Source organism: Corapipo altera, unplaced genomic scaffold (genome assembly GCF_003945725.1).
Source record: "Corapipo altera isolate COAL_440 unplaced genomic scaffold, ASM394572v1 45, whole genome shotgun sequence".
NCBI classification, from domain to species: Eukaryota; Metazoa; Chordata; class Aves; order Passeriformes; family Pipridae; genus Corapipo; species Corapipo altera.
In genome coordinates, this window is record NW_020884877.1 from 25,264,666 (window position 1) to 25,324,003 (window position 59,338).

Below are 59,338 nucleotides of genomic sequence, written 5' to 3' on the forward strand. Positions count from 1 at the left end.
GGGGGGGGGCCGGCGGGGCGGCGGCGGCGGCGGGGCGAGCCTGGGGGAAGCGGCGGCGGCGGCTCCTTCTTCTTCTTCTTCTTCTTCTTCTTCTTCCTGCTGCTCCGCGGAGCGTCCGCGGGCGGTGACAGCGACACCCGGCCAGAGCGCCGCGCGCGCGCTGCACCACGGGAAACGCGCCCGGAGGACCGGCGGGACGGCAGCAGGAGGAGGAGGAGGAGGATGGGGAGGATGGGGAGGATGGGGAGCGAGGGAGCGAGGACGGGAGCGGGATCCCCGCCGGGGCTGCGGCCGCTGGCGGGGCGGGCGGTGCCGGGTTACGCGCGGGTCAGGAGGCCGGCGCGGGCAGCGCTCCCACGGCCGCGCCGGCCCCGGGCGGAGGCGGGGCGGGAGAGCCCCTTCGGCCTCGGGCCGGGGCTGCCACCAGCTCCCTCCGGGGTTGTTCCAGCGCCCTCGCTCCCAGCAGGGGCTCCCGGGGGAGAGGGGGCCGGAGCGGCCGCGGTCGGTGCCAGGGAGGAGGCTGAAGTGTCACAGGGTTGGAAAGGACCTCTGGAGATCACGCAGTCCAACCCCCCGCCAAGGCAGGGTCACCTGGAGCAGGTGACACAGGAACGCCTCCAGGTGGGTTTGGAATGTCTCCAGAGAGGGAGACTCCAGGCCCTCTCTGGGCAGCCTGTTCAGGGCTCTGCCACCCTCTACGTAAAGAAGTACAGCCCGATGCAGTTCCCCACTGCCAGCACATCCTACATCCCTCCCGCTGGAGGAGGCCCCAGACCACCGGTGCCCTTATGGAGGTCCATGGGGCTCCCAGAGCCTCCAAGTCCATCAGAAAGCCCCGAGATGAGTTTTCTGCACTGCAATCTCCTTGATCGTGATGTCCTTCATGACCCCACACCATAAACTTTCCGGAGAATTGCTAGAAGCCAAATCTTCCTAAAGACCCTGCGTTCCTTGGAGCACCTCTCCACCCAAAGCAGCTGCACATCTGCAGCCTGGGCTGTGCCGTGGTGTCGCTTGCACCTCTCAACTTCATCACTTTTAGGGGTTACCAACTTTTCCACGTTTCTCTAAACAAAGCCTTTCGCCAGCCACGCATTTAAACACGTGCGTAACTCAATTGCTCCGTGTCACTCGCGTATAATTAAGCATGTGCTTAAGTGCTCTGCTGGATTGAAGCCAAAATCTCCATAAGCTCTGTTGGGTAAAGTTTACCAGCTTCACTGGGCTTAGCTCAATGAGTCATTCAATCAGCAGCAGCCCAAAGCTTTTTGCTAGAAGCTTAGTTATTCCCAGGTTGTCCTACAGGATCACCCTGTCCCCGTGACGAGACTTCTGCCCTTCATTCAGGTGCTGTTAGAAGTGAGACGCATCTGCCCGGTGACTCAGCTTTGCCAAGGGTTTCAAGTTCCTTCAGCAAGAGGCATTAATAAGGTTCTGCATCCTCACACAGGTCAGAGGTTGTGCCATCCAGTTACAGTGTAATAAATTGCATTGAGAAGAGAGTATTAATGACACCAGGACCTAGTGTGAAGGTCTGCCCTGACTTTATGCAATATGTTTATTTCAAAATAATTGCATCAAGAGGAAGGAGTTAATAAAATGTGTCTACATTTCATGCAGCCCTCTACAGATTCACACAAACACAAGAAGTGTCATAAACCGGCTTTTTGAATAAAATGGGGAACTTTTTTATTTCCAAAACCTGAGTTTTAGAAACTGAGGGAAGATGTACATTTATGCAGCTTTGATTTTTTTTTTTCCTTCAAAGACAATTAATTGGGTGACTCTACTCATTTTTACCTGTCAAAAAAATCTTTTGAATTGCATTAAGTCTGAGTTGGGAAGCTCAGCACTAAATCCTCATATTAAAATACACTGAGGAATTAAAGCTTTCTGCAGGGTGAGCACAAGTCTTTCTCCAAGGACACATCAATTGGAACCTGCTTTTCAAAAAAATTTGTTTGGCAATTAACAGCATAAAATGAAGAAGAAAGACTGTCTTGTATTTAATGCTAAAAAGCAAGACTCAGCATATTCGAGTGCTGTTCTTTACTCTCTTACCGTTCTTCTATGTCCTTAATCAAGACATGCTCCAATTTTCAAACGTCAGATTGGGTTATGATGCAGTTTTTTGTGGTGTTTTAAGAGGAACTGAACACCTATAAGTTATCAAGTTCAGTGAGAATCTTACAGTGCTTTGTTCATCTGGAAGTCCCCACCACCAAGGTAGAGTTGGTGAAGGGACACATCAGACCTTGGATCTTTGCCTCATGTATTTCCTAATTATGGTAGTTTCTCACCAAGTCACACAGCTGTGACACTGATGTCCATATTAGTTTTGACAGTCATTTAATACTGTGGTATTTATTTATTAATATTAGTGCTTTGACGTAATGAAATAGAAAAGAAATATATAAACTCAGTAGCTTGAGAAGCTTAAAGGAGCACTTGCATTTTGACCTACATTTTTTTCTGTACACTGCTCTGTAAATAGCAGACAAACTACTTTTCCCTAGTGAAAATATTAATAGTCTTTAATATAGTCTTCCCTCTCCCTTCTGAATTTCAAAAGTTGCCCACCTGTGAGAAACCCTCTAAAAGGCAATGTGTGTGAAGCATGGAGCACAGTACATTTCAGTTTCCTTTTCTTAAGAGGGCTTAAATAATGGAAATTAAAAGGCATTTCCCCCCTCCTTCTTTTTCTTTTTCTTTTTCTTTTTCTTTTTCTTTTTCTTTTTCTTTCTTTTTCTTTTTCTTCTCTGTATAAATCTAGAAACAAGAAAACGTGTGGCTATGTATTAAAAAGAGGGGCTTTGGGGAATCACTGGGCAATATGTGTGTGTTTTAAAAGGTCTTCAACAGGAAGTGGCTTCAGAAGTAACTGTGCAGATCAAGCAGAACCATCACGTTTGACATCCTGCATGACAAACTGAAGGATTTAATTCAGAAATTTATGCTTCAAGACAGTAACTTCTGTTGAAGCGGCAGCTGATCTGGAAAGATCCTGTTTGGGAATTTGAGAGAGAAGTCCACCAGTTAGATATGTTTTTTAGATGGCCTCTTAGCCTAACTCTCAAATTTATGCCTTCATACTTGTCTGAATTCATTAAGCCTGAGCTTCTAATCATTAGTTTTAGCTATCAGATTTAACAACTGCGTTTAAGGATTTTTAACTCTGTTTTCCAGGTCTTTCTTTATCCTTGCAACTCTTTATAAATCCCCTTCCAGTTTTTCAAAAACTATTTTTGTTTGTTTGAAAATACTGTTAGCCTGGGCCTACTGCTCAATCATTTAGCCCACAGATAGGTAAATTAACAAACATCAAGTGCAGCTTTTTTCACCACCCCCTCATATCCACCTAACCTTTTATCTGCACCTTTAGAGTGATGTACAAAGTCTAATGATGTGACCTGTCCTACTGACTCTGCCCAGGGTGATGTTTCCTGCTGCTTCTCTGTCCTTCCTCATGTAAAACAAGGATACAGCATGTCTGTCTTCTCCCCTTCCCCATGTGGATGTCACAACTCACAGTTAAGAGTCTCATTCCTTCCAACACATACAATTGGCTTTTCTTGAGTTTAAAAAACAACAAAAAAAAAATCTGTTGGACTATTTGTGTCTGTCTGTGGTTACATGATCAGGCCAAAGGAAATGTGAAAAACAATCTGCACTTCAACAATCAATATTTTTACTGAGTATTTTATAACCAAGCTAAGTCTTGAAAAAACAGATGATGTGTGAACAGTTCATGTCAGTGGTTTGTATATGGAGAACACTGCTTGAAAAATCTTTATGTTTTAAAAAAGGTATTTGCAAACAGAATGTTCAAAGCCATGGTAAATTCAAGAGGAAGCATGAAGTGTTAGGGTGTGGAAAGACACAGTTCATCTTCCCAGACAATGCTAAACCTGACTTTTCTGTAGTTGTGGAATCATCAAACAATTGAAGTTAAAACTTTGGTGGAGGATGAGAATAACTTGAGTTTCAGAGATTGCAGATGTGTTCTCCCCACCACACTTGCATTATTCTTTTAATGCAAAAGTTAGTTTTAGATTTAGTGTCTGTGTGTCTTACCACTCTCTACATGCTGGGCATGACCTGCAATTTTGCCTGGAAACCCTTTGACAAAAAATGAGTATCAAATCATAACTGCATAAAAGAACAGTAATCATCATAAGGACTAAACCCTGGATGGAGTGCAAGAAGTAAATATAAACCAGTTTATTGTAAATATAAACCAGTTTACTGCCACAGAAGTGGAGATAAACACTACCTAGTCCTCATCACAGATTTATGTCTCATTCCCTGCTCAGCAGCAGAGCCAAGCACATGTCTAACTTCAAAAATGCAAATATCCCATTGAATTTGTGGAACTATCAGATACTGAATCAGAAAGAAAATTAAATGCTTTCTTTGATTTCTCTCTTCCTCTCCCCTCCTTTCTTGAATCACTAAAGTCACTGTAGCCCTGGTTAGTACTAGTATGTGCCAGTGATCCAATGCATGATGCTTCAGAAATGCCTAGATGAATGCCTGACATTTCAACAGTGGATCCAATCAGGGAAAAATTGCTAGTAGAAGCTAGAAAATCAACTTCCATCCATTTTCTCAATTGGAATATTTCACCAGGGCTTTAACTAACACAAATATTCAATGCAGAAATTTAATGAGTCCATTGTCTGAGCTTTCACTCACATAGTCTGTAAATTGCTTCTCTTCATTTCAGTATCCCTGATGGAATTTGTGTTTTAATTATTTATTTATTTATTTTATAGCAGGCTTTCAATTCAAGATCCCACATAAGCCTGACTCAGTAGAATCTGCCTTGCCCTATATTGCTGGCAGGTCAGGAGTCTGTCATAATGCTGCCAGAGCAGTACCATGTGCTCCTCCTTACATTACTAATGCAGGGATATGTGGTGGTATGCAATGTCTCAAAATACCTGTGCAGCTGACACTAATAAACAAAATAATTAATTAGGGACAATAATGGTCAAAAGAAGAGGGTGTTTGCAAGTCAACCAGCTCTCTTCCTTATTCCCAGAACCTTTTCTGTTCCCAAAAGGGTTTAGAGGAGAACACTGTTCCACTTCCACCTGAGCCCTGAAGAAGTTCTTCATATCAGATTAGTTTCTAATGCCACAAACATGCCTGACCTGACTCATTCATTTATTTTACAAAAATACAGCAGCCTGAAGTGCTATAAAACTTGACCTGAAGACAGCACAAAAATCCTGGAGCAAATGAAAAGTTTGATGAGAGATATACCTGTCTGAAAGAAAGAAAGATAGCAAGTCAGCGTCAGTCAAGGTGGTTTTGTGTAGACACAAGACATTCAGATACCTGTGATACATCTGACTTGGTCCCAGATGGCATTCCTATAAAATTAGCATTATAAATCTCTTAAAAGAAAAGATTAAAAGAAGAGAGGATGTTTAATGTCCCATGCTGAAATGTCTAATAGACAGAAAAAGCCACAAAAATGATGATAATGTAATACTTGCCTAACATAAATTGTCAAATGACACAAAGAGGCAGAACTTAAAGAACCAATTTCTCTGCCTTAAAACACAAGTTATAAGAAGAGCAGAAAACCATCTACTCTTAACTTAGATTGGCAGTCTACCTAAGACATTTAAGTTGAATTAACTGCAAATGGGAAAGCAAGAGGGCCTTAAACCCCAGTGTGAACACTTTAGGATTAAACCTTTCAGAAATAAATGTAAAGGAAGCAAGGGATATTTTGTCTGTAAAAGAGAGAACATCCACACAGGGATTTGGTGGGCTTTAAATATCACAATTTAATGTCACACCTTTACTTAATTCATCTTAATCTTTCCCATGTGCCTGTCCCACTGCAGCTGAGTTCTTTAATTTGAATATTACGGTGGGTCTAATTTGAAAAACAGCAGTAGCTGAACCATTTAGCTGAAGACTTGTCCATTTGGGCAGGTTACTCAGTGCTGAGTGACCAGCTACCTCTACCTCATACCTACTTACTGTCAATACTCTTGGTTTACATTATAGTGTTGTAGGATGTATCACACCACCTAACATGCACTGAGAATTTGTGCAAGGCAAGTACAGGGTTTTAAATTCAGATTTACACCTCCTCACAAGTCTAACATTTACCTGATTAAAGAAGCAAGACTCAAGATTTGCAGAGCGGGTAGGATACCAAGCTGTCATCCAGTGGTAATGTAAGATTGATACTTATCAACAAAAGTTCAATGCTAAAACAGGAAAACTTACATATTTAAGCTAATATATATATATGTATGCTTATAATGTCTCTTGTATATTATAAAATATATATTAATATATATGGTGTGTATATATAATATATTGTTATAATATATATTGGCAGGGGGCTTGGAACTAGGTGGTCTTTAAGGTCCCTTCCAACCCAAAGCATTCTCAGATTCTGTGATTCTATATGTTTAAGCCCAAGAGGTTGTACATTCCCAGGGTTGCAAGGATCAAGCCATTATGCCAAGTGGGATGTTTCCATACATTATTTGAGCAATTTGGAAAGCCTACAGAGTATAGAAATCTCAATCTGTGAAAGCCAGTAAAAGGAAAATCTCTAATTTCAGTTGGCAGTGAAGGAAGGGAAAATGAGAAGGACACAAATGGACCTTGAAGACCAACAGGGAGAGATTCTTGAAATAAGGAAGTAAAAAAAAAAAGCCTTAAAAGGCTGGAATTGGAACTCTGTAAGTTAATTGCTTAACACAAAAAAAAAAGGAAAGGTTTTGCATAAAAACTTAATAAAAACCATGATAGTGTTGCCCTCCCATTACTGGTGTCCTCTGGTAATACTCTCAAAAATTGCATGAGAATAATAAGGAAATGTTAGAACAAAACAGGCTATTAAACCTTCTCCAAATTACACAGAGCACATCCATGACTGTCAGAAGCTGAACTGATTGGGCTGCCAGTGATACTGTGCAGCCACACATCTTTACCTGCAAAATAACCAGAATGGTCTTTCAAACCATTTGAAAGATCATGATATGGCAAGTAAATGAAAATCAGATCTCACTCATCTCTTAGAATTATTGATTGTATCAGTAAGCTAAGGAATAAGAAAAAGCATGTGTTTACTTTGTCTTCCAAAATATATTTGACAATTTACAGTGCCAGAATTTGTCCAGAAGACAGAAAGAAGACAGGAGATTATAGGTGGTCACTTTTCATCAGGGTATCAGGTTAACAGCAAAGGCCTCAGCCTTCCATCCTGAATCTGTTTCATGTTGGTTGTTACACTACAGATTGGGAAAAGATGAATGGGATAAACTGGGATATCACAGATATAAATAGAAAACATATTAAGTTAATCAGGCCCCAGAGAGGACTAAAAGAAACCTTAGAGGCCCTCAAAAAAGCCAGATATAATGGCCAAGGAAGTTCATTGTATCTGCATGAAGTTCTGAATTTGGGAGAAAAGGTAAACTGCTAAGATACATTCCAAATGAAAAATGGCTAAGGTACAGCTTCGGGGGGGGGGGGGGGGTAAAGGTAAAGCTGTTGATAAGTTATTTTCTCACATGCCTTTCACATAAAATGAGTAGTGAACTAGGTGACATTTCTCTAAGGCCAAAGGAAGTGAGTTCAATGCTACTTGGAAGTAGTTATAACTGATTTTTATTTCAAAATACATGGATGCATTAGTGGAATTGATCAGGACTTGCACCAGACTATTCAACCAGAGGACAAGGACAGTTAAATATTTAGATTGCAGCAAGCAGGAGATGGCTGCAAGAATGTCTGGGGTCCAGGTCCAGGTTCAGCCTCCTCTAGGAGTAAGCTGAAGATGGTAGAGCACAGCTCAGTAAGAATGGAGAAAATTCCTCATACTATGGCTAAACTACAGGACAGCAACATTTCAGAGGATGGTTTAGTAGGGCAGTACAGTTGTTCACAAGCTGGACATCAGCTGACGTGCACATCATGCTGTTAGGTATGAACTGGCTTAAACGTTGTAAGACACAAAGGAATCATTTCAATTCAGTCTACACAGCATTGCTGAGAGTTCAGCTGAATGTATTGTGTCTGGTTTGGGGCAGGAAAGAGATGGCCCAATTGGAAAGGTCAATAAGAATGACAAGAGATCTAGAAAACATGACCAAAAAATGCCAAAGTGAACTGTACTTGCTCCCAAGGAGAATGCTGAAGAGGAAACATGATGAGAGTCTTCAAACACGTAAGAGGCCATTGCACAGACAAGTGGAAAAAGCTGGTTTTCCTGCCCTTGGGAAGTACATAAGATGTGCATTGCAGCGAGAAGGCTTTAGGTTAGGTATTTTTCTGTCTTTCTAATAGCAAAGGTCACAAACCACTGGGAATAGCCTACAGGGCTGTGGAGTCAATAGAGGTCTTTAGAAACAGTTTGGTCAAATATACCAGGAATGCTTTAGGAAGTAACCTAGATCATGGCCTTTCCCCCCAGGTGCCACCCAGGTCTGTTTTCTGTGTGCAGATAAAATAAGCAAGCAGATAAAATAGGCTGCAGAACAATAAAAAGATAGAATATCTTGACATAGATCTGTAGTACAACCTCAAGCAGACTGCTGTGGTCCAGCCATCTCCAGCCATCTAAGAGACTGGGAACTTCAGAGGATTTAAAGAGCAACAAGTAGGATCAAGGGCATGGCAATTCACAAAAGATCGAAAAGATCTGGATTATTATCTTCAGAGAAAAATGAGGGAGACAGAATAAAAGTACATGAAGTAATGTCTGGTACAGAAAAAAAAATACAACAAAGGAAGTATACAACAAGAGATTAAAATGGAGGACTTTGCTATGGCACATCCAAAGCATTGATGCTAAAACCAAAAGGATTCTGGACGAAAATGGCTTACCACCGTAGGTACAAGAGGAATCTTAAGGTCTATAAAGAAGTCTGCTTCAGCTTTGCCTGACATCAGCCCTTTGCACTGTTCTCTATGGTTGTACCATGCTCTGTCGCAGAAAGGGCGTGCAATGGCGGAAAGCAGCCAAAAAGCTGAATTTTCAGATATTTCTCTTCTAAAAAACAGCGAAGGGGTCAAAAAGAAGGGCTGCTTGTTTTTAAGAGGACACTGTTTATCTCAGTAGGCTGGGGACTGGCTGGCCATGCTTCCCCATCACTAAAAGAATGGGGGACAAGTCTGTTCCAAGCACTCTCTGTCTCAGATATATAATGTGTCCTGAGCCAAAAACACTGCTTTGCCCCAAAGAAGTAACTTGAGAACTTGAGTAGACTTTGTAAAATTGTAGCCTTGTTATCATCTTAAGAAAACTCAGTGTGTGTATCAAGGAGGTGTATCTCGCTGTCTCTGTGTGTCTAGTTTATCCAATAACGAGCAAACAGTGACAAAGGATCTCCCAACCCGGATGACAGCATTGACTACCTAAAAACAGAAGGGCAAAGGTCTTTGTTGCTCAGTTTACCCACAGTTAACTTAACAAACCTGTTTATTACTGAACAACTTCAGCTATTCCATTTGCAATTCTCTATACATTTCTGCTGGTGCCTGTGAAGACCTGAACTTGAAAGGGGATCCATTTAAGGAAACATCTCAGAGACATACCAGAAATTTTACCAGAAATTTGTTTAAAACACAAAGCAAACATCAAAAGACCAATTTCTGGAGAGGAATGTGGTGCTGTGTGTAGGCATTAAGAAAAATGTGACCTTTGTAATGCTGAGACATCACAATATTTTACATAAGGAGGGAGGTCCCTCCTCAGCTTCTCTCCATGGGTGCACTTTGATAAGGAAGGGATGCTGTCTCTCCTGGTCTCCTAGAGCATCACACCTGGTGTGGCACTTGTCAAGTCCCTTTCACACTGACAAAAGCCTTTAGAAGGTCTTGGTGAGGAATAAGGAGGACAGACTGCATCCTGCTGGTGAGACCCTGAAGAAGGAGAGCATACCCTCACACTTTGTGCCCAGGCACATTCAAAGAGCCTGGGAGGTCAGTCAGGAGGCTGGACCATGTAATGCCAGCTCAGAAAGCCTCCAAAATAGCAATTACCACCTGCTTGGGAAATCCAGGGAGCTTGGCTAAGCCTTAGGGACAATGCAAAATTAAGTGGTCAGAAGAACATCAAGATGGTTTGACTGTGGGCTGAGGATATTCCAGACAACAAAGGCTGTTTGGTAAGTGCTGCTATCCATCTGCAAAGCAGATGAGAGTTCAATGCTGAGGGTAATTTAAAAGTCAAATAAATGGTTTAAAATGCCTTGTAGTAAGTAAAACCATGTTTCTTTGTAAAATAAACTGCCCTTGTTTGCTGGCTGGATGTGTGCATGCCAAGTGAGACAGGCAGATGAAGAAAAACTGGTCCCTGGGTGGAAGAAGAGAGTCTTGGCCAGTCTGAGAGGAGCTGCAGTAAATGGTAGAAGAAGATATCCCATCAGTGCTTCAAAGGGCGGGTGGACAAGGAGCTGATGGTGGATGAAAGCACATAATTGGAGAGAACAAACAGTGACAGTGCAAAGTAATGCACTGGATGTTCTTCTGGGTCAAAGCTGTGGGGGAAAGCACTGTCCCAAGAGAAGAGGCAGCTTCCCTTTCCCACAGCCCCTCTGGGGAGCTGACAAGTGTCACAGAGCAGTTGTGCAGTAGGTCCTAACTGCCAGACAAAGTTAAATCTCAATTTTCAGAAGCCAGAGGCACAGAGGAAATAGACTCTGATAAAATATCTAGCTGATAACCTTGACAAAATAGCAAAACTAAATAAATAAGCAGGAGCAGGAGATTCTGGGTAACTCATACAAGAGGGCACGGCCAACAAGGTGACCCAAAATCTATACATCTCGGGGGGAAAAAATAGCTTTATTAAAAAAAAATTGTCATATTATCAAAGACTTCTTATCAACACCAGTAGATTCAAGCTGACAGGCTGAAATCAATGCCAGCTATTGGAATATGAAGGCATGATAAAAAGCTATGACTTCCTTTGAAAAATGTGTATTTAGATGTAGATCAAGGATACTTTCATTTTGTCAGCTTGGCCATTTTTGATCAACTCACTTAGCATATTTAATTAAAGATATGATAGTCAATCTCATTTCTAATTGCATGCAAAGTGGCAATATTTTGCAGATCAGTTCCTGCTTGGGAAATGTCTCTGTAGTACAGCCCACTTATGTACTAAAATGGCTGCTTTTTCTCCACAGTTTACAGAGAAGTTAACGAAGCTGGAGCTGTCAAAAAATAAAACATCCTCTGCTGTAGCTGTGCATACTAACAAGTAATCTTAATGCTGGTGAATTTTTCATGTAGAAATCAGTAAGTCAATGTCCTTAAAAAGGAAGAAAACCACACCTTATTTAGTGCCAAGGTAGACAAATAAAATAATTTGAGAGAGACAGTGAAAAAAAAACCACAAAGCAAGTTCAAAACATCATAAAATGTGTTATCACAGTAAGTCCTGTTGGTAAAACAAAAGTTATATGGATCACAAATAAAGAAAATAAGTAGTGTGGTGTAGCACAGAGTGAGACAGCATCAAAATATCACATGCAAAAATAGCAAACGGGTTGGGTTAAAACAGAAAGAGGATGTCACTGTGTCTTCACCACAGAAACACTGATCATAGGCATATAAAATGGTTAATATTGCAGCTTCAAAGTTTAGTCTAGTGAAAGATGATTTTCATAATAATATAGGGACATGTCCTTTGAAGCTAAAATAGAAAAAGGCAAAGGTACAGTAATTTCAATTGTCCTTGCAGGAGCAGTATCCTGAAGCCAATGGCGAAGAACAGCTGCTCACATCAGACCAAAATTCCTACAAGGTAGCAGCTCAGGGTGTCCAGCCCACTAAAACACAGAGCAAAAAAACCACAGAGATTGTTTACTATTGGACATTGTTAATAGTCTGAACCTGTCAAATTTTTTAACACTTCAAATCATCCCTAACTAATTGGTATTGTGGTACCACCCAACAGATCCTGCTGGAACTGAAGACCTGCTTGAGCTGGACACAGCCATCAAAAGCACGAGATGTCTGTCTGTCCTCAAGTCTGTTATAACATGTAAAGACGCAACCACCAACAGGAATAAAATGTTCTCTTTCTCTTGTTGCTGAATTTGCACATCCTCTCACTATTCCCTGTAAGACGTCTATTTTTTATAGCTGCAACCAAATTAACAAATGAAGGAATGTTAACCTGAAATCATTGCAGACAAGGAATCTGGGGAGGAGAGAGGGAGTGCAGGGAGCTGCTGTGATCCTCCCCTGTGATATGCCTGACCCCAACCAGCAGCTGCTAGTAAAAGCACCACCTTGCACGGTCAGGCTGTCCCTGTGTGTTTGCATAGTTTCTAGTTAGGGTCATGTATTCAGAAAAAAAAAAAACATTTCTCTGCACAGTGAAAGTTTTTTCAGACCTAGTAAAGCCTGTAGCAGCAAACCAGCAGCAATACAAACAACTACACTTAAATGAACTAGAAGGTTTTTGTGATTCATCCCAGATAAATTGTTCTCTTTTTCTCTTAGTAGATCTTAAAGAAATTTGCATCAGAATGGGCAAAAGAAATCTCGATCACCCTCTAGAAAAGGAGATACTGGTCATCAAACATTGCACTTCCTGTAATTGTCATCATGTTGTAAGAGCTGGCACGAACTGCAGTTTAATTGTTTGCAAAATACTTCATATAAAAGGTGCCCCCATTTCATCTCAGAGCTCCTGGCACAGCAGCCAAGCCTCGGAATGTGCTCACACAAGCCCTGTTTCAGGAGCAGTACCCCTGAGCCCAGTTCAAAACACCACATTGGCTGCTATCCCCCGTACACTACTGAATGTGCTGTGCCCAGGTCCTGCATCCCCTCCCATGTCGTGTCCCCCTGCCCACAGCTCACCAGCATTCCCACCAGATGGGAACTGGTCCCCTGCAATGCATCCCTCCCCTGTAGCCTCCACACAGCCAGGTGTTCCCTTGTGCAGATGGTCCTGCCTGTCCCCAGCCTCCCTTCCAACACCTTAAAACCCTTCCATCACTCTTCAAACTGCTTCCTTCCACGTGGACATTTCAGAATCCATCATAGCCCACAAAAAGCTACCAGCAACACACATTTCTCCCCTTGGAACCTTTTCCAACCTGGAAAAGTTGAGATAAGATACTGCCCACTGTCACACCAATAAGCACACTAACCTGTAGTTGGGTTTTATACTAAATCCCTTCTAAGATTCCCTGGCTTTGCAATTACCAAAGAATACAAATAACAAGGATACAGCAAACAACACAGGGCTACACCTGTGGCATCTGCTTTGTGGTGTGAAATAAAGGATTTCTGACAATAATCATGAAGAGGAGCTGTTACCTGGAGGACCAAAGCACATGTGATTGTGCAGGGAATGAGTCAATAAGAAAAGCAGAGGAACCAGAGAACAAAACCAGGACCACCTAGCAGGTGCCCCTTTGGAGGTGTCTGACTCCATCAAGCAGCTGCATTCCAGCCCCAGCCAGGCACAACATTCCCCCAGCCAGAGCTGGTGACAGTTCCAGCTCTCCAGCAGCTCGAGAGCCATGGCAAGCAGCAGGACAGCCACAGATGGCTGGGGGAAGGAGGAGCCTCCAAGGCTGTGGGCTGCACTTGACCACACTCACAGGAAAGGAGGCTCCCATGGCAGCATTTTCCAATCAGTCACACACTTACCCTGGGAGTTACCAATCTACTGCTGGAGAGCACTGCTTAAACTGCTGAAGAATCTGGGGGGAAGAGGTTACAAGTAGCTGCCATCTGCAGCAGAGCAATCACAGAGCAGGGCGATCCACACAGAGAACAAAATACAGGCGATCTCAGCCCAAAAGGGCCTTACCTGCCACCTCATTAATTGCAAGCTAGTCATATGCTGCATTGCACACACAACCTAAAGTAGCATCCCACCGCAGGTTTTCCCCTCCAAATTCACAGCAGCAGGCACCAGGCACTAAACTGGTATGAAATGAAAGTTTAGGGGACCATGGTACACAGAGGGAACTTGCCTTTAGCTTACTGCGGCAGCCACGGCACCAGGTGGTTTGTCTCTCCGTTTCCCCTTCCTCCTCCCATAAATTCTGCAAAACCAATCAGGTTTGCATCTCCCCAGCCCCAAAGGATGCTCCAGTGCATTCCCATGGAAAGGTACCCAAGGAGCAGCGGCCCCAGTTTTTGGGGACAGTCCTTACCCTGTGGAGAAGGACCTTTCTTGGAAACTTAGCAAAAGCTGATTTCGTTCACAGCACAGAGGGACACAAGTCTGAGCTCCTCTTAAGATAGTGTTTAAGGATGACAGCAAGTCCCAGTGCATCTGGTATTGGCACCATCTTGCAACCAGAAATGACTCAGCTGTGATCAAAAGAGGGCAGAGGCTGCCAGTGTCCTGTACAGGGGATGAGCAGAGGAGACACAGCCCTGGGTGTACACAGGATGTACAGCTCCACGGGCAGCACAGCCACAACTGACACAGCTTGTGCCCATCTGCCTCACCCCTGAGCACAGAGACCCCCAGCAACCTTTGCCACAGCCCCACCAGCCTTTCATGTGCTGTAGACACCCACTGTGGAGGTGGCAAACTGTCACGTCCTTGTCTTTCTGCAGCAATTCCAATTCATCTGCCCCTAACGTACATCTTGGCAGCCCAGCCTGGCTGTACATCACTAATCATTTGCATCAAGCAGACCCACAGGCGCAGGGCTGTCGCTAAATGAGCTCCTTCTGAGTCTTAGGATTTATGGCTGCATCCATACCACCAGTGCCAGGATGGCAAAGACTCACCCACAGTTTGACTCCTTTTACTGCTCTAAAAAAAAAGAGATAATTATCAAGGATGAGCAAAAGAGCATGTCCCAAGGAAAAAGGAGATAAATTATCAAATAATTGGAAGAAAAAATCCAAACAATCAAAACCCAAAGAAAATGAAGACTTGACAGTAGCTGAGGTTATGCAAGAAGAGGAAGGGAAGCATCATCTCCCACTCAGCTGGAAGAAGTCAACACAGAAGAGGCTGCAGGAGAGCAGAGCACCTTGACTGCACACTCTCTGCCCTGGGGTGTTTTGTTTGTTTTTTTTCTAAACAAGAGGTACAAGTCCAGGCTCTGCTCCTGAAGATCCTGTCAGAGATGGTCCCCAGCCAAGTAAGAAATCCAAAAAGTCTCTCAGAGGAGCTAGAACAAAATTTTGCATCTGGAGTCACGTATGACAGAACAACTCAGATCAGTCTTCTCCATCTTTGAGGAAGTTTGGATGGGGATGGAAGCATGATGGCCAAGATCTGCCTCTTCTCTGACAAGTTAGCCATAAGCAAAGAAAATTTTAATTCTCCAGGTCCACAAATGCAAATAGTTTCCCTCACAGACTCTGTCCAGTAGGAAGAACTTGAGCTGAAGGATTTTATTTTCATCATCAGAGAAAAGACAATGGATCAGCTTGCAAGGCAAGGCCAACAGGGAGTGTGCCTTAGATGGTTTTGGGGGGTGGGGGGGGGGTTAGATGCCTCTTTTGGTTTTCCTTTTTGCTTTCTTTTCTCTTTCTTTTCCCCCTGTGCAAAGCATGCCTTAAATCTTTCTCTTTTTTTTTTTTTTTTTTTTTTTGGCTCTGTTTAGTCTGTTTTTGGGTTTCTCCGCGGAAGCCTGCTGGATCAAAGGGCACTTGTTTGAAGGAGGTGCGCAGCTGGGTTTGCTTTGCGCGCTCCCTCCCGGTGCCCCGTGCGTGGTCACCAAAGCCGTGTCGGGGGAGTGACACGTGCTCGTGACAGTGACACCAACAAGCATTTGCGCTAAAATGCCAAGTTTTGACAGAATCCACAAACACGCTTGCAAACACCCAGGAGGCAAACAACCACCGAGGCGGCTGCGAATTGCACGTCTGCGAGGAGAGCTGGGGAGCAGCGATTAGCAAAGAGCGCTGCGGGCGCGACGGGGCAGGTAAGGGAGCGCTGACGAACGTGTGAGCAGGGAGAGATCACATTGCAAAACCACGCAGGGGCTGTCGCTTTATCCTGGAGCCTTGACAGGCACACACGGACCCCCCTGGCTGCACTCTGCTTGCACAAGAGCCTCCGACCCGAGGAGTGACGTTGGCTTGGGCGCTGCCTCCAAGCAGCCCCGGGCCAGGCGCGGCGCTGCGATTTGGCTCCGGCAGGAGCAAACGAGCACAGGTACGGGCAAGATTTATTTTTCCTGTTGGAACACATTCGTCTGCAGATTAGCAGCGGCTCCGTGCACAGGGAGCCTGGATACTGCCAGGTGACTCTTCTCTGCCAGCCTACAGCCGTCCCTACAACACCCAGCTCTCCAGCCACTATCTGGTTCCTCTGGGATTAGTGTCTTGCTCTTCAAGCACATAAACCCAGATGCCAGTGGGACATCAGCCTGAAAACTTTTTTTTTTTTTTTCAGAGGAAGAGGGAAAAAAAAATCTATAAGACGGGGGTTCCCTTTCCTAAAGAACAGCAAAGCTGGTGTTTCTGGACCAAACCCAAGAAGGCTCTGTAAAATTCCCAGTTTCTAATTTTTACTGACAAAAAGAGGGCAAACTCTTCAAAAGCAAACCCACTGCAATCCTCTACAGCTTCTGTTCTGTTCATCATTTAGGGGAGACTACGTCGGAAATCTAATTATCTCTCTGCAAGTCCCTGTGCAGTTGAGGCAGACAGAGAGGACTCTCCAGGGAGCAATTCCTTCAAAACTGGCTGAAACACCTACCTTGGGATGTGACTGACTCTCTCTCACTCCCAGCACCAAGGGATGCTACACGGAAATTACTCCAGATCTCGTCTTCTGGGACATGTGAGTCAGACTGCAACTTTACACTCAGCAGAGCAGCTTGTCCTTCCCAGTATTAGCCTCTTCAAACACTTGGAGGTCAAGAAACATCTTTGGTATGTGTTGACCCAAAGGACTACAACAAAGCTACAATCAGTCAGCGAGAGGAGGTTATTTCAAGTTTTGTGTTTTATTTTTCTGTCTTTCCCCAGATTATGGCAATCTAATAACTGGATTTAGAGCTCCCATACAGCCACGCAACAGTTTGCTTTTCCATTCATTGGCTCCAGAAATGTCCCTTGTTCAGGGACAGCTGCTGAGACATGAACAGAATATAACACGCTCTTAGGGGCAGTGGGAGAAGTGCCCCTCTTGCCACATCACTGGCCTGCAGCAGGAGAGGTTCCTCAGAAGTGCACCGTGATCACTCTGCTACAAGAAAATCACTACTTTGGGAGAGGAAATGTTGATGCAGCACCTGAAGAACTCTTGGACGACCCAGCTTGCCAATCACTCTGTAAGGACAACGGGGGAAAAAAGAAAAGTGACTGCCAGGGACATGGTTCATAAAGGCTAAGCAAGAATTTCTGCAGTTTTTAAACATGAAAAAAAAGGACAAAGCACATTTAGCTGGAGACAGAAGGGGAAAGGGCAGGAAAACAGACAGGAAGAGGAGAAGCAGTGTTGACCAAGGCTGCTCAACCCAACCTGAAAGGCAATCCATGCTGCCCAGAGAGCTCTTCAGCAAAACACCACATCTTTCTGGATGACAGAAGAATGTCCTTCAAGAGACACCATTCCTGCCTTTCTAGAGCCAATACGTAATAAAATGTAATTAAGCTTAAATTTCCAGGGACAGATAATTATGGAGCCACCTGTAAAGAAGTAGTGCCATCCTTGCCAATGTACATCCCAGGAGACTGGGAGCATTGGTGGGAACTGTGCACAACACAAAGGAGCAGATAACTCAGCAACATTTTTTGAGACCCTTTCCATCCACAACTAACAGATAGGAAGAACAGAAAGAAATCAAGAGTGCAATCACATTGTAAGTGAAAGATTAAGGTTTTTGTACTGTGGATAGCCACAGTATCAGTAGAAGCCACCCCAATTTTGTGAGCATCGGCATCAGGCAGACTGAACAACTTGGAAGAGACTGAACCAGCACAAAGGGAAGATGAAGGGGAAGAACTGGGATGTTCAGAACAAAAGCAATGAAGGAAATGGACTAGTTGCCTGCTACAGAGCAGGTAACACATAAAATCACCTGTTACGACCCATTTGCAGGCACAAACCTGGCACAAGGGTGTTACCAACACCTGGTGGAAAGATACACATGACAAAGCACTAACACCAGTGGAAGGCAGAAAGGTACATGACAAGAGAGGAAGGGAAGGTTCCCCCTCTGGCAAAGATGACAGGAACTACTTTTGAACCAACAACCATGTTTACCTGCTCAGGCAGCTCAGGAAAACTTGCCATCTCACCCTACACAGGCCACTCTAACCTGAGGCATCAATGCCCAGCTCTGTTGCTCAGGTCCAGGGCTCTTGCATCCCACATGTTGCTCCTCACATGAAGAAGTAACCCCAACTCTGCTGCTGAGCAGAGCCATCTCTTGACCACGGCAGGTTCATGTGAATCAGTCCTGGAAGCCAAATTTATAAACATACTCTTCCACCAGCTGGGCCTGTGTTTGCCAAACACAACCTTGCCCAAACCTCCAGCTGGGCTTGCAGAGCTCCGCGGTTTTTTCCCTGTGCTTATCTCCAACCCTGCTCCTATTAACAGTTAATTTCCCCTTTATATCCTTATCTGCCTGCTCAAAGAGGGATCTTGCAACACAGAGGTTAATTAGCTCCCAAAGGCAAGGTCCTACAGCACTTCACCACCCTCTGCTCCCCCGAAACCAGCCAAATCATGTAAGCACCCCCAAATCTGAGCCTGCTGCCCCGTGACCCTCCAGGAACATCTCCATTAGACCCAGCTCCCCAGTCCCTGTGTGTTTGTTGGGGACCTCCAGTACTACAATTCAAATGCCATCTTACTCCAGTAACTGGTGTAGGGAGAAAGGAGAAACTTCACCTGAATGGAGTCAATAATTCTCCAGGACCATCTGTCAAGGAGCACCACTGAGGCTTCTGTCCTGCCACTCACACGTTTGCTGGCAAACATCACTTTATTTTACTTATCATCACTTTCATTTAACTCCAGCCCAGGAAGCTCCATAGTGGATATCAACATGAGAGAGAAAAAGGAAATGTTTTCAAATTTAAAAGTAATATGAAACCCAGTAAACACTAAATTGCCTTGTAATCCAAATCGTTATATTTGTTGGGAGGAAACAGAAAAAGCCCAGCTAAGCACTATGTATTTAGCATTTTAAAGCTAAAAATAGCAGTAACTTCATCAGCAGGGAGAAGGAGTTTGAACAGAAAGTGAATGATCACCAGCAATTATTTCTGGATATTTTAAGTAAGTGGCCTGAAATTGGAAAAAGCAATGCCATGTTCAAATCCCCATCCTGGCTTACAGGAGAAATACAATCAGGTAAAGTATTGCAGAAAGGGGAGGAACGCTAATGACAAACATAAAGAGAAGTTAGAGGTTAGAAAAGATCAGTTATCTGTAAGGAAGCAAGATGTATCAGGGAAGATTTAACACTGAGAAGGATTTTAGATTTTGAAAGGAGGCTACCCAGACCAAATGGTGTCTCCAGGTCTACGACTTCCTCATGAGGGGAAGAGGGGGGGCAGGCACTGATCTCTTTTCTGTGGTGACCAGTGACAGAACACAAGGGAATGGCCAGAAGTTGTGTCAGGGGAGGTTTAGGTTGGATATTAGAAAAAGGTTCTTCACTCAGAGGGTGGTTGGTGGTAGAACAGGCTCCCCAGGACAGTGGTCAGAGCACCAAGGCTGACAGAGCTCAAGAAGTGCTTGGACAATACTCTCAGGCCCATGGTGTGACTCCTGGGGATGGTCCTGTGCAGGGCCAGGAGCCAGACTCAATGATTCTTGTGGGTCCCTTCCAACTCAGAATATTTTGTGGTTCTGTGAAACTAGCCCACTCCATCGGTGAATATTGCAGACACGTGACATCGTTCAAAGGTTAATTCATTACTTTTATTCCAAGATGTTGGAGAGTTTGGTCAAATTTCAGCAACAGTATAGAATTATAATGTAATACTGTGTTAAACTACACAAGGATATGCTTTTCACTTCATTTGGGAGGATGTTAAAACCAAATCACACTTTGTGCGGACTCTTCATCAGGCACAGCTGTGCATTAGCTCCATCACGAGGAGATATTTTCTCCTGAGTCACATACAGGGTACAGCACTAGACACCAGCTGCCTTAAATTAATGCCTGTATCTCCAGATCTGTGTAGCTTTTTCTCAAGCTTATAGAAATCCCAACATAAGACATCACTGAACCATGGACGTTGATTTCCAACAAGTCTTGGATTTCAGGAGGCATTCCTCAAGCCTGAAAGAAGTCAAATATTTCATCTGTTTATAAAAATATATAGTTACAGAGACTGGATGACTATAGGCCTGTCAGTCTGAGATTAATCCCTGGGAAAAGAATAGTTGATACAGAGTTAAAAGAGATTAGGGCCAATCAACACGTTCATGAAAAAACAAATCTTGTCAAATTAATTCTCATTTTAAGAGAATACAGTTTCCTTGATGGAGCAATAGCATTAATGCAGCAATTCACCATATCACAGCTCTTCTCACTCCGGTTGGGCTGGTCCTGCTCTTAATCAGAAAGCAGAGAGCCAGCCTAGCATTCCCTAAAATAAATTAAAATCTGGTCAAAGGCTTCAGGATGTAAATGGAGGTAGGAACTCTTTGGGGAAGCAGGGTCCCGCTGGGTTCTCACATTGGCTTTGTGCTGGTCAGTGTCCTTACTGAGAGCCTGGGCATTAAGAGCATTACTGAGACCACGGGTGAGGTGGAAAGGATTAGAGGGCCACTGAAGAAGAGGCTGTGCTGCTGGGAAGCAGTGATGAGTCACCTGATGGAAGCAAACAAGGAGCAGGTCGGTGGCTCCATGTGGCCCCAGCGTGGGCTGGCTGGGGGAACAGCCACTCTGAAAGACAGCAGGAGCACCTGGTGTAGCTTGAAATGATCAGGATTACCTCGTGGCTGACACAGTCCATGGAGGAGCACAGGGAATGTCACACGGGAATGGGAATGCTGCTGTGGCTGTTGCAATGTCCACTCCAGTTTGGCAAACGCAGCTCTGCCACGTGGCTCCAGGGGGATCTTGGCACAGCACAGGGAGCCCATGGCTCTTCCCTGCTGCTCCCTGAGCATCCAGTATCTGCAAGGCCATCAGAGGTGAGCAGGCAGAAGCCAACAGCCCTTTGCTTGGAATCTAATAGCAAACAAGTGAGGCTGGAAATAAAGTCTGTGCTTTTAGGCCCTGGAACAACCATCATGAGATTTGGCCCCTCTGTCACCAGAGAAAAGCTCATTCAAAGCAGCACTGGGCCAGGGCAGCTTTGCCATCTCTTACACAGGACTGCAGCTTACACAAGTGGCCATAGATCATTCCTTCTGACCACGCAGCTGGCACCACTTCCAAGCAGTTATTACAAATAAAAAAATATGCTAGCTCATAAACCTTTAAGTGCAGCTCACAGTTGCATTTTTGTGGTGTGAAAGGTGCCCAAAGAACCTGCACACAATCTGCAAATCACAGCGTAACACACAGTGTTATTAACAGCAACCTACAACAAGACACAAACTCATCACAAAATCCTGCATGGAAATCTGTTCCGGGTTAACCATCCCCTCGTATTTAGGCTTCCATTACACTCCAGCTGTTCGGTGGCTCTCACACCTCTGCAGGGCAGGAGGAGAGAAGGTGTCCACCTCCCTCCCACCGCAGCTGTATCCCGGTCCCTGCGAGCTCCTGCTGGAGACCCACAAGAGGGCAGTCGGGGTTGCCTTTTCCCTCCGACATCATTTTCCACCTTAACATCCAGGGAAGCCTCATCACAATGTCACCTTTCATCTTCTGCGGACACTTATAGCAGCTTTCTGAAGAGAATGTCATTGGTGTTATCATATGCCACGATATATACAGGTAATAGAACATGTTTGCTGCAGATGAAGCAGCTATTTATTAATTGTAGTCCCTGGGATAGTGGTGGTATGTGGGGCAGCCTGTTTTAGAGCTGCATCAGCCAGGAGGCTCCCCAGATCCCATGGCTGATTATGCTGGTGGTTGTAGGATCGGAGTGTCCATAAAGTTCATGCTATGTTTTTGGAGACTGAAGCTGCTTCTCCTGTTTTATTTATTTGGAAAAGTCAAAATGATTGTATTAAGTACAGATACAAAACATGAGAAAAAAATACATCTCTCCTTCTGAGCTGAGGAGAAATGATACACCATTATCAGTGCTGAACTCCAAGACCACATTCACCACTACAGGTTTCACTCAGGTATTATCATTATACTATCATTAGTATTATGTAGCTGCCTTTGACAGCCCTTGAAACTTCCTTACCTCCTGTTACCACCTCCCTCTCTTTTTCTACCTCTCCAAAACAAGGACCACACAGTGCTGCTTTCCCCTTCTCCTGCACAGCCCAGCCTCCAGGTACAGAAGCTTTCCACCTTTCTCCTCTCCAGTTCCTCCACCCATTCCACCTCTGCTCTCCCTCCTGCCTGTTCCCTGTCTCTTGTCTTCTCCTTACTTCCTCACCCTCTTGTGCATCTCTCCTCAAAACAAGAGGAGCTTCACATGCAGCTTAACTCCGTCCTTGCCTGTCCAAGCACGGCACCATCTCCCCTTATCTCAAAAATACTCTGTATTTTCACTGTCTGGAGCCGTTTTTCTCCAAATCCACCCAAAATCCTTTCCAATTTGTCTTTGTTTCATGTTTTAGATACCTTCTACAACGAGTCAGAGCCAGAAGATTCTTTTTGAAGAAAACACAGCATTGGGAAGGCCAGTCCAGGTAAGCCGTTCAAAAGCAACAAAAAAGGCAGTGGGGGGGAAAGGGGGAAGTTTCTCTGCATTTGACCCTCCACAAGTCAGAATCGCAAAATCCTTTTGGTAACACTGTATCACACCCAGAAGAATCAGAAAACAGCAGCTAGCCTCACAAACCTTAGGGAGATAGCCCTGCCCTGAGACAAACAGCTCTGCTGGGGAAGTAAGTGGGAGCCCATCAGGGAGGAGCAGACATGGGCTCTGTGGCAGCAGTAAAGCCACTGCTTACACAGGTGACTGCTTTTACTGGTCATGCACAAGTATTTTGTGTTTGCATTTGTCACCAAGGCCTGTGCTCCAAGTTTCCCAGCTCCCATTCCGTTTGTTTCCTTTCTTTGCATTATTACAGAGCAGCCCTGTAATGGGGGTTTTTATTACACGTTGTCCCTCCCCACAGAGCTCTGGGGGTAAATACAGGACAGAGGCACCAGGGATATGGAGAACAGGGGCACAACAAAACAGGGGTTAGAGCCCTGCCCTGCCATTGTATGACAAGTGTGGGGAATTAAGACTACTTCCTTCCCTGTAATCCTTCAGGCAACATTAGAAAGTGTTTGTCGTTTCTCGAACTAAAATGCACAAAGGAATTTCAGTGGTAGGGAGAGTGATACAAGAAAACAAGGTCTCCCATTGTCAGATGCAGTGCTCCCAGCCAAGCCAGCTGCTCCGGGACTGCTGCATGTTTGGCCACAGCTACCACTTTCCTGAACCAGGCAAACTCCTCAGTGTGGACTCGAGTGCCAGGATCTGCTCTACGACTGCCAAGGTAGTCCCTGTACACAGCTGCTGGGTTAGCGCTGCTTGGGCTGATGTGCCAGATACTGAAACAACACAACATTAAAAGAAGAGTTCATAAAATCACTCTATCTTTCCATTTCAGCAGGCTCCCCTCACCCCAGCTACATTTCAGGAGCAGACAACAGTAGCAACTAAAATGCACTGACAAGTCAAGGTCCTGGCAGTAATGGGGAAGGTCAGAGATGGCATGAGCAGTGATAATCCACCCAGCAAAGCTTCCCGGGACAGGAGTGACAGGGTCAGCAAATCAGATGATGCAGGCAGGTAAACACTTTCACATACAAACATTTTACTAAGATGGAGTTAAAATGGTCTTCCTTCCTGCTACTACTCTCAAGGCCTCCCGCCAATTTTTGACATTTACGGGGTAACTGAAGGAAGCTCACTGAGGTAAAGTGGAACAAATCACAGGAGTTAAATCCACACTGTAACTGGAAAAATGCACATTTCACAAGTGTACATGTGTCACACGGGCACTTTTACCCACATGGAAACAGCCATTAACTAGCTGGTTTCACCTTAAAAAGTTAAAAAGCTAAGAGGAGAAACCTTCACTGTTTGCCAAGATCCCCAAGTACACACATCACATGCAATGCTTTTCTGGAAACACAGAGGTAAAAGCAATAAAGATATTGCAAATTATCCTTAATTTGCCTTTCACCCAATTTCTGTCAAACAATGCAAACTGTTTTCAAACACATCTTCTCCTACCTACGTGAAGATACACATGAAATTCAGACAGCTGACTTGCAACATGCATCTAATTTTGGCCTTAGCACTACGTTCTTCACCGAAAAGGCGAGCTGCACACAATTTACTGAATTTTAACCCCAAATTTGGAGGCCACTTGAGAGCTAAGACGGACAAGAACTGATTAATCAGACAGCAGTTTTCAGAACTGGAAGACAGTGCTTTCACAAAAAACAACGTAACAAAAATATCAAAGACCAATTTTATTTATCTTTTTTTGGCACAAAACTTACAAGAACCATTTTGTTCCCTTCTTAAATTTAGTACAACTAGCAAGGAAAAAAAAGGCATACTAATACATTTAATGAGCTGTACAGCAAGTGATGTGTGGAAAGAGGCACCAGAAAGATCTACCAAAAATCAAAGTGCATGAAAAATACCTACTCTGAGCGCCTCATGGTATTGTATTAAGGCACCACTCCTTTAGAAGGTTTACTGAATACATCAAGTGTGCAACTTCTTGGTTTGGAATGTAAGAGTCCTTCAGCCTGTATCGGAACCAGGTACTGCGACCTCTGCATGGAACAACACTTCTCCTTGTAAATGTTAAATGGAGAGGCCTCTTCCTGCCCAACATCGTCTCTCAGCCAGGTGTGTCACTGTCATATGCTTTGAAAAAGCCAACACAGGTTATCAGTGACCAGCATTTTACTTCAGAGTTTTAAGCTGTAGTGTACACCAGACCTATGAATTCTTTACAATGGTTTTATAGAAAATAAATGCTGCAGAGACAAAAGTAACATGGGACATATCAGGAACTACATTTAGATAGTTTTATCAAAAGAACATGTAAGCACTTTCTGGAGTATCTCTTAAAAAAAAAAAAATCTGAGTAGTGTTATAAGCCAGAATAATTAAATACACTTTTCAACAGAATATTACAAAGCTTTCTCCATGACTAGCAATCAATTCTGACAATTCCACAAGACTTCAGGAACTTTCAGTACGGATGTAGAAAAAGCCCAATATTAGACAGTAGTGATTTTCATAATTAGAAACATTTAATGCAAATACCTGCAACTGCAAATCATGTCATACAGGTGTGTATACACACACACACACACACACACATTGAAACATCATTACAAGGGCCAAACAGACACCTTGGTTCATTGTGGATTCTACACATCACTGCCCTGAAGTACTACAGAAGCTGCAGGTTTTTTATTTCAGCACCTTCATTAGGAACTATTTGTTCAAGAACCAAACCACTTCAGTCACAAGAAGGTGCCACAGGCCAGATTCACATCTAGTGTAAACAGGTTCCAAACAACCAAACAGAAGTTGCATCTGCTTCTTACCAGCTTTGACTTTGGTTTTGCTGCTCAGCTGGATCACCAGTCTCCTTTACTTGCAGAAAGAAGTTTAATAAGAAATCAATGCCCGTATCAAAACTGAAGTGGGAACCAGTAAATGCAGAATATTGTTATCAAACCACTGTACAACACCTCTACTGTAGAGAGTTTCAAACATCTCAGGAGTTTGAGACTGCTTAACCTGAACTCTGGAAAAGTATTTTTCTCTATGGACATGCAAAGGCATTTAAATATGAACTCTAGGAATTACAATATTTCATTTTTTGTCCTCTTACGGTGTAAACCTCGAGAACACAACTGTGTGCCCCATTATAAAACCAAAGAACCCTTGAGCATTAAAAATTCTAAACAGCAAGGGCTGGAAAGAAGGGCATCTGGAAGTGATCTACACATTACAGAGCATGGTGTTTCACAAGTCTCAGAACAGTTCAGTTCATACTTGCTGGGATAAGTTTCCCTATACCTTTGTCCCAATACAGAGCTGTAGTTTTCAGTAACTCTTTAACCCCTGCATTATTTGCTCCCACATATAAAACATGCCACAGAAGTGGCAGTCAGGGCTAAACATTTAACAACATGTCCTTTTCATCCTTTATTAACAATTACATTTATTTCATGATTTGTATGTAACTCATGTAGCAACTTAACATTGGTGTTATATACTGTGCTTCCATTCTCTGGCACTTGGAGGAGAAATTCATTTCCAGACAATCACATCTTGCTGAAGCATTCCTTTGCATTTGTCCAAACTTGAATTCCCTTTTAAAAAAACAATTAAAAAAATCAATAGGTGGGAATATACTTTATTTGCAAACCTCATTCACAGACTTTCTTCTACAGAAGACTCTACAAAGAAGTCCCGTAGAACTTCACACAATGAAATTGGACCACAAATGTCTACTTTATATTGCAAAGCCCAGCCATGATGATGATGACTTTATATATATATATATATGTATACACACACATATATATACATATACATATATATATACACAGACACATCAACATTAACATGTCACTGAGTTCAAGTGGGATGGAATATGTGGGAGGTTTTATGCTAGTGATTTCCAATCTTCTGTGACTGCCACGTTCCTAGTTATTGAAAGTCTGCATCTGTCCCCCTGCTGATATGATAAATATACTGGCCTGGCCTTTCACAAGCCAAACATACCTTTTTGCACATGCTAATCTGCATAACAGCATAGCTTATAAGTGCCTCCTTCAAATCGTGATTCTTTTGCTCCTTAAACCGTTCAATGTCAGCCCAGGCACTTTTCACAAAGTCTCTGAAATTAAAAGCAATTATCTCTGTTAGTAAGTGTTTTAAGTGTTCCATCCTCAGCTCACATTCCTTCTTCTGGACTCTCAGCAGAGAAGCTGTGTTTGACAGTGAGTAAACCAAATCCTGCAATTATTATGTATCCTTCGGTGTCCTCATTTAATAACTGGTACTGCTACCTAATTCTCCATCTTATTTTAAAGGTTTTTAACCTAGAGAATCAGTTTCACAGGACACATTAGGATGTTTGTTTGGTGGGTTTTTTTCCCCAGGAAGCATCACTGCCATAGAACCAGCGTAAGTCAGAATACACATTTTTCTTCAGATTCCTCTGGTAACTAAATCTTTATGCAGACATTCAGCACAAAACATTGCATGTTTCTTTTTCAATTGTCAAGTCAGAATCTTCATCTTCCCAATGTGAAAACTCAGGATGCAAGACTGTCAAGTACAGCAAACATGCAAATTTAATTTGGACAATTCACTTCAGAAATTAATTTTGGTTTGGTGATTTGTGGTCAGGTCTCTTTAACAAAAATAGAGGCAGATATCTGTAATTCATACTTTCATTTGTGCTGGACTTTACATACAAGGCAAGTATTCACTTGAAAATTGCTTCCAGAGCTACAAAAGCACATCTCCAATACATCTGTCAAAATGATTAAGAAATTGCATTTACTGTTGGTTTGAACTATTCATGAACCAGTCTTATCTTTCCAGCTCTAACACTAACATATTAGGAGATACCACATTTACCCCTTGTGTTATATGACAAACGTGCTTTGACACAATCACATCACCTTAGGAATGTTAGCTTCTATTTTTCATTTTTGCATTCCTGAAGAAAATTTCATTAGAGCACCAAGAAGCAGTTACTCAAAGACAACTCACCAGAGCTTCTAATCTCTTTCAAACAGGAGTCAGTTGTCCCCCACATGAGAGGCTGCATAATACAAGCTCAGGACCCATACACGTAAACCAAACTAAATACCATATTTGAAGCAAATCAGCTTTTGAGCCTCAGCCTACTCAGCTGCAGACCCACAAGCCCACCTGCTAAATATATTACTAGTTGAACATAAAAGCATGCAAGTTAGCCATTAGAGTGGGCTCAGTAACTGGGAAAGTCATCAGGTTTTACATAAGCCATACACTCAGACCAGAAGCTAACTGCGTGTACTGCACTTTATTTCACAACTTGCAGCTGACAGGAGCTTTTATAGACAGCTCATAAACACCAAGAATATATTAAAAACACTTATAAAATGCAAACACCTTCAAGAGCATCCAGTCAAGGACTTTTGCTAAGACAAGCCCTGTGTTTTCTTTGAAACAGTCAAGCCCATTTACCTGCCCTCCAGATTTTTAGACTTCAATTGCTCTTCTCCTTCCTGTATCTGCTCTTCTAAAACTTTTATCTTGGCTTCTCTCTGCTCGGGGGTTTCCTGCCCGAAGAGCTTGCTCGTCATCCCTTTCAGGGAGAAAGTTCTCACAGTCTACAAAAACAAAGACACACTAGATTTGGAATTCCTGAGCACAGCCACAACACATCAGGTGATTTTTACCAGCATTTGTGCTTATTATTTGGCTGATTTATTGCTTTAACTTCCATTTCATTAATTGATAGGTAACTATGCTGGCTCACATTAGACCAGGTAAAGTGGGGAGGAAGTAATTTGATGTTCAAACTCTTTAAGGCTGATAAAGTTTCAGAGCAGTCTTCCTACTGAAGTAGGAAAGAAACTAAGAGAAAGAAAAGCCATAAAGGAGTTCTGTTTAGAACATTAATAGATCCAGAAGCAACATTAAGAATTGTAAAAAATTGTCAGTTACCATTTCCAGATAATATTTTAGATAACTTTACCTTCCATATAAAAGAGGCTAACACCACATATCAGTAACACCTACCGTTCAAAAGGCAGAGGAAGCCTTTTAGAATTCCAAACATTTTGATCTTTAGGGTAGAGTTGTCTGTGTTATTCTGCTCAAGTCATATTTACTGCAACTCTTTACTTGCTCAGTATTCAATAAAAGAAGTTTGGCACAAACAGCTTATGTCACTAAGAACCAAGTTACTTTAAACCTCAGATGTCTAGAGCTCATATGATACTGCTTCTCATAAGCAGCAGCCAGCATGCTGGTGCCACTTAAATGTCATTCTAAGTAACTTGGCTCAAATAAAAAATAAATTAAAAAAAGAAGCATCTTGGAGAAGAAAGTGGAAAAAGACTCACTCCTGTTGCCAGCTCCTCACACTGCTGTTTCTTAGATGTTAAGTCCTGTGCAGCCATTTCCAAATCATATTGCATTAGTTCATGTTTCCTGCAAACTGCCCTGAAAAGTAAGTAATGAAAGATCTGTCACATAATCCTTTGTTTTACTACATTTCCCTTCATGTAAATTTTACAAATGGCATCATGTCTTGTTTGTTTTTTGACAGGAAGCACCTCCAGTTATTTATTTAGCTCAGATTCAACAGCCTTATCATAGACTGTATAACTCTGCAAATGCTGTAGTTAAGCAAACTTGGATCAAAGTAAATAAAGTTCTTAGTGCAGCAGCATTCTGCTCCTCTTCTTAGAGTCATTTTAAGATACACTCAGCAATACAAACCCTACCACCCACTTAAGGACACCACTGTAAAATAGTTTTATTCAAAATACACGACAGAAAAATCACACCTTTGACAAAAGGTACCTGGAGACGGCACCTGTCACAGCAGCAATCTATCAATCATAAAATTCCTCACATTTTATTTTTTAAACAATGAAACAAGAAACTGTTTCTAGATTCACACAGTGCCTTTCATCTGGAAAAGAGGAGTTTCCTCTGACCACCTGCACTAAGTCCCAGTCCTGTGTGGGCTGCTGATGCTACATCCGTACTCCATGCCGGATGCACATCCGTCTCCCAGGAGAGGCTACTGGTGCTCTGGGCTCCCACACAGCAGCCGTCACACTCGCCAACCCAATTCCCTACAGCACTACTGGACCTCTCCAAGAGGTTCAGAGCCAGCCCTCTGAAAGCACAATAACCTTAGGCAAAGTCTTACAGCATAAAGCAATTTGCTTTTGTGTCCACACTTGTAAGGGATGACTGCTTGACAAAGACTGAAGTAAAACAAAACCAAACAAAGAAATCAGTATTTATATGCACAAGACTGTACAGCTGATGAAAGTTATATTGGGCAGTTTGAAAGTTCCTAGAATTTATAATGGTTGTAGCAGTTCTGTTTGGCCTATCTCATCTGAAAGCTGAAGCTTTCAGCACATTGGGGCACTATTAGACTGGAAGTCAAGGAAACAGTGGAACCATAGGAATAAAAAGCATTTATTCTACAGTATACAGATTTTAACATTTGTCTTTTCACTATTAATCAGCTCAGTTCTAATTTGTATTGCCACTCACATGGCAATCAAATATGAGTAAGCAAAATAAGAGAGGATAACATGGAGACTCCACAAGATTGAAATTTCCCTTTTTGAGAGAGCAGAAGAGGATACCAAACTAAATTCAACATCAACACAAAATTAAAAAAAAAGGACTACAGCTTCCATTTGAGCTATAGACTTCTGTACATACCGTAGTGCTTCTGCATAGAAGAGATATTCTTTCAGCTGATCTGCATAGTGTTCCTCTTCTTCCAGAATGTCATCAATAGAAGCTGCATATCTAGGGAAAACCAGTCATGGTTAAATATAAAGTTGCTAAATTTAACCTTTAAGGATAACACATCCAGTAACAAGGAAGGACACATCTTTGACAGAAACACCAGTCGCAAAATAAAACAGTGAAGGATACTTCCAGAAAGGGTTTTTCCTTTGTTTTTAATTAAACTCTGAATCAGCTAATGCAAGCATTCCTGTGGGCCTGTTTCTTTGGTTGTTACTACAATCAATCTTTTGACAAGTACAAAATCTATCATAAGCTTCCTGCTGAAGATGAGGCAGTTTTTCTTACAAGAAAGAACACCAATTTCTTCCTTTTCTTCATAGGCAGCACCAAGGCAAAAAAAAAGACATGGTGCAGAAGAAATCCTGGAAGGCTTAAAGCATTAAGGCACAGGAATGTGAACATGATATCTTCTGAAAAGTGAAGAGGCTGCTTTCATGGTTTGCTATTCAGCCCAAGTACCAGATAACTCACAGTGGTGCTCTGAACACAACAACATTAAGTCCCTTCAGCTCCTTCAAAGTCTGTTGCTTTGTCTGCTCTGTAAGTCCAGCATATCAATTCTGAGCAACAGGAAGTTTAACCCTACAAATCTGGAGTACAAGGGCTTGGACCAACTCTGCAGCTCTTGCATTCGCGAGGGGTTTTGTTATTTAGGCTGATGTCTCCTAAAAACGGCAAAAAGCACTTTATTTTTCTAGTTTATACTGTTTATTTGACAGTATTTAGTAGGTTCTTCCTAAACAAGATGACAGACTTGGACACATTGGCAGCCACAGGCCTACAGCTGAAGAGGTAACTGCATATCTCACTTGGCACAGCAATAGAAATGAGACGCCACTTTAGCCCGTGACACAGGGCACGAGCCACTGGAGATAAGCAGAATGAATGAGATCCCACCACAAATACCTTCATCTATTCTGCTAACTCAGGTTCTCAAGTATGTGGCAATCCCTTGCACATCTGCAGGCTCTCTGAACTGAGCATATGTCAGCAACCAGCACAATGTGACCCAAATGTGAATTACACCACCTCTCGGCTTTCAAGTTTTTGCAAAACTCTTGAGTTTTTCCCTTTTTCCCTGTGCCTCTCCAGCAACTGGCTCTATGGAAGAAGTGGCAGCATTTCAAACTGAAAGGGACCTGGTTACATGTATTTGATAAGTTTGCAAGTATGATAAGTTGTTTTGATGCTCTGCAAAATCAAAGACACAGCACATCCAGGAAAAGCCCTACCAAGCCTATTGGTGATGAATACACATAGCATATGAAGTGGCCAGCAACAGCAGATCAGTTTATATAGAAGGGATAAAAGAACAGGAAGAATCCACATTATAAATCAAAGTAAGGAATAAGTCCAAACTTGAAAAACGTGTTGAAAAATACACTTGTTCTGAAAAAAATCCTACAGTCACATAGGTCATAAATGGTTTACCCTCTCTATTTCTAGGTCCTGAAATGCAATAATTTTAATATGGTGGTTAAGATTTCTCAGGGCAGCAGATGGACCACATTTCCATTTCAAGTAAGATCTACATTTAGAGCAGTGCTAGAGCTCCTTGTGGCAAAACAACTTTCAGGGAAAAAAAACCCGAACCAAGAAATCCCACCAAACAAAATCCTACCTTACCCAGACAGGGTTTTCATAATGAGCTTTATTTCTAAAAAAAAAAAAAAATAATAGTAAGACAAGCTACATTTCTGACTGCCTAAATTTAGGCAAACCAGAGAAAATGTTAAGGAGAAATGCTGCAATAAGTTCTGAAGGTACCTAACATGTTCTCACCCTTCGTGGGAACTGTCAACTAAATCCCTGTTTTACTTTAGACTGGTTCCACCTGTAATGACAGTCTTGTTGATGCAGAGATAAAGGGTCACCCATTAATAACATAAAGGACAGAAATCAAAGGTCTGGCATTGTTTTCTTTCATCTTTTAAATACCAGAATTATAGCCATTTACTCCAACTTTCTCAGCATACTCTGTCACTTTAGCAAGCACACATCCAAAGAGCTTTGGGATGTCTTCTCCAAACATTAAACAGTTATAGATCATACTAGACAATAACAACTCATAAGTTTAAATAAACATCTAGTAAAGACCACAGCATATGGGGTAGATAGAGAATAATTGAATTAGTCTTGAAGTTTAACATCTATATTAGGCAACCTTCGTGAAGTAGCTTTCTGTTGCAATAAACTCCTGCCTGATGTTATGGGAATGATAACTGAACTGGTAAGTTATACTTTCAAGAGATCATAGATATGAACCTTACTGGCAGGAGACCACATGGGTCATTGAATGAGTTCCTGAATCTCACAGCTGCTGCTTCTTGCTTGATTGTCACTAAGGGATTACTGTTGTAGGAGAGTGCCAGAGCAGAGGAGATGACAGACAAGGAAAGCTACCTCAGGCTTCATGCAGTGATTAAAGTTACCCAGAATAGCAGTTACCCACTGCCTTCACTCTGGATCTTTAGCCCTAACTGTGTTACAGACAGAAATATTAAATACTTTGGATGTGTGGAGAGGGGTCAGCCTCCTGACTGAGAAGTGAGACAAACTTCTTCAATTTCTAGGTGTTTGAAATCTAGGTGTGGTGTATCTGAACCACCAAAAACCTACTTTTGATTCCTTAGCTCCACTATATCATGCCATGTTTTCATAATCTCTTCAATTTTCACCTCTACTTCAATTTTTTTTCTTCTGAATGCAGAACACATTCTCCATTTCTTTATTCTCACCAGAGCCCTCTGCCTAAAATATATTATAGCTTTTCTTGGATGCAAACTACATTAGCCAAAATGCAGAATTGTGAATAAATTATTCAGAGGGGCTCAAGTTCTTAAAGATCTGATAAAACCAGAATTATTCTGAAGAAGCTGAGGTTGTGGCTCTTCAAACTCTTCCATTTGACAAGGCCAATAATAACTGACATCTTGATAACTTGACACCACCAATAACAACCAGGCGGTAGTACATATGTAAATCTGCACTGTAAACTAAACCTGGTAACTTTATTTCCACACAAATTGCATTTTATCGGTAAAAATACTGTATGAAGTGTGAAACACCTTCCATCTCTTGCTGGAGTTGCTATTTATCTGTTCTGTGGGATTACAGAAGAGGAATCAGAGTGGTAAGAAATGCTGTTTCACTTACTACACATGACTACCTGAAAAGCAGAAAGCACGAGCCTGAATATCACTTCTGTGAGCACTCTCGTGTGCCAGACTCCTATTTTGAAGGCTGGGCTCCGTATACTCTGCCAACTGACTCCAAAGATGCAAAGAGGGAGGATTCTATGCAAAGAGGGAGGATTCTTTATTATATCCAGTCAGTGTTTGTTTCAAGTATCCACTGGAGTTTTGGTGCTGATTAATTAAATTTCTTAATTCTCTATAATCAAGTCCAAACCTGTGTACCATCTACTGCATGGTACAAATGGCTGCTATCAAAACCAAATGGATCTCATCAGGTCTGCAGTACATTAAAGTTGTATTCCATCAGTTTCTGGTATAGTAGCTTAAAAGAAAAACTGGAAGAAGTCCAAACACTTCTACAATTTCAAAATAATAATAAAAAAAGAAACCCCTTTGGTTCTCCTGAGACTTTTTGAGCTACTTAATACAGTATATGGATGCTAAAACTGTGCCTGCATCCAAGTCACAGAAACACTGTATACCTAAAAACAATGCACCCCCAACTTTCTCGGTACTCATATGTACTTTACGGTTGAGGGAAAAGAGAGGAAAGAGGGAGAGTTCCACATCTGGCTTACATCAAACTATCAGATATTCAGTCAGTACTTACACATCCATGTGGTGGCCAGCACTCTGTAACCCATCCCCCATCTCCTTTTCTATTGCACTCCATTCACTGTAGGAAAAACAAACGAGAAACAACATCACACATCAAGGGTAAAGGAAGTTAATAAGCTGCATCCTGTATACAGTTTCTTTCCAGGTGACACCTGAATGGAAACTGCCTCAAAGTTAGACTTGGCCAAACTGTTTTCTTTCTCTAAGGAGCAGCACTGACAATGTGGCGAGGCTATTTATGGCACTCTGTTAAACAACTGTCCCTAAAGCTCATTGTCACAAATATATTTAGTTTGAGATTCCTTTTGAGCAGAAAGTCTTGTTCAAAGAGCTGAAACTCTATTTAAAACAAAACCAACCAAACAAAAACAAATCACCTAGCACTCAATATAAATGGGGCAGGGGATACCGACAATGATGAACTTTCTAAAACAGATTTTGGTCTAACATACTCATCAAGAAGAAACTAAGCTTTCCAGACCCACAACACATCAGATAGAAGCCTCTCATTCCAAAAACCAGAGGGTGGGATTTGACTTTTGTAAGCATTTTACTTCTCCTGAGGCCATTTCATGTATGTTGTTGTTTTCATAGTAGACTGTTGTTTAGTTCTATTCATTAAAAAAAAATCAACTTGCAACTGTCTCTTTATTACAACTACCTAGTTATGTTAGAGAGATTATTTAGATAAAGAAAGAAACAGAGCTACATTAAAGATAGAAAGAGACTTATTCTGGACATCCTGGCATGTACACTGCAATTTTAATTGTGTTCTCAGCTTTATGAAACCTTATTGGAGTTCTTAGTTACAAGAATTACATCCACAACTCTTTTTACAAGGAAAAAAAGGAGAGGTTCCCCTTATATTTCACATAATTTATATGTAATGCATCTATTCTGTCCTTCATTTTTTCATAAACATTCCACTCTGCTGATGTTGACATTTGTTTGTCTTTGTGTTATTACAGAACTACACCTAATTTCATTTTAAAGCCCCCAGTGAGAAAGACATCTGCAATCCATTAACCCAGAGAATTAAATTTAGCACTTGAACAGTGTGTAGAAGCAGGAGGTTTCCCTTAACCAGAAGTTTAGATTCTTTAATTCTCCAGTGAGATGGAAAACTTGAGCATGCAATTCACTCATATAAATCAAAAAAACCGACTGGCAAATTCACTTTAAAAAGCTACTAAAATTGGATAGATACAATTGTTGATTTTTAACCACTAAAAGGGCCTAGAAGCTTTTAAGAGACAACTGCATGAAGAGTGATGGGGAGTTACTTTCTGAAGAAACAAAATGCCAACGCAGCAGCCAAAGGCCCAAAGGTCTGGCATACAAAACAAAAAACTAGTCTTCCACTAGAGACTAAGCTCAGCAGATCTGGAGATCACTCTATGCAACACAGCAATCTCATTAGTACTGCAATACAGAGCTTTTCAAGATAGACAATGAAATGCTTCAGATATACTTTTCAAGAGCATAACAACAGAACCAACAAATTCCCTTCTCTCTTCCCACATCTTTGTATGTATTTGAAAACTGGATGAACTCTTACCTGAATACTCTTCCATAGTTGCCATGGACTTTATAGACGCCATATAGCCGGTCTGCTACCCTCTAAAATGTTTTAGAGACAGGTTTTGGTCATCAATATGAAAAGCAATTGCTTTGTGAAAGCCCCCCCCCAAATTCCAAGCTAAAGCCCTAATGTTCTTACACAGGTAAACAAGATTAGGCCTAAATCTAATCTAAGCCACTACTGAAAGAAAAATCAACAGCATTAATTTCAGAAGACTGAAGTCGCAATCAAGGCTATATTGAAAAATTAGCATTTCAAGTATTTCTTTGGAAGTGCTCCATTATAAGATATGCCTATGGAGACCATAAATAATCAAGTTCCCTTCAGTTTTTGATCAACAAATATAAGGCATCCTTTATCTGAATAATGCCAAATTTATATACACACTTCTTTAACTTATTGATGACAACACAGAAGTCCATCCTGACATCAAGATTGTAGAGAAATCTTTGGTAAAAGTCTAACAAGTGACTTGATTTTTCCACCCAGCTCAGTGAACTGAGGGAAAGAAAATAAGCTATCCACTGCAGGACTTATTGCTCAAGCTAGATGTCATTTCAGCTGTTTGGAGTGTCAGTGCCTGCTGCAGCCAGCACTACAATGCTGCCAACAACCTCAGAAGAAAAGACACGTGTACGCTCTGAAGTGTGAGTTGTAATCCAGATAATGCCCTTGGAATTACAATGTACCACCAAATGAGAGTGAAGTTCTGCAAGAGCTACCACTGTTATTATGTCTGTCACAGCAGTAAAAAGGGAACATAAGCGAATTGCCCAACAGATCACACACACACACAGCCCTGAGAAAACAGGACTGTCTGTAGAACGTCAGTGATTAATCCTCTCAAGAACCTCAGCTCAGCAGGGCAATCCATTACCATCCTCTGTTGCATAGCTTCCATCAAAAATTAAATTCCTGTTGAACTTACTAAAAAGTATCATGCTCTCATTATTGAAACTGTAATTTCCTATTTCCTTTTTGTGACTTTAAAAAAAATAATAATCTTCCACTCTCAACCCATACAGTATCTTGATGTATGACATTATTATTCTCATAATTAGAAAGACAATTATTCATTATAGATTGAAGAACAAGCCAAAAAAAGAAAAAGCATACTGGGAAGCATATAGGATTCATGCTACAAGCTCTGGAAAGCAAAGTATTACATGTCTGACCAGAAAACTGGTATTTTGGGGTCCTTCTCAGACCAGACATCCAGCAAAAGCAACTCATTTGCTGTGCAGAGAGAAGCAGACACCTCAATTCTCTTTGAAACACCCCCCTGTGATACATGGTCATCACAGGAGAGGGCAGATTAGCAACATGCACTGGCAAACTCAACCACTGTACCTGGAACTTCTCCCCCTCCCAGATCTGTACAGTCAGTGCCCTCACCCCTTGCTGTCTCCTGCTCCACACTCCAGAGACAGACTCCCTCAGGCAAAACTGCCCTCATTCTAGAACACATACACCACTACTCTTGACTAAACAAGAAATACTGCCTTATAAATAAATCATACTATTTGTCACGACACACATGGGAAATACTTACAGCTCTGACTCGCAGAAGGTGTGATATGACAGACTGCAGTTCATCGCTATAGTGTTTTAGCTCAGTAAATCTCCTGGGAGGACAAAACAGATAGTACATCATTAGCCATCATGAAAGCAAGCTTTCACAGCATGCACGACACAGCCACAATGCCACAGCCAGGGAGACGGAGCCTGGCCTGTGTTGGAGTGGAATCAGCTGAAGACTCCCAGAGAAGGGACTGCAAAGTTTAATTCCCCCAAAGCGAACAACCCAGCACTTGCACGACTCCTATTTTTTCATATGCAAATGTTGAAGGTTCAGATCAATTTAAGAGATAACATTTTATGAAATAAAAGCAGTTAGCTGAAGTTATTGCATCACTCTTTTGCTGTTTGTTTGGTTGTTGTTTGTTGTTTTTTTTTAATGGGATTCATAAAAGCAAGGGTTAGTGAACAGGAAAGCTTCAAGTAAGTACAAAGCCAAAATCTTCTGAAGCATATTTCTTAATACAAGCATGTTCACATTTCTGACCTGGCAAAGATACTTTACTTTCAAGCTGCCATCTACCCAATTTTGTGCATAGCTCTTTAGGAGTTCAAGGAAGCATTCACAATTCCCACAATTCCTCTAAGGCTAATCCATACAGTAACTGTAACATGATATATGAAATCCTATTGAGACTTGTACCTGCACAGGAGTGATGTATGGCTAAAAGCCATCAAACCACTACATCTTAACAAGGTACCAGAGAGGTAACCCCTTGCAAGTGACCATGTGCACACTGCTGGCCTGTCACTTCTGAAGAAGAGGCATTTTATCAGCCAGGTCAATTAAGCCTTGGAGGCAGTTTAAGCTGATACCTTTAGCTCACGCTAATGACTTTGCCACAGCCTTGCTAGTGACAGGTAACCAATTAAACCACAGCAACAGCCTCTTGTGTACACGTAAACCCTACCTACTACACACAAGTCTAACTCATGACCTACTTTGGTACACAAAAAAGTATTTATTTCATCCAGGGGGGAAGCCAGAAACAGCTTTACTTAAATTTCTAAACAATGATCTGAAAATAAACACAGAAGAATGCAACTAGAATTAAAGAATGGGAGTCTAAAATTAGCCTTCCAGGTTGATGTTGAAGAAGGAAAAAGAAACTTCATCCCTCCTCCCACCACAGGCACACAGTCAGGCTTTGTATTTCAGAATAGCTTGTACCCAAGAGGTCTTACTGAAATGAGTCGGGTCACTTGTTCTGGGTGACCAAGTACGAAATTCCAGGGTTTTTCATTTAACACCTCTTCCTCCCCTGCCAGGAAGTCTTCCCCTAAAATATTCTCATCCTTACATTCAGGAAGTAGAAGCTTTATTACAATTTCTAAGATTTGCGATTTCCAAGAAGCATCTTTTATAAGATTATGACACACACAGGGTTAAATACATAAAAATATTTAAAAGCTAGCAGAGAAACTGTATGGGAAAAAGAAATGTAGTCATTGATCTGCACAGTGGGATTTAGAGAGCAATCTTTTCAGTTTACACTTTATAAAATATGCACCAGGGCTGCATGTCAGACAGCTGCAGACACGTACGGTGAAGATACTTGAAATAATTGAACTAAAAACAAAAGATTAAAAAGCATGCCTTCAGCTCAAGAAGACTCCCCTTTCCACTCCAGAAATTTATAATGAAAAGTTTTATTTATCCTGCTTTGTGGCAAGAAATCTTTTAGGAATGCTGTAACTCCCTGAAGGCAAGAGTCAGGAACCTAAGAGGACTTTCTGTATCCTAGAATCCAGCAGAAATACCTCCTCTCCCTTACAAATTCCTCTTCCACTAAAAAATAAAATAATTTTTAAAAATTACTACTTCTGAAGCAAGCTGTCTTCTTTTTACTGTCTCAAAAAAGCATAAACCAAAGTGCTGCTATTTTTCCCCACTCTTCTGTGAAAGTTGAAAATTTTAAAAACATAATTTTTTGGAAAAACTGTTTTGAAAAGGTGTTGCAGATCAAGGATTTCTTTCTCAAGTATTTGCTTAAGTCCTACTCATTGTTCATGAAAAAAATTTACATAATTATAATGTAATTTCCAAACTGAGTTCAGTGAGGCACACAAAGGGATGTTTACCTTCCAGTGCACCATAACAGCAGAAGTGTGAAACAAGACAGTTTTGGCACTCAGTAACTGAGGCTTTTTTAAATAGCACTTTTCGCTTGGTTTTACTGGTTTTACAATATTACCAACAGTCTAGATACTTAACTGAGCCATTAAATAGAACTTGGGACACAAATGAAGAACTGATCGATCACACTGGTGTAGGAGCACCAGCAGGTCTTAAAAATATCTTTTATGACACTGGAAAATAAGAAATTTTGATTTACAGTAGACAGCATTTCAATATAAGTTATTTACTTTGTGTATTTTACTTGCCCTCCCTGCATCAGTGAGGGCAGTGTCACTGTCCTGTTTTGTGAAGGAAGACACTACAAGAACAGAACTGTTCACTAAAGAATAAGTCACTTGTCTGAGTAACTAGACAAAAATAAAGGAGAGCTACTAAAAAAAAAATTCTGCCTTAGGAAAAGATTTAGTGTTTTCTAAAGAAATCTTTCACAAAAAAAAAAGCTACTTTTTTGATTAAAGCCCAGAAAGAGAACAAAAGGATGGGCACCACGAGGCAAATCAAAGAGGTCTGCAGTACATACAAATTTACCTCTGAGTAACCAGAACACCATATTTTTATCACCATTTAATTCCACCATTAAAAATATAAATTGCTTCCCACCGGAGAAGGTTTAGTCTCCAGTCTACACTTGACCTGGAGGAGCAGCCTTGTTCCAGCTGTGTGGAGCTCCTCACGTTGCTAAGCTGAGGGGTGCAGCTCCACAGCACCGCAAGGCAATCCGGACTGGGAGCTGCACCTGGAACCCCTCCTGCTCCAGGAACCTAAAAGCCTACACCCTACACAGCAGTCACACCTTTTGTTTCAGCAAGGTGAGTTTGCTGAACTACTTCAGCACCCAGCCAAACAAGAACCAAAGGTAATGCAGAGGGGCAAGGCATCATATTCCAGGCAGCTCAAGCGTGAGTGTGCTGGGCAGAGCAAGGCACTGTCCCCCCTGTTAAGAGCCACACGTGCTATGGTAAAAGGCTCTCCCTGAATTTATTAAAAAAAAAAAAAACCAAAACCAAAAACAAAACAAAAAAGCGTCCAACAAAACAAAAATCCTCAGCTTCTGCTCATCAGTTATTTGTTAAACAACTTGTATCCCCCAAATCAATTTGGAAGCTCCTGTGGCTGGCAGAATACAACAGAAAACATGTGCCATCTCTCTCAAGCACTGTGAAGGCTCTACCGAGACACAGACACCTGGGAACTGTTTTTGTTACAAGCCCTTTCTCATGTTTTCCTTGTATTAACTCTTTTCCTGCTTTTTAACAAGCCACTTCTCACAACAGCTTTGTTTTCTGAAACATTGTTACCTCAAAAGACAACAAGATATTCCTTAAGCAATCTTGCCCACCTATGCCTACAGTAAGACTTCTGGGAAGGTTTCCCTGCTGTGAGAACAGGAAAAGCTAACTCCTGTCATCCACACAGGAAGATGACTGAGGATGAAGCATTCAAACAAGGGGCCAATTTCACCTGCAGGCACAGAGAGAATTTCTGTCTTCCGATCTCATCCATGAATATTTCCTTTTATATTAAACCCTGGCTAAAAGCTTCCTTGCTGCCACAGAAGGTTGTAAAAGCAAGCACAGTAAAAAAGGAGAGACCGGACCAATTCACAGGTAACCCTATAAAGAAGTTCAGAAAGGTATGTACCCTCTAAGATCCTTAACACAGTACACAAAGATTCTATGGAAGTACAAAGGGAAAAGACAACAGAAAGCAATCAGGCATGTGGGCTCTCCCTAAATAGCATCTCCTATTGCCACTGCTGTACAGCAGATGAACCCAGAAGGGCACTTGTTAAGGGTCTCCTTGGCTTATGGATGGCAAACAGCAACATCTCTTGGCTCTACTGCTGCACACTGATGTTTCTAACTATTGTGGAAGTAGAAGCTCTCATTTTACCCTTCTCACAAGCACCCAGGGTGTGATGAACCTCCCATTACATACCCTGACAATTCTGAGCAGTTTTTCCATCCAGCAGATTGCTCTAGTGTCTGTCCCAGAGCTTCCTAAGCTGTAACGGAGCTGAACTGACCTCTGGACTTCCAAAAGCATCTGTGAAAATTGGCAGCTTGAAGGGAACTATGAACAGCAACACCGGGGTGTGTGCATCCTGAACTGTACACTAGCAGACTTTTGGAAAGACCATCAATCTGTATTCTGTTCACACTTGGAAAGATTTCTTTGCAAACAATTATTAAGAGGTTCTTTTGCTGAGTCTGGGTTTGGGGTTTCTTTTGTTGCTTCCTTTTAGTCTCGCAAAAACGAAATACTCATTTTGCATAAAGTGATGGAATTTTTCTAAATGTTTCCTGCTTCTAGAAGCAGGATTTATCAAACCTTTTCACAGTACCTCCTTACTGGGCTTCTGTTAAGATCTGAAGTGCAGAAAGATAATTTTTCGTTTCTGAATTTACACTGAAGAAAGAGAATATTCTGTCACCTGAAGTTATAGATGTAACTGAAAAAGGGAAAGGGAGGGAAGAAGTATGTGGAATCTTACTTGTCTGGGTTTTTCACTCTGAATGTTGCATTAAGAGCTTTTAATCTGGAATCTGCCTGAAAAAGGGGAAAAAAAGCTTTGTTAATTTAACGCAATTAAATTTCAGTGACAAAAAAATCTCAGCCCTTGGCAGCACCACTAGAAAAAAAATCCTGCCTTCCTGGCATATTTAAATCTTCAAACATTGAACAAGTTGACACTAGCTGCCCTGCATGTCAGATATTTTTATTAAAAAGTCAAAAAACTAAGCTATTTTTATGAATATGATGTAAACAGTAACCTCTAAAATTAAGCTGGTATAATCCAAATCCCACAAAAATAGTCCCTTCTTAAAATGCAGCACAAATCATGGAGTTAAGATACACAACCCTGCATTCTTTTTAGATGAAGCAATTAGGTAACATAAGACCATATGGACAAGCTATTTTATATTTTTCAAACCAAATAAAACCAATGGTAGAGTGACCTCTATATGCTCCTTATTACTAGGAACAGTTCCCCAGTGAAATCAAAATCTTATATATGGTGTTCCCTTATTTTATGACTTGCTTTACAGAAAATATGTAATTTGTATATCAGAATAGAACCATTTTAATGCAATGTTCTTCTCTATAGTAGAGCATATATAAATCTCTACAGAATAAAGTTCAATACCTAATTAAAAAGGTAATTGGCTGCTTTAGTTTTTGAGATGTTGGTTTACCAATGACTGCAACAGCAGTATGGAACCTTGCTAAGGAGATGGAGGGGTTTTTTTCCAGTTTAATTGAATATTAAATTGTGCAATGAGTATTTACTCTTAATAAGACACCAATACAGATGAGAGATCCCAGCCTCATCCACAGAGGTCCCACATCACTACCAACTCTTCATTTCTATAATGCATTTTATACAAAGCTCGCTCAGGGCTCATCTACACCGCAGGAAAACTCCAAATCTGGGTAAATGGTTGGATTTTGCTTTTGATCAAAACATCCTTCTCTCCAGTAAAAGGAAAATAAACAAACACCCCTTGTGAGGTGTATAGATTTCCTACAGTTTACTCTCTAGTTAACAGGCTGTGCCACAGCTGCGAGCAGAGAGTTACTTCAGCAGTACTTGTTAGTGCTGGTATATGACACAGGAATATTTTGTGCACTGTTACAGCCAACTCAGGGCTTGAAGAGCTATTTTGAGTTTGACAGTGAAGGGAACAGAGTGTTTTCCCAAACCAAGAAGAGAGGCCTTCCTTTAGGGCCCTTGTAATAACCTCTACAGATGAGACAGGCACAGTTTGAGACTGTTTCACCTCCTGCTGCATTTAGGCTGAGCAGAAGATACCCCATAACTAACCTGGAGAAAGAGAGGCTCAGGGGGCACCTTAATGCTCTCTACAACTACCTCAAAGGAGGTTGTAGTGAGGGGGACATTGGTCTCCTCTCCCACATAACAAGCAATAGGACAAGAACAAATGGCCTCAAGCTGCAACAGGGGAAGTTTAGATTGGATACTAGAAAAGATTTGTTTACTAAAAGGGTTGTCAAGCACAGGATGAGGCTGTCCAGGGAAGTGATGGAGTTACCTCCAAGTTGTTTAAAAGGCATGTTGATGTGGCACTCAGGGACATGGTTTAGTGGTGGACTTGGGAGAGTCAGATTAACTTTAGCTGTCCTTCCACTGACCAAACCATCAAAACAAAACATAATCCACAAACAAAAAGGTAAGTGAACAAAACCCTCAGGACTAAGACTGACTGACACGGGGAGAAAACTGTTTCACTGTTACCACTGCGTATGACACTTCTCTAAGAGTATCTTGCAAAGGGAAGACAAGGCAGCACGGGGAAGCATGTTCCAGACAGCAAAAGGAACACAAAATCCTGCTGGAACTCCAAGTCTCAGCCTTCATGTTTATTCAGAGTGCTTCAGGTGCTTGTATGGTCTTGGATCTCCAACAAGTCAATACACAAGCCAGTTACATTTTGAGTTGATCACACACACCCATGTGTACTCCTCACACATCCTCTCAGTACAAACATCACCTGGATACACTGACATTATCAGAGTCCATCCCTCTACGTAGCTATTTCAAAACCCACTGTATTTATGTTCAAACAGCAGTCACCAAAGCCACTGAGTTGGGACAGCATGCACATTCAACAGGTTTACACTTGGAAAGGACCACTTCCAAACTTACAGCTGCAGGGCAAGCTTTTTGTCTTTTGTCACAAAACACGTAGCACTCTGAAGAAAGAGTTCAGTAAAGCACTGTCAGGCAGGAAGCACAATCCTGCCAACACTCAACCATCTAAGTAGGGCTATTTCCTTCTTGCCAATCGCAGCACAGTAACTCCCACACACCACTTTTGAGCATTTGCACCAGAGCTGAGCTTCTAGAAAAACATCTGTCCAGTCTTAAAACTGATTTAAGACTAATACGCACAAGCATTTTAGAGATTAACTCCCCATCAAATGAAGTACAGTCAAGGAGTTTTCAGACAGTTAATTCCTACTATGATCCTATAATCATTTAAGTAAACTAAAGAGAGAGGGGAATTTTCTCTTTCCTAAAGGAAGGGTTAAAATCCCTAGTGACAAATCCCTTAAATATAAAATTAAGTGTTGGGGAGGGAGGGAGGAAAGGCATAATTTAATGATACAGTTGGCAGAATAAACAAAGTTTCCAATGTCAACACTCAGCTGTAACATACTACACTGCATTAATGCCCAATTTAAAGTTTAGTTGCCCTGGTTCAAACTCTTTCAGACAAAAGACACATCCTGCTTTAATGCAGAGGCAACAGCAACATGTAAACCAGTGGTCTGATTACAGTCTAAGACATTTAGGGAATAGAGGTTTTTCCTCCAGTGTAGTGATAAATCTTGAAGGTTTATGCTTTAGATGTAGGATAAAGGAAAGATGCTCTTTAACAGGCTTTTGAAAAAGTTATTTTTCTTTCCTAAGGAAACCAGAACTGTAAAAGGGAAACTCTACACAATCAACCCTAGAAGGAAAGCAGGACTTGCTCATCTGTCATTTAATCTACAGTGTGGTTTCAGGTAGGCAAACAGTCTCACCATTCTGCTATGAGTTTTTACACACCACTGTGTGCACTCCTGAACATACCCTGTCAGTACAAACCTTCTGAACTCCTATGAATGTAAGCTGAAATAAATATGTGCTGACTAGGAACACACAGCTCCAGAGCTTTACACTGTTTGCACTGTGAATACCAGCAATATTCAAAACCTACTGTGATGGAAGAGAATTATTGCCAACTTAAGTTATCAACAGTAAGTGTCAGTATCAAAGCCCCTTGGACATTGAGGATAAGAGCACCAGGGATTTTCTTTAGCTCTCACTATTTAGAATAATTCTTCATAATCCACCTAGTTTTCAGTTGTGATTTCATGAGGCCAGATCACATTACAATGAAACAAAAAGCTCTGTATTTGTCCCCATACAGTAACTCTTCCAGACACAGCCCAGCAATCTATCAGCTTCTCAGATTCTTGACCTGTACAGACACATGACCTTTGATCATTTATTCCTGCAAGTCTTCCACCAGTTTACCCAGCCATGAACTCAATGATGTCAATGGGGATAGTATTACTCCAAGACAAATTCTATTAAACAGTTAAGGGGCACCAAATCCGTCTGTCTTAGTCTCTTTCAGCAACTTCTCCTTGTAAAGAAGTCCTACAATTCAGACCTCTTTGCTTACCTTTTCTTTTTTTTGACACCTTGCACCTCTTACCAGGCTAAATCTGACACCCACCTTTAAAATGATGCTAAACTAAAGTGACAACATAAAAAAGCAGTGCTATGGGCTTAAGTTCATTACTTTTAAAGCTTATAAGGACCATAATTCTACATTTCTAGCAGAATTACACAGGCACATAACAAACCTGCTAGAGAACTTAACAACTGCAATCCTACCCATCACGTGCAAAGAACATCACTGTTTTTTGCAGTTACAAGTATACATAAAGCAATGCCTTTAACTCATTCTCACAGCAAACAGCCTTTCATAAATAGCCTAGAACATGTTTGCTGGAATATGTCTGTATCACAGCAGGCATGAGACAATTACAGTAATTACCTTTAACTGAAATCCAGTCTCATTCACCATTTCTTTCCACCCACCTTCCTAAAAATACAGGAAAAGAATGTTCAGTTAGAGTAATTTAAGAGTGCTGTAGCTTTTGCAAGTCCCTGTTTGAGAGCCTATATCAAAAGAGCTTCTCCTGTAAGCCTGCCTTCTGCCTCAGCTACCCTTCCCATGTCTTTCCAAAATTCTGGGTTAAGAATAACCAATCATTATGTTGTGCTTACATACTAATCTCCCCCCAAAATGCTCTTCTCTTCACTACTCAATTACCTCATTCTATCAAGTGGGGGCAGGAGCCACACCCCTCTGTCTAAAGAAGTAGCTCAGCTCTTTAGAAAGAAGGGTTGCCTTTGAGATTATCAGCAGCTGCAAGGACCTTTGCAGCTCGAGGCAAAGTGCAGAGAACATACAGGTGACAACAGTTTATGTGCACATGCTGTCACCTGGCTCAGGTGTAGTGGTTGGTTTTCCACTGTTTTCAGCTCCTATACATTGGTTCACCTACATACTATACTGTGCTGTGGCAAACACAGCTGCTCAGTCCACCATTTGGGAATCTCTCATCAAAGCACAGAAAAAGAAAAGAGCCATCCAACATCTCCTAAAGTTGAAAGCTGCAGAATGCATTGCTTAAGCTGACAGTTGGACCACAACTTTTGTGACAATGATCATGATCCAAACAGCAAAGCTACAGAAACTATGGATATCCAGAGAGTGAACTGGAAGCCAGTACTGTCTCTGCAGCCAGCAGCACAACATGCTTACTATTTCAGCTTTGGTCCTGTGGAAGCTTTCCCAACCAACATGCATTAAGTTCCTAATACGCTGTTTCAAAGTGGTAGAAATTCTTTCTTAGCAGCCTTAAAACTTGACTGGAAAAAAGTCATAAGGTACATTAGAAGTGCAACTGTACAACTGCAGTGGGCTGTTAAGAAACTTTTAGCTGGACAAGCCTTTTCCACCTCAAGTTTATTCACACTGTCTATCCTTCCTCCTGACACAGAACAAGCTATGGGTCAATAGAAGGGAAGAAGAGAAAAAGAATGTTATCTTAAATAAATAACAATCAAATAATGTATTTAGAAATAACTCTACTATACCTGCGTTAAAAATGAATAAAAGATTTTGTCTTGACAAAGAACAGGATGTGAAGCCACACGCAGCAAGAAGTTTTCCAAACCAATTCTTCTTCTTTCCACAAAATCTGGATCCATGTTATCTGCTGATAGCTTATGCCAAACAAAGTCAGCCTGGTTAAACAGAAGAGTGTCAATAGTAAATAAATAACAAACAAAACAAAGCAAGCTGCAGCCTCAGCTTCCTTACCCTTTTTTCTGGCAAAGGTGGAACAACAATATGTGGGTAAGTAACAGACAAATAATTCCTCAACAACTCAAATTCACTGTAACGTCGCCACAGGGACTCCACTGGTGAACACTGTCCCTCGCTCTGGGACTCAACAGCTCTGAAAGATAAAGCAGCACATTTGAGCATTAGTAAGCTAGCACCCACTCCCTCAAACCAGCAGTACAAACAGAGCAAAGGCCCCAAGAATACTACTGATTACTGCATAACTTGCTCATAACCTAAAGGAATCTTAATTCATTTCACGTCTACATACTTAATGCAAAAAAATATTTGTAATTTCTGCCTGATAGCACTCAAATTTTTTAGGAACGCAGGAAAAGTCAATGCATTTACACACCAAAACCAAACAGGTAGATCACAGTCAAGTAAAGAGTCACACAGGTGACTTAGTTCACATCACTACAGAATTAGACATATTTCTCTTGGAACAATCTTAGGCTCCAAATCAGCACAATTTCATAAGCAGCCGAAAGATACAGAGTATTATAAGAAGGAATTTGCTATTCAGTGGGAAAATCTTCAGAGGATAAAAATTGTCTTGCATGCAACAGCTAAAATACTTACAAACATAACTTCAAAAATATTAAGTAATTTTAAAGGATATTTTTAGAAAAACATAGTAAATTTCAAAGAACTTCCAATTTTTTGTTCAAAGTAGTATCTTTTTATATTTAAGGACCAAGGACATAAACTAGCTACAGTAAGCAGGTCCAAAATTGATGCATCTGAAAAATTTGTTGAAAACTTAAAACCAACATGACCTAGGAAGATACTGAAGGATTTTATGTTATTATAAAAGGAGAAATCATGAAATACTGTAGAACTGAAAAATAATATAAAAATTTGACAAGAAAAATAATTTTTCACACAATACATTTAAAGCAACAGAAATACTTTGCAACATCATAAAATAAGCATTGGGTCAGTAACACTTCTTAGCAGTTAGCATCAGCTGTCTCTTTCAGAGGCTGAACAACCCCACCTCTCTGAGCCTCTCCCTGCATGTCAGACACTCCGAGCCCATCATCATCCTTATGGCCCTTCACTGGACTTGCTTCACTAAGTCCACATGCTCTTTGTGCTGAAGAGCTCAGAACTGGGCACAGTAAGTTATGAACTCATATGGTACTCAGCAGAATAGACTGCTATGTTACTTCTTCCAGCTGAAGTCAGGTTATGCAGTTCTTGAATTCATAAGAACATTCTGAAGTTTTAAAAACATCTAAGTAGCACACAAATTATAGATTTTTTTTAAGCTATTCTTAACCTCCTACAAGGTTGGATTTCTAATGACCTTGCTGAAAAACAAACAATTCCACTCTAAAGCAGCCTTACATCTTGAGGTGGAAATAATGTAATACAGATTTATGCAAAAGATTTTTTTTTTACTGAGTAAGGTAGAATGACTTTTGTATATCTCCCCTTGCCTTGAGGAAAGGACATTTATTCCAGGTGACTGAATTTGTAGGGGGGAAAAACTTCAGAGGGAAGAAGAAAAAAAAGGATGTATTCATAGCATTCAACACAAACAGATGCAGATTAAAACTGCTTGAGAGTGACTCAAGAAGAAAAGGTGAGCACACTGCTGGCAGCCACTAAAACTGCACTGCCAACATCCCACAGAATTCTTCCCTATTAGAGTATTTCAATTCAATGAAGTTGCAACTGCAAATACAGAGTTCTGAAGAGGGTAAGCTCAGCTTAGCGCTGGACTGACAGGCTGTGCAGCATTCCTCCCCACACTAATGTTGCACAGTTTAAATACTGCGAGACCACTTCAGCTCAAAGCAGGTATCTAGTGACTGAACTATGGCAGAGTAAAAGGTAAACTGAATGGGTAAGGAATTGAGATACTATGCCTCGAAAGATTAATTGTTTAGTCGAAAGCTGAAGGCATACACCTTACATTCCTAGGGGAGAAACTCCCAGCAGGGTTTGGTAAACAATCTGGCCATTCAAGACACTCACAGAGAAGTACTTCAGTGTTACAGATCCTTTTAATCTCCAGCTTCAGCAGCTATCAACCGGCTGCACTGACTTACACCATGGGTTTCAACAGCACTACTTTCACATGGGTTATCATCAACCCTTAAGCAAGACTGACACAATCAATACATCCTAGGATTATGTGGACCCTGTCTAAAAACACAACTGCACAAGCAAACATGAACAGGGAGACAAGAAAAACACAGGTCAGGACTGCCCTGAGAATCCAGTCAACATCCCAGAAGGACCCATCTGTGCTGCAGACACAGATGCTGCTGTGACAGCAGAAAGACACCAGAGAGTCACCCAGAGCTCAGCAGACACATTGAACAGAATGAAGAAGACTGCAACCTCCTTTACTCAAATGCAGGAAGATGACAGAGATTCAGTTTTCAGACCTGGTACAAGAAGTTCACCACAATATAATGGATGTTCTATCAGACAAGAATGAAAGGAAGAAAAAAAAACAAACTGCAGGATGCAGTTGGTCCACTGCTATTACATGTCTCTGTCACTCCTATGCATAACCATTTCCTGGTCACAGAAAATGCAACCCTGGGATTGGCACAGGAGTTGTGTTTAATCAGTTCTTCTTTCCTGTATTGATTTTTCTGTAATAGGAGAGTTCCATTATTCATTTTTTTCTAAAATGTAACTAAAGTTTAAGACTGAGTGCATCGTTTCATAACTAGAGGCAGGCTCGGTGTATGCACACACCAGTGACATTTATGGCAGCCTTGCACACTTCAGACACACAGTAGAGCTACAGAAACTTAAGAATGTACCAACAAAGGTTGACTGCAAGAACAGTTCACTTTATGTTTTCAACATCATTCTTATTCTTCTTGTCAATATGAGCTCCTAAGGAAAAGTACTCCAAGCTGCAATTATTTTTCGTCTCCACATACCTTATTCTTTGGGCTTACACTGCCACAGACAACTTTAAATTTGAAGTTTTCTACTTCCCAAATATAAGTTACTCAGGAAAGTTCATTTGTCTGTTTCATTTCAACAGAGAGTGTGCTTAATTGTTGTCTTCTGCCTCTAACCAAACACATTCCCCACGCAGTGATCTTAAAAGTATCACTGTGTGAATAACCTGCAACATCAGTGAGGTCAGCACAGAGAAGAATGAAAAGGAGTTTACCTCTCCAGGAAGTTTCTAGCCCAGACATTCCTACTCTGTTTTCAAGTGCACTGCTGCAGAAACACAGATTCACACAACATCAGAAAAGAACCACCTCGAATTTTGTTAGGATGCATTTGTAAGTGGCCTCAATATATCACTCCCATATCAGATACAATTACAGTAATATACATTAGATAAAGTTAGGCAGCTTGTTGATCTGCCTTAATTCATCCTGCTGTGTCTTGTCATTCCTCCACACACCCAATTTTTGCCAAAGCAGCTTTACCATGTAAAAGTTGATCTGTATTTTTCTTAGAACTCCCAATTTTTGCAGTCGAAAGAATCACCTTATCATTTAATAAGTTTCAACAGTTTTAACACCACAAATATGAGAAAAGAACTAAAGAATATTGTTCTGCTGCAAACTAACAGTAGAAAAAGAAATGAAATCGAGAAAACTGTCTTTAGAAAGTGACTTCACAGATTCAAGTCTGTTTGGGGAACTACATATACTTGACTTCCATAGTATAGATTACAGGTTAGAAGCAAATGCACTTACATTTCACATTCCTATACATATTGAAGGAAGGCAAATACACCGATAGGATCATCACATATTTTCACACTGCAGCAGTCCATTTATCATTTGCAAGGGTTCAGGTCAACACACATCAGTAACCTGTTACTGTAAGAGATCAGAGCCTTCTGACAGGAAAACGTTCCAGTGTAAATTACGCTCTTAGTGCTCCGTAACTGTTTGGCAGAGTTAAATATAAATTAGGAGAAGCAAAGACCATGTGGAGACTCAACTGTGCAAAAAACTTTTTCAAGTTTTGTATCAGCTTTGTATTTGTCAGAATTAACAAGAACACACCAGTTATTTAAAAAAAAACCAACATAGTAACATCTCAAACCACACACATACACAAGCACTAAGCAGAAAACTAAATATTAATCGACATTTTTAAAAGGTCATTTGGGAGTGTAACACTTCAGCAGGGAAGGACCACAGCTTTATAGAGAAGCCTAGTCCTAAGCCAGCACAAACCACTACCTTGTTACTTGAAGTTTTATGTCCATACAGGGCCTCAAGAACTCCAGGAGGAAGGAAGCAGACTGCCAGACCAGATCATGCCATTCACTGCATCTTCCCTGCCCACACTGAAGACATCAAGGAAGTTTATTAGATCTAAAGCCTACTGCCAATTTGTTCTGACAAAGCAGATGTGTGGACAACAGGCTAGGCTTCCCTCAGTCTAAGTTAATCAAGCTTTACAACCCCTATGAGGGACACAAAAGCTTCACACTATACCCTGATGAAAAAGATTAAATTACTAACAGAGAATCCTGAAGGTCAAACTTGTCTGTGTAGTTTGTTCTTTCTTAACTAGACAGCATCCAATACAACATCCTCTCCATAGTCTGTGTTAAGCAACCTGACACTATTTCTCTTCTCAGATCATACTTACATCCTTTATTCTAACATGCATTTATTCTCTCTTAGAAGCACAAATGCTGCCTTTTACAGTTGCAGTTGTTGCTTTATCTTCATCAGGAGGGCACCTATGTAGCACCAAACAAGGCAGCCATGCTTCTTTAATTAACTCATTTAAATAAATTTAAAATTACTTTGACATTATTAACACTAGTTTCAGATTCCCGCTTACACCCAGGCTTACAGTAAAGCTGCCAGATTCTGCTCTCCTGAGCACACAACACTACAGAGTTGGGTAAAGGAGGGGAGCAGCAAAGTTCTTTGCAAAGCTGTGGTGCAAAATCACTGCACAGCCCTCAGTTTGAAGCCTGCACCCACAGCACAGCCTTTCAAACGAGGTAATAAGAGTTTGAAACTGCATGGATGGATTTGGGACAGGCAAGTAAGATTAGAGAATTTTTTTTTTTTTTTAATCACACCAAAAATGTCTCCACCTGGTTACATATGAGGCCATAAAATATCACCAATTACAAGAACATTTCTCCCCAGGAACCCCATTTCAGAAAGGAAGTAGAAATTCACAAAGGTACTCATTACACTCAATACCTTCACTACCATCTAATTTTTTAGACCACATTATGAACTCCCCCATTAAATGCAAGTATTGCAGACCAGTTTCAATTAAGATTATAATCACTTGTTGACATTCAGTCAAACTTCTCAATTTGTTTTGGTTCTAAAAACACAATATAATACTTGTACAGTCTTCAGGCAGGAAAACCATATGTTTCCCCTTTAAGAACAGTTTTAACAATGCAAGTTATTCATTCCATGAACCAACCTGCCTGAAAAAATTAAAAAGACAAAATTGAAACCTTCAGCTTTTACATTCATAACTGATGTTATCATAACCAATTCGAAGATTACATTACTCCCTGTCACGTTCATTTGCCTTAATTCAAAGTGCCAATGTGAAAACTTTAGTCCATCTAATTAACCTCTTCTCACTTCCTGTTTAAAACCAATTACCTCAAATGAGCCATTAAACAATTCTGAGTGCAATAAAAAGATGAACGGCTGCAAAATATTAAATCCGACAAGAAGGAAACACACGAGTTTATTTCCTTGTAAAAGCCCTCACCTCTTCAGTGGTAGAAGCATTAACTTTGCTTCCAGCCTTTGACCTTCCAGTGTATGAGAAGTGACACTTCCATTCCCCTGCAGTGGGCAAGGTTCACTCTCTGTGCAGAAGAACACTATTTTAGAGGGATGGGCAACTCTTCTCACTAGCTACTTAGAAACAGTCTCTCTATTCAGGCCTCTCAGACAGCTGATACCTAATGATTGCTCTTCTACCTGGCAAGCTGTATGACAAAGAAGCACTTCTCTTGCCACGGGATTTTTCACAGCCAGCTGATTCTTTGGTTTTTTACACTTCACCCAGTTTGCTGTATTTAATCAAAATATACATTTATTAGGCAGATTAATTATTCATAGTATCAATCAAGTAAAAAAATCAACAGTAAGTTTTCAAAGCCTCTGTCTTCTTTCACCTCCCAGGTCTCCCCTGGTTAAAGCTCATGCTGAATTTAGACTATCTTTCTTCCTAACACCTCCTTTGGAGAGAGCAGACAAGTCTTCCTGAATCTCAATGACCAAAATCTGCCTTTTGCTGTTTTATCAGAAGACAATATACTTCTGTGGGCTTTCATCCTGTGCCTCTCCCCAAGAAACACAAGAGTGGGCTTTTCACCTAGCCCAGCATGGAATGGGAGACTTTGGGAATGATATTCAAACAAAACATAACAAAGGAAAAACTCCCAAAATCCCATGGTGCAGCCCTACTACCACTGAACTGTAGCCTGGCTGGCTACTGATTTCCAAGTTCACTTCTCTCACAGAAACTTTCTTTAGAAGTTCTTACACTTTGGGTGGGCAATCCAAGGTCTTAACAGAGAAGCTGTTATCACTCCTGTCACAATTTAACTACTGGAAAACTTTCCAAATACTGAAAACAGAAATAAGAATTAGTAACTTCCCAGTCATAGTGGGGCAGTACGACTGGAAAACACACTGAGCCACCTTGTCAATTTACTTCAAGAGGAAGTGAAGACTAGTAGGGCTGGAAACCAGGGATCTTGCTATTAAGTAGTCAAATACCAGGCTGCACAAGGTTGTGCCACTTTTCCCTAAAGCCACATTTAAAACAAATAAAAGAATACTCTCTAGTCATCACGTTATTTGATCACAAAGGCCAGACTAGAAGTCTTAAAGCAAGCAGAATGGAAGCAAAGTGAATTACATGGGAAGTGTCCTACTACTACACAGGAAATTGTTTACTTTAAAGGAGAACAGGCAAAAAAGGCATTCCCCAAATGTCCTATAACTAAAAGTGCATCAAAACAGATCACTTATGGAGGTGCTGTGCATTCTGATTGACTCTCAGTTCTGTCATGAAAAATAACAGGTACAAGAGCAGGAGTCAGGGGTTTATACTATCTCAGTTCCTGTCGTTTCATGCAGTCTCTGATATAAGACACAGCTGCCTAAAATTCTAACAAGCAAGTCTGAATTTAGATAAGGTCTTGGATATTTGTAATTTCCCTTATAGAAAGCAAGTCATAGGCTGAGCACTTATATCTCAAGAAGGAATATTTAGCTACACATCTTAGTTGTAAGAATTTGTACTTGCCTTAATACCATTTCCCAAAAAGAGGTGGAAGTGTCCCCTGTTCTTACAGTGAGAATATAAAAACTAAGTTATTTTTAAATAACTGTGTGGTTTAACGGAAGCTGTGAAACAAACTGACATCATGACTAATTGAATAGAAATAGTTCCCCACAAAAATCTAATTAGCTAATGCAGAAAGGTGTAAACCAAGAATATAGGGGATGCTTTCAAGAAGCACAACCCTTGGAATTTGCTGAGGCTCTGTGGTCTATGGGAATGGAGTTCATTTTGTTTCAAAGAAACCCATCTACATCAAGGTATAATATAACTTTAAAAAAAAAATCATAAAAGTCACATGAAAATGTGAGCATAGTAATAAGTCTTCTCATTTTGAAAAGAAAAAGTAAGCAACACCATAGCTTGCATTTTGAAAACATTTTCATCAGCACTGGTGAAACTTACATGTTAAAAGTTTAAGCACTTAGCTCCTGTTCTGTACCAAATACACAGGGGTCATCATTGCATCCATCTTGTGTCTCTTATTCACCCAGATACAATTCCTCAATTAAAACTGAAATTAAATCCTAGATAGCAGTAACGGTGGAACCCCAGTTCACATAAACGTAATGCAACTATTATTAAGTGGTCTTCCTTTTATATTACTATAAAAGTTTTATTCTTCAGCTACAGAATATCCTATTACCCACAGACAAATTGCTGTAAGCCCACCTACAGCTACAGGCTCAGCAGGAAGCACATTTAACAGCCACCATTTATATTTATGCAAGAAATTTTGCCTTCTCAGCAAAAGGAAAAGAGAACCCATTTTATTAGAGATGTGACAAACCCACATTTTCAATAGTTCTGCGACAAACATGTCTTGGTATTTGCTGACCACAGAATAAAATAAATCTAAATGAAAAAATGCAATCTGAGCAGCAAAATACAGTTTTGCCACTATAGAAGAACAACCAGGAAAGACCAGTAGGAGAGAGTGTAAAGTAACACAGGGATGACTGGGAAAGGAGAGGCAGTCAGCAAGTTCTGGGGCTGCATAAAGCTACCCCCAGAATACACTTCACATCATAGTTAAGACACCAGTGATTCCAGTTTTCTTCTCTTTTCCTTCAGAAAGATTATTACAAGAAAAATAACACTTATTTTATATGAGAAGATGTGATCTTCAATATCAATATGCTGTAAAAGTATTTTTTAAGCATCTGAGCAACTGCCAAAGAACTACAATATTTGAAAAATATAATATATGTCTATTTTGGATTTCATTTTCTAAGTTTAGCAAAAATACAGTAAAACATATCCCACTAGGTCTGCAGTCAGTTTGACTGGCGTGTCCATTAGCTAAACAAGCTAAGAAGCCTTTCAAATTTGAACTCTTCAGAGCCTTTGCAAAATGCAACTGCTTTGTTTCAGAAGGTTTTATCTATATAGCAGATCATTCCCAAGGCAAGGCCCAAAGGTTAAAAGTGGTAATATAAAGAAGGGAGAAGCAAAACTCCCAATAAAGTCTAATTCTGAAATTCTTGATTCAGCTGAGTAATATGATCCTGCATAACAGGAGTCATCTGTGACTGAGGAGTAAGGATACGTTAGAAAATATTTTAAAGCTACTCAATACTTGACATTTTAAGTTGTCTTTGAGGTACTGAGCATGTTTATCAAAGTAGTATTATTAATCTTGTTAATACAAGAAGATTGAAAGCAGTAAGTTCTCCAGTGAAAGTTCAAGGTAGTATGAAGAAAGGAAACAGTTAATTAACCCTGACCCTTAGACCATCTACAGGGAGGATGTGGTGATCAGATCAAGCAAAACACTCCAAATAGTAGTGGAACAGTAAATTTTCACCACATGACATAAGTCATGAGACTTCTTTATTTTCTTGTGATCTCCAGCAAGCTTAACCATTATGTTAGACCTCTCTCATATACAACCTCATAAATATGTGTATAAATTTACCCAAACTATGTCTAAGAAATAACCAAGCAGTTGTTGACACCATATTAAAGCAACAACTTTCAAGCACGCATTTTCCCACCTAGCTCCAAATCAAGAATTACAGTACAGTTACACAACACCAGCACTAGTACCGAACTGGAGATCAGCTGCCAAGTTTTCACAGGAAAAGATCCTCCACAGTGGGTTGATAAGCACATGACAAAGCACAAACCAGCTAAATCCTCTCATCAACTGTACCTGAATATTTTTAGGGGTGGAAGGAGGGAAAATCTGTTAAGAATGGCACATCCATGCACTTTGAGAGCAAGCTCTCATCACCCACCTAGTCTCAATGAGGTAAGCAGTGTATGTTTCTTGTATGTTCATGGCATTCCTCCCAGTCCGCTTTTCAGCTTCTGAAACAGTGATTTCCATTTTCTTTGCCAAACAGTCTTCCATCTTTTTAGAAGAGGAAAATAAAGATTCATGCAACATTAACCACACAAGGCAAAGGCTACTAACCCTGCCTCCCCTTCTCCCACACCACATTTGTTCAAATAAGACAGGTCTCTGTGGGATAAAGGCTTTGACAGGACTTCATTTTATACCTATGTTCTCTATCACATTTGCAAGTGAAAACAGAAAACCTGCTTTGAGGAGAAAAGAGCAAAGTTAACAAACTGACAACTTCAGATACCAAAAATCACCGTGAGCCAGGAAAATACAGAAAGGAAAAGTATTTTTCTTTACAGGTAACAAAGTAACCTTTTTAAAAGCAAGCAAACAAACAAACAAAACCCAGTACTTTCTATCCAAACTTCCCATCTATCGGTGAATTCCTCCTCAGGACACCTGAGACGTGTAACCACCTCTCCTCTTTCACAGGAAACACAACATATCCGCACCGAGATGTTTTTCTTTTAATCTCTCAGAGGAGAACGGTTATCTTTTACACATTTGCAACCAGGAAGCAGTCAGGACCACACGCCCACCCAGGAAAGGCAGAGCTGCACTGAGCAGGGAGGGGGGATTCATTTGTGAAATTAAGGGGGAGGGAAAGACAAAAAGGATAATTGATAATAATCAATAATAATCTGACACTAGGGACGAGGACAGAGGGTGCACAAAGCTCTCTGAGAGAGGCCAGACCGAGTCTGGAAGCAGAGCCGCTCAGCTCAGAGGGTCGGGCTGCACAGCTCTGCCAGGCAGGGCTCGGCCCCGGGCAGGTGGACGAAGGGCTCGTCCCACCTGTAGCCCCTTCCCGCGGCGGCGGGCAGCGCAGGACACCGCCCGGCCCGGCCTCCCCGCGCCCCTCCGCCCCCCCACCCGGCCCGGGCAGCGCGCTCAGGAAAGGCCGGTGCTCGCCCCGGCCGAGCAGGCCCCGGTCCCGGGGCGGGGGACACCGCCCCTCCGCCGCCGCCCCCCTCACCCTCACCGCGGCCGTGGGCAGCTCCGGGGGCAGCAGGGCGCCGTCCTCTTCCTCGTCCTCCTCCTCGTCCTCGTCCTCCTCCTCCTCGGGGCGGCTGCCGCTCGGCTCGGGCTCGGCGCTCTCCATGGGGCTCGGGGGCTCGGCCGCCGCGCTGCGCGCAGGCGCTGATCCCGGCTCCGGGCAAACCCATGGCCGGCCCTAGAGCCGGGCCGGGCCGGGGTGTGTCCGCGGGGCCGCCCCGGGTCCCGCCGCCGGCCGTGTGCACCGACACGCTCGATCCCGGGGCGCTGCCGGCGTCCGGCCCGCCCTGGTGCCCGCAAGGGGCTCGATAGTGCCCCTCTGCACCGACACCCCCCGTTGTGACCGTGCTCCGCAGCCGTGAGCCTCCCGCCCGGGACGGAGACAGAGCTTCCCCTGACCGCCCACCCTCGGCCTTACAGCTGCCAATGTTTATTTCTAAGATTTGTTTGTGTTGTTGTTCCTCTCTCTAGTTCTCAGGTCATCCCAGAGTTTCTCACGCCTTTCCTGCTTGGATTTTTTGACAGCCTGTGTTGTTCTAGCAAATAGCACACCTTAAACAAACAAAAAAAATATATGCCGTATTAGTAGGAAATATTTCAGATATTTTTCTGTCTTTCGTCTGTAGCAGGAGTTGTCACTTTTCTTTACACAGTCTCTTTCAGCAGCCAATAACTTTCCCATAGGATGTTTGTTAGCATTAGGCAGCTCGGGTTATTTTTTTAAAGTCCACCAGCCCGTTATTTCCCCAGTCTCAATCCTTTGCTAGTAGAGAAGGACTCAGTCGTGCTGTATTCCTTACCCTACTGGCTGCCCAGCCTTTTCCATCAGCTCCCTCCTGGCACTGGCATGACACCCAGAAGGGCATTCTCCTGCTCACCATCTCTGCTGGCCAACACCTAAGCATGTCCCATCCCACCACGCTTCCCCAGGAAGCACCTGAGTGGTTAAAATCTGCCGAGTTCAGCTCTGGGGAAGCCTCTGTCATTATTTATTAAAAGCTCCAGCCACCTTGTCTCTTCTCATTAAGCGGGAACAAACTTTCCTGTGCATTTCCGTTATTCCTAGCCTGT

At 41.6% G+C, this 59,338-nt stretch overlaps 1 protein-coding gene across 1 annotated transcript; it reads right to left on the reverse strand.

The window, feature by feature from the left end:
- Positions 1-24,489: 24,489 nt before the first annotated feature.
- Positions 24,490-58,452, reverse strand: SNX4 (sorting nexin 4). Its single transcript, XM_027637115.1, is given in 15 exon segments — positions 24,490-26,378; positions 26,794-26,908; positions 28,252-28,397; positions 29,136-29,235; positions 30,484-30,573; positions 34,384-34,449; positions 35,950-36,011; positions 37,526-37,598; positions 42,186-42,241; positions 46,267-46,314; positions 47,376-47,525; positions 47,602-47,740; positions 57,162-57,277; positions 58,248-58,391; positions 58,393-58,452. Coding segments are annotated over 15 exon segments (1,398 nt in total). The 5' UTR covers positions 58,438-58,452; the 3' UTR covers positions 24,490-26,330.
- Positions 58,453-59,338: the final 886 nt, after the last annotated feature.